Source organism: Bufo bufo, chromosome 6, assembly GCF_905171765.1.
Source record: "Bufo bufo chromosome 6, aBufBuf1.1, whole genome shotgun sequence".
Taxonomy (NCBI): Eukaryota; Metazoa; Chordata; class Amphibia; order Anura; family Bufonidae; genus Bufo; species Bufo bufo.
In genome coordinates, this window is record NC_053394.1 from 297209989 (window position 1) to 297282077 (window position 72089).

The 72089-nt window shown below is 43.2% G+C and overlaps 4 protein-coding genes across 4 annotated transcripts; all 4 read left to right on the forward strand.

The window, feature by feature from the left end:
• Nucleotides 1–7528: 7528 nt before the first annotated feature.
• On the forward strand, nucleotides 7529–10766 carry LOC121005679 (protein kinase C theta type-like). Its single transcript, XM_040438455.1, has 9 exons — nucleotides 7529–7925; nucleotides 8686–8786; nucleotides 8951–9118; nucleotides 9210–9301; nucleotides 9459–9521; nucleotides 9659–9788; nucleotides 9946–10101; nucleotides 10496–10624; nucleotides 10725–10766. Exons 1-9 carry the CDS (start codon nucleotides 7529–7531, stop codon nucleotides 10764–10766), a joined length of 1278 nt encoding a protein of 425 aa, XP_040294389.1.
• Nucleotides 10767–14875: 4109 nt separating this feature from the next.
• Nucleotides 14876–18119, forward strand: LOC121005680 (protein kinase C theta type-like). The gene is made up of 9 exons (XM_040438456.1): nucleotides 14876–15272; nucleotides 16048–16148; nucleotides 16305–16472; nucleotides 16564–16655; nucleotides 16813–16875; nucleotides 17013–17142; nucleotides 17300–17455; nucleotides 17849–17977; nucleotides 18078–18119. Exons 1-9 carry the CDS (start codon nucleotides 14876–14878, stop codon nucleotides 18117–18119), a joined length of 1278 nt encoding a protein of 425 aa, XP_040294390.1.
• Nucleotides 18120–24579: 6460 nt separating this feature from the next.
• LOC121005681 (protein kinase C theta type-like) lies at nucleotides 24580–27826 on the forward strand. Its single transcript, XM_040438457.1, has 9 exons — nucleotides 24580–24976; nucleotides 25737–25837; nucleotides 26011–26148; nucleotides 26270–26361; nucleotides 26519–26581; nucleotides 26719–26848; nucleotides 27006–27161; nucleotides 27556–27684; nucleotides 27785–27826. Exons 1-9 carry the CDS (start codon nucleotides 24580–24582, stop codon nucleotides 27824–27826), a joined length of 1248 nt encoding a protein of 415 aa, XP_040294391.1.
• A 4432-nt stretch (nucleotides 27827–32258) lies between these two features.
• LOC121005682 (protein kinase C theta type-like) lies at nucleotides 32259–35491 on the forward strand. The gene is made up of 9 exons (XM_040438458.1): nucleotides 32259–32655; nucleotides 33431–33531; nucleotides 33676–33843; nucleotides 33935–34026; nucleotides 34184–34246; nucleotides 34384–34513; nucleotides 34671–34826; nucleotides 35221–35349; nucleotides 35450–35491. Exons 1-9 carry the CDS (start codon nucleotides 32259–32261, stop codon nucleotides 35489–35491), a joined length of 1278 nt encoding a protein of 425 aa, XP_040294392.1.
• The last annotated feature ends 36598 nt before the right edge of the window (nucleotides 35492–72089 follow it).

A 72089-nucleotide genomic window follows, 5' to 3' on the forward strand; every position in this document is an offset into this window, starting at 1 on the left:
GTCCCCTTTGCTCAGGGGGTATGGACTATTTAGCTGACTAGAGGGTGACACTTTGAGCCTAGAATATGGATCCTTTTCACAATATTCTAATTTCAAGTTGCATTACTGAAATAAATGAACTTTTGCATCATATTCTAATTTTTCGAGTTTCACCTGTATATCATGAACGGGGCAAAGGGAACAGATCCAAGCGTCATGAAAAAAGTGGGAAACATTCGCTCTGGTTGGCAAAGATGTCATCATCCTTTTGGGCTTAGTTTGATCTTAGCTATAGGGCCCTCTGTTTTCTATGTGTGACACTGCCTACAGTATAGGCACATAAGCGTGTGCCCTCTGTGTTTAGGGATGCGGTAGTGTTAACCAGCACATAGGGAGGCACCATTTTAAATTGCTGAGAGAAAATTATACATGCTTTGACAGCCCAGTACAATGCCAGAATAATGCAGTTATTCTAGGTATAGAAAAAGGAATCCCCTACAATGAATGTGCTATAAACAAGAGGCCGATGGCCAAGGTGTGTTCCAAGAGTGAAAAGCCAACTCACAGAGTTAATGATTTAACAGCTTTTCCAATAAAACCATTAATGTGAGTGACGGGTATGCACAGATCTATGCAGGTGTGCACACATACCAGGGGTAATTGACACTTCCTTTCAGTGATCTTGTAGAACAAATGACACATTTATTGTGGAAAGGACTTATTAACTAGCACACAGGGCCACTGTGCACTTTTTCTTCTGTGGAGGACTTATAATGTGTAACGTATATGTTCAGATGGGTTCACTTATATAAAAGGAGACCTTGCAGAAAATTGAATTGGACAAGAAAATCTCACTTTTCCTCCCAACATTGTAACTCAGATGAGAATCTCCGAGTCTCAATAGACAATAGATCTACTTTCCAATGCCAAAAGACAGCTTCAAGGGTATTCTGGTTGTTCCAAGTTGTTTCATTGAATAGGAAAAGTGCTGCTTTCTCTTCAAACGGCTGATTGGTGGGGGCGCCCCAGCCCCTGTCCATCTGATATTAATGACTAGAGATGAGCGAACCTGCCTTTTGGCAGGTTCGAGTTCAGGTTCGGGGTTTAAGTGAATTACATAATGGATTCCATTCTCACAGAATCCATAACGTAATTCAAAGCTGGCATGCCGCATAATACAAGTGTATGGCGAGCCCCGAGGGTTCTGTTCTGCTGGCCATACACTTGTATTATGACGGCCATGTAGTGTATATTTTTTAGTTGTACTATCTCAGTTAACATATAAGGTCTTTAGCTAACGTTATGGTTTTCTTCTATATGCAAAGGACAGAATATCTTCAGAATATTGCACACTTGATCATTGTGAGGGTCTCATAGGTCAGGCCTCTGAAGTGAAGTGGCTGTAGTACTCTGTGAAACATTATGGCTTCTTCTCAACTTTTTGCTGCAGTGTGGCATGCCCGTGCTAGCACTGCCCAGATGGGGAGACCATCCGCCCAGGTAAATTACGATGGGGAGACCATTTTTAATTCCTGTTTTGATGTGCAGAGAGGATAAACCTTTTTATAGACCTCCACAGACAGTAGCAGTAACCTGATCCCTCAGTGAAGCTGATAATCTGTTTCTCAGCCTCTTTGCCATAGGAAGGAGGAGGAGCCTAATCACTGGAGAAGAGGCTGTTTGTCTTTAAAGGTGTTGAAGCTGTACATACCCCCATTTTCACCCAGGCAGCCGCGCCCCCCCCCCCCCCCACCCAATAGGGGATGCTCTTCTTTGCCCTGCTCTGAATCGCGCAGGGCAAAGGCTTTTTATGGAGATCTGGTGACATACTAGGCTCTTCATAGAGTAAGCTAGGCAGAGGCTTCTGCCCAGCAGTGAGCTCGGTGAAGTCACCGGCACTGATGGGTGGGCTTTAGCGCTGCCCTAGCCTGTAAAACAGCTAGGGCACTGCTAAAGCCCGCCCGTCAGTGATGTTGACGTCACCGGCAACACTGCTAGGTGTAAGCCTCCACCTAGCAGTGTGAAAATATCAACAAACAAGCCCTTGCCTTGCATGATATGCTCCGATGCTCATACCAGGGTGGCCGGAAGGGTGAAAATGGGGATATGTCCGGGTTCAGCTCTGAACCTGGACAACCCCTTTAACAAAGTATATTACAATGTATTTTTTCTATTATGTAGTGGCAGACTCCATGTAAGCTATAAGCTATTTAACAGGTAATAAGGAATCTTATGACTAAAGGAACCTTGATGGAGGGAGTGATGCTTACCTGATTTGTTGCTGTGTCTGCTATGCTAGGAGGGGCTGTGGAGAATTGCTTGTGACCGCAGGCTATTACACTGTAACAAATCACCACTTGACATCGGAACAGTTTTTCTTTTGTATGTCTGACATAGCATACAGTGTTTGAAGAGTGTATAAAAAGATTAAGATGTCTGGAGCAAAATCCATTCTATGTGCTAATCCATGACACAGGGGCCACTTCAAGTTTGCTTAAAAGACTTCAAAACCTCATTCACAGTGTTTATTTTGGGTCACGCTACCTAGAGATAGGGACTGTGTTCTTAAAGGGGAACTAAAAATACGATGAACTACTTTACTATTACTTTACTATCAAAAACCTTCATTATACCGCCACAGCTTGGATTATCCCTGATTAATACAGCAGTTAGTGCTCCGGAGCAGAACATCCTACTGCAACTCAGCAACTGTAGGCAGACATTTTAGTTGCACAAGTGTATAAAACCAGCTCCTAACCACGTTCTTTTGTTTCTCTCCCATCTGCTGTTTCCTTGTCTACCAGTGTTATATACTGTATGTTGTATAGTCCCCAGTCACTACCATTCTGTGCATCCTTGAATTACTGCACAGAGGTAAGACTTTCCTACAGAGAGGGAGAAAAGCCCACATGACAGCCAACATGATGCCATGCCATCAAGCAAAAGGGCGCCAAGCGGAAATTCCAGGGCTCTCTACAGATATATGGTCCGGAGCCTTGTTTGTTCTGTTACCTCTCTCTGTCTTTTCTACAAGTAGAAGACTATGGGAAGATAGCTGATAGTTCATCAGTTTGTTTTTAATGCTGCAGTTTTGTCATGGTAGTTGGGAGGTTCTGATAGCAACCGGAGACTTATAATGCTCAGCTGTATATCCAAATGGACAGAGAAGTGAGACAGAAAACAACTAAAGTAATACAGTGTGATAAGACAGCTTGTTGGCTAGCAAACTAGACAACCCCTTTACTTTCTTTAAGCCTTATCGGTTAAAATTGATAAACCAAGAGGTTCCTTTAGCGCTGTCTGCCATCATCAACCCAGTAGTGGATATTCCGATGCCCCCAGAGTATCCACAGATATATTCCTCCAAAATGCCTGCCATAGAGATGCGCGCAGCTCAATCTCGTTCAAGTGAATGGAGTTAAGCTGCGATACCAAGCAGTTGGCTAAGTGTTTACTAAATTGTTGAAATTATAGGAGACATCTTTTTAGCTTTGCTACGACATTAATTAACTCTGAATTTATTTCCTATTGTTTCTATAACGCCAACATGTTCTTCAGCGCCGTACAAAGTGAACTGAAGAATCCAGAGTAAACCCACGCAAACGCTTTATGTCACCACATTATCAAATATATGTCAGTATACAAATAGAGGATTTCCTGCTCTATAATAATTGAACCCCTTTTTTTTTGCATTTTGATGATTTAGCATATCAAGAAAAGGAGGTATTTCCCACTATTATGTCAAGGTGACTGCCCGGGCATTATCATTGTACCCACCTGTGATACAGATCTACGCTCCCTTTACGCCTGCTGGCATCAGAATGAACTACAATCTCCTTTCAGTGTTGCAATCAAACCCGATTGATTGGGAATCAGTATAGAGACAGCCCAGAACATGACAAAGGTAAGCCTTAACTGGGAGCAAAACATACCAGCATGTAAAAACCTGTCGGGCATTTTTAAGTAAAAATGATTATTGTTTGATACACTTCCTATCAATGTGTACATTTGTGGCATGATGGCGTCAATACCATATGGAACATGCTCATGAGCTGAGCCTGCCCCTTATGTTGCAAGTGCCTTCTGTATAATACAGCTGACACCCTCCACACTGACCTGAAAGAGAATAAGCCATGGTCAATAGCTACTGTAGCATCCGAGCCATTTAGTCAGGGGGCGATCCGACACCCGGCACCAACATGATCAGCTGTTTTGAGTTGCCACAGCGGGCCAGACAGTGTATGGATGGGAGCAGAAGGCTCTATATACTGTGTAGTTTACTGAAGCTCAGTTCCCATTCACTACACTGTGTACGAAGCTGTCTATCTACAGATCCGTGCAATGTACAGTCTGAAACAGCTGATTGTGGGGGAGCAAAGTGTCAGCAGATCTGAACCTGTGTACTGGCTCGCATGTTGCATGTGCATTTCTCAGCTGAACGTATCGTTGTTGGCCCCTGTATGTTCATATATACCCACATTGCTGAGAAAAATGAAGTTTTCATATAAGCAAATGAGCCTCAAGGAACAGCGGGGGTGTTGCCGTTACACCTAGAGCCCTGCTCTCTCTGCAACTGTCGCACCCTCTAGACTTTGATTGACAGGGCCAGGCAGGTGTGAGAACGTTTACATTGCCTAGCCCAAGTGCGGTGGGTGCAGCAGTTGCAGAGAGAGCAGAGCCTCTTGGTTTAGTGGCATTGGCAACGCCCCCATTGCTCCTAGATCAGGGATGGGCAAACTCGGCCCTCCAGCTGTTTTAAAGCTAAAAATCCCATCCTTCCCAGTCTGCTTACAGCTATCAGCCTACAGCAGGGCATGATGGGATTTGTAGCTTTAAAACAACTGGAGGGCCGAGTTTGCCCATCCCTGTCCTAGAGGCTCATTTGCATATATGAAAACTTCATTTATCTCAGCAATGTGGGTATATATGAACATGGCACCGACACAGATGCCTTTAGATGCCAAGAGCAACAGGTCAGTCAGTCTCATAGGTACAGACCTACTGACAGATGCCCTTTAAGCAATAAATCATCAGTGGCCTCCAATATACAGTTCCCTCAGCTGTTACAAAATATCACTTATATCAGTGATGGGGAAGCTTTTAGAGACCGAGTGCCCAAACTGCAAAACCAAAACCCACGTATTTATTGCCAAGAGCCAACATGACAATTTAACCTGAATACCAATATAGTACTTTATCTTTATCATTTAGCTATAATATCCGGCCTACATTCAGTGCGCTGCCTGTGCCGTTCATAGTGCGCCCTGCGCTGATGAATGTCAGGAAAAATCTAAGGCATATTGTTACACCATATACTTTTTTTCCAGGGCGCGAGTGCCCACAGAGAGGACGCCGAGTGCCGCCTCGGGCACCTGTGCCATAGGTTTTCCAGCACTGATTTATATGGATAAATCCATCAATAAAGCAGCAGAATATTTTATCCCTCATCCAGAAATTACATCACATGGCGTGTTACTCATCCAAACAGCAGTTATTGTATAACCTAATACATATTGTTCAGGGAAAAGAGCTTGCCTACATTAACTAGATGGTTGCATCCCAGATTACAGGTTTCATGTTTTTACAATTATCTTTATGGGATGGAACATAATCCATATGCATCCACGGGTAGAGATAACCAACACAAAGCCTGACATAAAAGTTTTTTGCTATATGTTCGATATATTGTAATAAAAATTACATGTAGCAATGTCACATCCAGCCCAGCAATAATAAACCACATTAGAGTACATTTCACACCGTGAAAGAAACACCCATTAAAAATGGATAAACTACGTTTTTTATGGCCATTTTGCATCAGTGTGTGCATCAGTATTCTGGCCATTTATCTGTTTTTAATTGCCGATTTGCATTACATTTTAAAAGCCATTAAAAATTTCATAGGCTTTTTTTTTAATACCAACCCCAGTGCGCTCAGTATATATAATGCTCACCGACAGTGCCTCTCAGTATAGATATTGCCTCGAAATATATATGATGCCCCCCATAATTTCCATAAATAGATAATAGTTTTCTGTGTCCATCAGTATAGATAATGCTCCCAATAATGCCTCCCAGTATACACAGTGCCCTCCATAGTAGATCCTCCAGAATAGATAATGGGTCATTTTGAGGTGAATATAAAAGGCCTATTTTTTTTTTTTTTTTCATGATGTACCCATTTTAGACAGCCATTAAACGGCTGTACTCCAATCCAAACGAATGTTAAAAACAGTCTCAATGATTTCATTGTCGTCCATCTGGCTGTGAGATCAGCCAAAAATAAGACATGTCCTCTCTGAAAGCTGCGATTCACTGGCTTTTGAAAAAAAGAGCCATATGAGTAGCCCAATAGAGGTGCATCTAAAGCGTTTATTAAAATTTAAATAATGCACATGTATGGCATCTCATATATTTGTGTGAATTTCTATTTTAAAACTAAGTGAATGCAGGAACTGGGCAAAAATGAATGGCAGTGACACAGGGTCAAATCTGTACAATAACTCCATGACCAATAACCCTGGCACTTTTTCTTGACTGAAAGTGCACTCTTAGGCTACTTTCACACTTGCGGCAGAGTGATCCGGCAAGCAGTTCCGTCGCTGGAACTGCCTGCCGGATCCGTCAAACCGTATGCCAACTGATGGCATTTGTAAGACTGATCAGGATCATGATCCATCTTACAAATGCATTGAAATGCCGGATCCGTCTTTCCGGTGTCATCCGGAAAAAACGGATCCGGCATTTATTTTTTTCACATTTTTTTCGGTCTGCGTATGCACAAACCGGAAGGACAGATCCGGCATTCCGGTATTTTGAATGCCGGATCCGGAACGAATACATTCCTATGGGAAAAAAAATGCCGGATCCGCCATTCAGGCAAGTGTTCAGTTTTTTGGGCCGGAGATTAAACCGTAGCATGCTGCGGTTATATCTCTGTCCTGATCAGTGAAAAAGATTGAATTGATGACATCCTGATGTATCCTGAATGGATTGCTCTCCATTCAGAATGCATGGGGATAAAACTGATCAGTTCTTTTCCAGTATAGAGCCCCTAGGATGGAACTCTATGCCGGAAAAGAAAAAAGCTAATGTGAAAGTACCCTTAAATGCACTCTTAAAAATGGTCTCATTGATTTCAATGTGAAAACAGCCAAAAATAGAACATGTCCTAATTTTTGTTTCCCGCTGTTCGGTAGTCTTTAAAAAAAACAGCCATATGAGTAGCCCAATAGACTTTAATTGGTACCAAAAAACGGCTGTGTGACGCCCGTTTTGCACTTTTGGGTGAATGAGGCCTAACTCTAACTTCATTTAACTTAATGGAATTCAAAAGGTAAATTCAACCTAATTGTTATTTGTGCAAACTATACACGCTTACATTTTAAAAACCCTAGTGGGCAGAAAGGTTATGATGGCACCCATCAGAGAGTGGTGACATCACAATGTTCTTTTATGACATCATATGGTTCTAGAATGCTGTCCAGGCAAAATTACCGTTCACTGTTCAACTAGCAACTTCTGTGAACTGATTACAAATATTGCTAATATGGGGTCTTCAAAAAAAATTCAAGAAGACCCTAAATCAAATGGAAAGAGGAAGAGAAGTAGAGATGGGTCAAAGTCATCAGGACCCAAAAATAAAAGACCATGTCCTAAAGAGGAACATGGCGAGAGAAAAAAGAGTAATGGAGATGGGTCTAAGTCATCAAGGCCCAAAAACAAAAGACCATGTCCCAAAGAGGAACATGGAGACAGAAAGAGAAGTGAAGATGGGTCAAAACCATCAGGGCCCAAAAAGAAAAGACCATGTCCCGAGGAGATACATGGCAAAAATGCAAAGAAAGAATCTAAAAAAAGGAAGAGGGAAGATAGCTCATGTGGCTCCTTGAAAAGACCTAAAACTGGCGGATCAAAGGCCAAGGAGGAAGAGGAGCCAAGGCCAGGTAGAGAGAGGGAAAGGGATTTCTTAAAATGGCTTGTTGTATATGACAAATACATTTACAATCCAGTTGTAATTAGAGTTGATGGGAGAACCAATAGACAACAGAATTTTAAAGATTTGCTCATCGCTATGAATTTCTTTTAACCCCCTTAAAGGGATTGTCTCACTTCAGCAAATGGCTTTTATCCTATAGACAAAGTTAATACATGGCACTTACTAATTTATTGTGATTGTCCATATTGCCTGCTTTGCTGTCGGAATATGCGGGGTGCATCAGGGTGTCCAGGGATAGGTTCAAGGGCGGAGTACATCCACCATCAGGGTTTATTTAAACCAAATTATTTTGTGCCCTATCTGGAATTACAAAAATGTCATTTTATCTGATAATTATTAAAGTTATGTTTTATCTGCGCTTTCAGTCATAGAAGTATTCTTTGGTTTCTAATTATATTAAAGATTTCACTGATTTGCTTAAGTCACTACTGTCAGTTAAGTAATAGTACGTCATTGAGTGGGAAGGGAATAATCTTATAGCATCCGTCCTGAAAACCAGGCGTGATTTTTTAATTTGGAGAAGCTTGGAATTGTTGATGACTAGCAGCCAGATATTAATATAAGACCCTTTAAAGCAAACATTTACAGGGTTTTTTCAAAACTCCTTTGAAATCGGTGCCTCTTTTCATCAATTGTGCCCTCTTATTATAATGTAACAGGGATAATACTGCCTAATAAGTAAATAATATCTTATTGTATTCCATCAGGACCGAGCAATGTCCCTCAAAGCTGCCCTACAGAAGAAAACCGAATTTCCATCAATAGGTTTACATTTGGGCGAATGATTGGCCAAGGAGCCTATGGAAAAGTAAGTGACAACATAAAAAATAAAAAAAAATATATATATATATATATATATATATTAAAAAATATATATATATATATAGTATAATATAATATAGTACACACATGTATATTGCTATATTCTCTGATCTTGACACCCATCACCCTTATGTCTTCTGTCCTACATAGGTCTTTCTAGCATCAGACAACATCACCAAGAAGATGCTAGCAATAAAAATTGTGACCAAAGGACTTTCAGCTAAAGCAGAAAAACAGCTCCAGCTGGAAAAAAAAATCCTTCAGCTGACATCTGAAAGTCCTTTCTTGGTGAACAGCTGTATGACTTTCCAAACCAAGGTAGAGCCATGAATGATGTGATTCATTGTATGTTATCTGAAATATAGGTAGAATGAATATCAATGTCTCTTCTATCTTCAATTTATCATAGAAGCACTGGTGTTTTGCTATGGAGTATGCTTCTGGAGGAGATCTAAGAAGCCACCTCAGAAAAAAAGAACGTCTCCCAATCACCAGTGCCAAGTAAGTTCAATGGTTTTATGGTTAACGTTCTTAATTGATTTTAGTTCCCAATAACTTTACTATAAACCCCCATCCGTAACAAGTCTGTACATAATATCCAATCATATAATCTGAAAGATCTAAGAACTAACATCTTCTCTTATATCCTCTCCAACAGATTCTATGCAGCTGAGATAACATCAGGCCTCCAGTTCCTGCACACAATGGGTTTCATCCATCGGTATATCAATTTCTTTACTTTAATAGCCATTTTCTGCTTGATTTGTAATATTGTCACATCACTGTGCTCCTTCGGTCTCACAAGGACACTGGGTACAGAAGAATAGTTGAGAACAATCTTAACTTTTTATTTTACAGAGATATAAAACCATCAAACATTTTGATTGACGCCTCAGGTCATCTTAAAATAGCTGACTTTGGATTGGCCATCAATAATATGGATGGATTAAACAAAAATGCAGGAACACCGGGCTACATGGCTCCAGAGGTTAGTGTATAGAGAGTGAAGCAATAAACTATAGTGAGACTGATAGATATATAGACTCCATACATAGGGAATACTAGGTGCTGCCTCATGTATCAAAACAGACAAACTGCCCTAGTTGTCCATAACATGTAATAAAGTCTTCGCTTCTTCTTGACAGATCATTGCAGGGAAGAAGTACAATGCAGCTGTTGACTGGTACTCCTTTGGCATTGTCCTTTACCAGCTGACAACAGGAGAAAAAACCTGCAACTGCAAAGTGTCAGAATTACCTGAACATAATCTTGACACTGAGACGGAGAACATCATTGAGGAGGTGAGGAAGAGGAGATGCTTACTTCTGAGGACAGGGATGTTATACACAATGACCGTGTCGTTTTCAGTAAGAGAGGGCATTATACATTTAAGTCTTCATGTTGATGCCCCATAACAGTGGTAGCCAAAGGAGATCATGATCTCCTCAATGTGAAACTTGAAAGCAGACACCATTAAATCTCAAGAAGAGAGAAGCAGCACTGTCATGTATGAATTAGACCTGAAAGGCTGCTGTCTCTACTATGGGGACATAGTTCTTTAAAACTTAATATGGAACTGATACAAGACTAGGGAGGGAATTACAGTGAGCTACCACTGTCAAAGTGGGCATCACCTATGGCCCCTCCATTATATTTTATATCCAGACAATAATCATGGACTGTTTTGATTTACAGCTACTGTGCGAAGACCCAAGCAGACGACTGGGCATAAATGGCTGCATAAGGCAACATCCCTTCTTCCAGCAAATAGATTGGGGGGATCTGGAAGATCTTAAAATGCCACCACCATTCATACCAGGCAACGTAAGTGCATAGAAGTTTGTAACCAGAAATTATTTACAAGATGTACAATTACTAACTTGGAACAGTATTGTATCTCATATACGATATTATCTATCTGCAGCCATCAGAGAAAAACCCTGGACTCCAGGCCCCTCAGGAGTAACTATGCTGGCAGCCAGTAGAAGTCCAAGTTCCAGCCAACAGGAACTCCATTTATGACGTCAGTACTCTCAAAAGTAATATGATGTCAACAGCAATTATCCATAAGACTTGTCTGCTACAAACCCATACAGCACAGCTCCTTACATCAGTGATATACTCCCTGCAACTATTCTTCTGGAGTCTAAAGTGACCTTCAAAAGTGTCCCTATCTCGCTACTTTATAAAGAACTCCTTCACAGGACTCGTGCAGCCTGTTATGCGAGATTTAGTGGACCTATACCGGATTTGACTTCAAGCCTTTGAGAACCCATGATAGTTCCTGAGCTGTTAAGTTCTCCTGCTGAGGAAGGCAAGGAAAGTGTGGAGATGATGTAAGAAAAATCTCCTATCGACATCCGTTTACACCTTGCTAGTTCAATTTACAACAAATGGAGAATGCTCAAACCCCTAGTGGATGTTCTCATGGCTAAACTCGGATGTGACTTATCTCAATGGGTTAATAACTTTCTGGAACAAAAATTGACTTTGAACATCAGACAGTCTTCAGGTTCTTTTATGGACAGAAAAGTGGCACACATTTAAGACCGGACATAGGTAATTGATCCAGGGATTTATTCCGATTGCCATATTTGGAGTCAGGAAGGAATTTTTTTTCCCCCCAAAATGAGGACAATTGGCACTTACCTCATAGGGGTTTTGTTTCGCCTTCCTCTGGATCACAAAAGGCTTGAATAAAAAAAAAACTATATTCAGCCACGTTACTTGTGTACCTAAGTGTGCCAATGAGCTATGAACCGAAGACAAAAGACGGAAAGTTAACCCGATGACTACTACTCACCGGATTATGACAATTTACCTGGACTGACCTTCACCGGATTTGACCTCACCATACCGATTGTGACTCTTCATCATGCTGCTCATGACCATCTTGCCGTCTCCTGCTGTCAACACCAATACCATCATATGCTCCCCCCCATATAACATCTAAAAGTGACCATAATAAATAATTTACCATCAAACTGTTCTCTTGAGAATTTCTGCCAAAATTTGAAATAAAGAAAAATCCAAGACTGCAGGAGATGCCCTCTCCTAAATCAGTGTTAGGAAAATTATTCTTGCCAGCAGACTATCTATAAGTATTCTAATTCTTTGTCAGGGAATTTAGCTGATATAATCCTGATTGAGAATTTTATTTTCATACAATCTAAAGCTGCCGGACATTCACCAGTCAATGGCAGCTCACCCCAGTCTATTGGTCTGAATTAACTACACATTGTATTGGGTTAAAAAGACCAGTGATGATACGACTAAAAGATGCTGCATATTCTATTAATTACATTTTATATAATAAAAATATTGCAGTCTGCGTCACTCAGCGTTGGTACTGGATGTTCGTCAAAATCATAAAGAATTTAGTGTGTAATATGGTTTTAGGGTTGTATATTCCATTTAGGGAAAATAATAATGGTTTTGCAAAGAAAAATATTCTGATACCATATAGTGTTTGGAAGGTTAGCTATTATATGTTAAAGGATGTAATAGGGTTGGTGGTATGGTGTGGGTACTATAGATTGTGAAGTCAGGGTTAAACTGAAGGGTACGCTTGGGTAGCGGTGATAAAAACTATAGCATAATGATTCATATAGCACAAATTTGAGCAGGACCTTTTACTGTTAAAGGACCTGCGGTCATCTGTGAGGTTCCCAAGGCAAGTGAAATGGCCGCTTTGTGAAGTGATGGCCATGACAGCAAGTGTGGTGGAAAGGGGGTCTCCATGCAAAATAAGTGAGCATTAATAGAGGCCACAGACTAGGCCAGAGGTCTACAGAGCATGTATTGTAGGAGAGTCTCCCTCCTTATACAGTGGGCGTGGGACCAGAGACGAGTTGGCAGCAGAAAACTGCAGCAGCCATGATAAGCAACAACTAACTAGTTGATGTAAAGTGTTGGAAGACCAGGAATTTCCTTCCACGCCAAAATATCAGGTGTAGATGAACCAATGCCCTGACATTTGCATCATTCCCTGGGAACACTGGAGGAGCAGCAGGATATATACCCTAACTGTGACGGGCTTCAAGAACACAGGATACTTTGAGCTAAGGCACTTGATGCTAAGAGGCCTGAACACCCCCACTAGATCAAGGATGTCCCCTTGGAGCTATCAACAGTCTGTATATTTACAATAAGTACTGTGCACCCGAATGAAAACCGATATGTCTACTTTGCCTTTAAGAGACTGCATAGTATGTTGTCATATTGAGCGAGAAAACCATAAAAAAAATGTGTACCTGCTAATGTGATGACAATCGGTGGAGAGATCAACATGTAAATATTGTACAGTAAAGTTTTCTTTACTACAAAAATATACACTCCTCTGTCTGCATTTTTTGCGCCTTTCAAAAAACCTGCCTAGTGGATAAGCAAGGGCCTTCACACTCCTTTGTGTGTCAATATGTAGCTGTTTGATATTAGTCCCGCGGTTCCCAGTCCTAAGTCCTAGACTTTTGCTAGTTTGCACATTGCTTTTTGGAGCATGGAATTATTTTTTGGCACCACAACAAAAAATTACTGGATGAGTCTTTACATATTATCACTCCACACTTCTAATGTTGCATCAACATATTTACAATCAATTATTGCCACCTAACCGTTTGTTACCGGTAACTGCTCATGGTTAAACAGAGGGCATGCAGCAATCATCCCCTCTGTATGGTGAAAAGAGATCTGCCAGCCAAACATGCTCATTCATTGGATAATCTGTGGTAGGTTTATACAGTACAATTATTTGGTATTAGTTTTCTTACGAATGCTGGTACCCCATATTTGCCATGATTGTCGGCCCGTGGCTTTATGTAACTGTACCTTGGCCTGTGAGAAGGAATTGTGAATATGACATGAGGCTTGACCTGCACCCTATTTATCGAGCTTTAGAGGTGCATCTGAAGCTTTTATCAACATAATGCACATGTATGGCATCTCATATATTTGTGGGAATTCCTATTTTATAACTAAGTGAATGCAGGAACTGGGCAAAATGAATGGCAGTGACACAGGGTCAAATCTGTACAATAACTCCATGACCAATAACCCTGGCACTTTTTCTTGACTGAAAGTGCACTCTTAGGCTACTTTCACACTTGCGGCAGAGTGATCCGGCAAGCAGTTCCGTCGCTGGAACTGCCTGCCGGATCCGTCAAACCGTATGCCAACTGATGGCATTTGTAAGACTGATCAGGATCATGATCCGTCTTACAAATGCATTGAAATGCCGGATCCGTCTTTCCGGTGTCATCCGGAAAAAACGGATCCGGCATTTATTTTTTTCTAATTTTTTTCGGACTGCGTATGCACAAACCGGAAGGACAGATCCGGCATTCCGGTATTTTGAATGCCGGATCCGGAACGAATACATTCCTATGGGGAAAAAAATGCCGGATCCGCCATTCAGGCAAGTGTTCAGTTTTTTGGGCCGGAGATTAAACCGTGCATGCTGCGGTTATATCTCTGTCCTGATCAGTCAAAAAGACTGAATTGATGACATCCTGATGTATCCTGAATGGATTGCTCTCCATTCAGAATGCATGGGGATAAAACTGATCAGTTCTTTTCCAGTATAGAGCCCCTAGGATGGAACTCTATGCCGGAAAAGAAAAAAGCTAGTGTGAAAGTACCCTTAAATGCACTCTTAAAAATGGTCTCATTGATTTCAATGTGAAAACAGCCAAAAATAGAACATGTCCTAATTTTTGTTTCCCGCTGTTCGCTAGTCTTTAAAAAAACAGCCATATGAGTAGCCCAATAGACTTTAATTGGTACCAAAAAACGGCTGTGTGACGCCCGTTTTGCACTTTTGGGTGAATGAGGCCTAGCTCTAACTTCATTTAACTTAATGGAATTCAAAAGGTAAATTCAACCTAATTGTTATTTGTGCAAACTGCTTACATTTTAAAAACCCTAGTGGGCAGAAAGGTTATGATGGCACCCATCAGAGAGTGGTGACATCACAATGTTCTTTTATGACATCATATGGTTCTAGAATGCTGTCCAGGCAAAATTACAGTTCACTGTTCAACTAGCAACTTCTGTGAACTGATTACAAATATTGCTAATATGGGGTCTTCAAAAAAAATTCAAGAAGACCCTAAATCAAATGGAAAGAGGAAGAGAAGTAGAGATGGGTCAAAGTCATCAGGACCCAAAAATAAAAGACCATGTCCTAAAGAGGAACATGGCGAGAGAAAAAAGAGTAATGGAGATGGGTCTAAGTCATCAAGGCCCAAAAACAAAAGACCATGTCCCAAAGAGGAACATGGAGACAGAAAGAGAAGTGAAGATGGGTCAAAACCATCAGGGCCCAAAAAGAAAAGACCATGTCCCGAGGAGATACATGGCAAAAATGCAAAGAAAGAATCTAAAAAAAGGAAGAGGGAAGATAGCTCATGTGGCTCCTTGAAAAGACCTAAAACTGGCGGATCAAAGGCCAAGGAGGAAGAGGAGCCAAGGCCAGGTAGAGAGAGGGAAAGGGATTTCTTAAAATGGCTTGTTGTATATGACAAATACATTTACAATCCAGTTGTAATTAGAGTTGATGGGAGAACCAATAGACAACAGAATTTTAAAGATTTGCTCATCGCTATGAATTTCTTTTAACCCCCTTAAAGGGATTGTCTCACTTCAGCAAATGGCTTTTATCCTATAGACAAAGTTAATACATGGCACTTACTAATTTATTGTGATTGTCCATATTGCCTGCTTTGCTGTCGGAATATGCGGGGTGCATCAGGGTGTCCAGGGATAGGTTCAAGGGCGGAGTACATCCACCATCAGGGTTTATTTAAACCAAATTATTTTGTGCCCGATCTGGAATTACAAAAAAGTCATTTTATCTGATAATTATTAAAGTTATGTTTTATCTGCGCTTTCAGTCATAGAAGTATTCTTTGGTAGCGTCAATATGACTATCTAATTATATTAAAGATTTCACTGATTTGCTTAAGTCACTACTGTCAGTTAAGTAATAGTACATCATTGAGTGGGAAGGGAATAATCTTATAGCATCCGTCCTGAAAACCAGGCGTGATTTTTTAATTTGGAGAAGCTTGGAATTGTTGATGACTAGCAGCCAGATATTAATATAAGACCCTTTAAAGCAAACATTTACAGGGTCTTTTTAAAACTCCTTTGAAATCGGTGCCTCTTTTCATCAATTGTGCCCTCTTATTATAATGTAACAGGGATAATACTGCCTAATAAGTAAATAATATCTTATTGTATTCCATCAGGACCAAGCAATGTCCCTCAAAGCTGCCCTACAGAAGAAAACCGAATTTCCATCAATAGGTTTACATTTGGGCGAATGATTGGCCAAGGAGCCTATGGAAAAGTAAGTGACAACATAAAAAAAATATATATATATATAAAAAAATAATATATATATATATATATATATATATATATAGTATAATATAGTACACACATGTATATTGCTATATTCTCTGATCTTGACACCCATCACCCTTATGTCTTCTGTCCTACATAGGTCTTTCTAGTATCAGACAACATCACCAAGAAGATGCTAGCAATAAAAATTGTGACCAAAGGACTTTCAGCTAAAGCAGAAAAACAGCTCCAGCTGGAAAAAAAAATCCTTCAGCTGACATCTGAAAGTCCTTTCTTGGTGAACAGCTGCATGACTTTCCAAACCAAGGTAGAGCCATGAATGATGTGATTCATTGTATGTTATCTGAAATATAGGTAGAATGAATATCAATGTCTCTTCTATCTTCAATTTATCATAGAAGCACTGGTGTTTTGCTATGGAGTATGCTTCTGGAGGAGATCTAAGAAGCCACCTCAGAAAAAAAGAACGTCTCCCAATCCCCAGTGCCAAGTAAGTTCAATGGTTTTATGGTTAACGTTCTTAATTGATTTTAGTTCCCAATAACTTTACTATAAACCCCCATCCGTAACAAGTCTGTACATAATATCCAATCATATAATCTGAAAGATCTAAGAACTAACATCTTCTCTTATATTCTCTCCAACAGATTCTATGCAGCTGAGATAACATCAGGCCTCCAGTTCCTGCACACAATGGGTTTCATCCATCGGTATATCAATTTCTTTACTTTAATAGCCATTTTCTGCTTGATTTGTAATATTGTCGCATCACTGTGCTCCTTCTGTCTCACAAGGACACTGGGTACAGAAGAAAAGTTGAGAACAATCTTAACTTTTTATTTTACAGAGATATAAAACCATCAAACATTTTGATTGACGCCTCAGGTCATCTTAAAATAGCTGACTTTGGATTGGCCATCAATAATATGGATGGATTAAACAAAAATGCAGGAACACCGGGCTACATGGCTCCAGAGGTTAGTGTATAGAGAGTGAAGCAATAAATTATAGTGAGACTGATAGATATATAGACTCCATACATAGGGAATACTAGGTGCTGCCTCATGTATCAAAACAGACAAACTGCCCTAGTTGTCCATAACATGTAATGAAGTCTTCGCTTCTTCTTGACAGATCATTGCAGGGAAGAAGTACAATGCAGCTGTTGACTGGTACTCCTTTGGCATTGTCCTTTACCAGCTGACAACAGGAGAAAAAACCTGCAACTGCAAAGTGTCAGAATTACCTGAACATAATCTTGACACTGAGACGGAGAACATCATTGAGGAGGTGAGGAAGAGGAGATGCTTACTTCTGAGGACAGGGATGTTATACACAATGACCGTGTCGTTTTCAGTAAGAGAGGGCATTATACATTTAAGTCTTCATGTTGATGCCCCATAACAGTGGTAGCCAAAGGAGATCATGATCTCCTCAATGTGAAACTTGAAAGCAGACACCATTAAATCTCAAGAAGAGAGAAGCAGCACTGTCATGTATGAATTAGACCTAAAAGGCTGCTGTCTCTACTATGGGACATAGTTCTTTAAAACTTAATATGGAACTGATACAAGACTAGGGAGGGAATTACAGTGAGCTACCACTGTCAAAGTGGGCATCACCTATGGCCCCTCCATTATATTTTATATCCAGACAATAATCATGGACTGTTTTGATTTACAGCTACTGTGCGAAGACCCAAGCAGACGACTGGGCATAAATGGCTGCATAAGGCAACATCCCTTCTTCCAGCAAATAGATTGGGGGGATCTGGAAGATCTTAAAATGCCACCACCATTCATACCAGGCAACGTAAGTGCATAGAAGTTTGTAACCAGAAATTATTTACAAGATGTACAATTACTAACTTGGAACAGTATTGTATCTCATATACGATATTATCTATCTGCAGCCATCAGAGAAAAACCCTGGACTCCAGGCCCCTCAGGAGTAACTATGCTGGCAGCCAGTAGAAGTCCAAGTTCCAGCCAACAGGAACTCCATTTATGACGTCAGTACTCTCAAAAGTAATATGATGTCAACAGCAATTATCCATAAGACTTGTCTGCTACAAACCCATACAGCACAGCTCCTAACATCAGTGATATACTCCCTGCAACTATTCTTCTGGAGTCTAAAGTGACCTTCAAAAGTGTCCCTATCTCGCTACTTTATAAAGAACTCCTTCACAGGACTCGTGCAGCCTGTTATGCGAGATTTAGTGGACCTATACCGGATTTGACTTCAAGCCTTTGAGAACCCATGATAGTCCCTGAGCTGTTAAGTTCTCCTGCTGAGGAAGGCAAGGAAAGTGTGGAGATGATGTAAGAAAAATCTCCTATCGACATCCGTTTACACCTTGCTAGTTCAATTTACAACAAATGGAGAATGCTCAAACCCCTAATGGATGTTCTCATGGCTAAACTCGGATGTGACTTATCTCAATGGGTTAATAACTTTCTGGAACAAAAATTGACTTTGAACATCAGACAGTCTTCAGGTTCTTTTATGGACAGAAAAGTGGCACACATTTAAGACCGGACATAGGTAATTGATCCAGGGATTTATTCCGATTGCCATATTTGGAGTCAGGAAGGAATTTTTTTTCCCCCCAAAATGAGGACAATTGGCACTTACCTCATAGGGGTTTTGTTTCGCCTTCCTCTGGATCACAAAAGGCTTGAATAAAAAAAAAACTATATTCAGCCACGTTACTTGTGTACCTAAGTGTGCCAATGAGCTATGAACCGAAGACAAAAGACGGAAAGTTAACCCGATGACTACTACTCACCGGATTATGACAATTTACCTGGACTGACCTTCACCGGATTTGACCTCACCATACCGATTGTGACTCTTCATCATGCTGCTCATGACCATCTTGCCGTCTCCTGCTGTCAACACCAATACCATCATATGCTCCCCCCCATATAACATCTAAAAGTGACCATAATAAATAATTTACCATCAAACTGTTCTCTTGAGAATTTCTGCCAAAATTTGAAATAAAGAAAAATCCAAGACTGCAGGAGATGCCCTCTCCTAAATCAGTGTTAGGAAAATTATTCTTGCCAGCAGACTATCTATAAGTATTCTAATTCTTTGTCAGGGAATTTAGCTGATATAATCCTGATTGAGAATTTTATTTTCATACAATCTAAAGCTGCCGGACATTCACCAGTCAATGGCAGCTCACCCCAGTCTATTGGTCTGAATTAACTACACATTGTATTGGGTTAAAAAGACCAGTGATGATACGACTAAAAGATGCTGCATATTCTATTAATTACATTTTATATAATAAAAATATTGCAGTCTGCGTCACTCAGCGTTGGTACTGGATGTTCGTCAAAATCATAAAGAATTTAGTGTGTAATATGGTTTTAGGGTTGTATATTCCATTTAGGGAAAATAATAATGGTTTTGCAAAGAAAAATATTCTGATACCATATAGTGTTTGGAAGGTTAGCTATTATATGTTAAAGGATGTAATAGGGTTGGTGGTATGGTGTGGGTACTATAGATTGTGAAGTCAGGGTTAAACTGAAGGGTACGCTTGGGTAGCGGTGATAAAAACTATAGCATAATGATTCATATACAGTAGGTGTTTGTGAGATTGTGCTTTCAGCACGACAGCGTCGCGCTGATACTCGGCGACGTGGTGCCGAGATCTCGCACTCACTGGGATAGCGACAGCACATCCCAGCAAGCGCGTCATAGAAGAGGCGGGAGATCCGACTTGGATTCCCGCCAATTCTACACGTGTGCGGCGTTTGTTATGAATCCTGAGGGGGAAGTCCCCGCCGGATTTTAAATAAAAATCCGGCCTGGGTCCCGCCCTCAGGAGCATACCGGGCCCTTAGGTCTGTTATGGGTTGTAAGGAGAGCCCCCCCTACGCCGAAAAAAACGGCGTAGGGGGTCCCCCTACAATCCATACCAGACCCGTATCCAAAGCACGCTACCCGGCCAGCCAGGAAGGGAGTGGGGACGAGCGAGCGCCCCCCCCCCCTCCTGAGCCGTACCAGGCTGCATGCCCTCAACATGGGGGGTTGGGTGCTCTGGGGCAGGGGGCGCACTGCGGCCCCCCCACCTCAGAGCACCCTGTCCCCATGTTGATGAGGACAGGGCCCCTTCCCGACAACCCTGGCCGTTGGTTGTCGGGGTATGCGGGCGGGAGGCTTAACGGAATCTGGGAGCCCCCTTTAATAAGGGGGGCCCCCAGATACCGGCCCCCCACCCTAAGTGAATGAGTATGGGGTACATCGTACCCCTACCCATTCACCTGCAAGAAAAGTGGTAAAAACACAAATAAACCACACAGTGTATTAAAATATTTTATTTTTCTGCTCCGGAGGCCGCCCCCTGTCTTCTTTATTAGCTCTTTTACCAGGGGGGGCTCTTCTTCTTCCGATATCCCGACGGGTCTTCTCCGCTATCCGGGGGGGTCTTCTCAACTCTCCGGGGTTCTCCTTCTGTCTTCTCCTTCTGTCTTGTTGTCTCCTTCTGTCTTCTGTCTCCGGGGGGGGCTCTTCTTCTTCCGATATCCCGACGGGTCTTCTCCGCTATCCGGGGGGGTCTTCTCAACTCTTCGGGGTTCTCCTTCTGTCTTCTCCTTCTGTTCTTCTTCTGTCTTCTCCTTCCTTCTTGTTGTCTCGGCGCACCCCGATTCTTCTCTCTGTTGTTGACTCGGCGCACCCCGGTTCTTCATCTCGCGAGACGAAGAATCGGGGTGCGCCGAGTCTCGCGAGACGAAGAACCGGGGTGCGCCGAGTCAACAACAGAGAGAAGAATCGGGGTGCGCCGAGTCTCGCGAGACGAAGAACCGGGGTGCGCCGAGACAACAAGAAGGAAGGAGAAGACAGAAGAAGAACAGAAGGAGAAGACAGAAGGAGAACCCCGAAGAGTTGAGAAGACCCCCCCGGATAGCGGAGAAGACCCGTCGGGATATCGGAAGAAGAAGAGCCCCCCCCGGAGACAGAAGACAGAAGGAGACAACAAGACAGAAGGAGAAGACAGAAGGAGAACCCCGGAGAGTTGAGAAGACCCCCCCGGATAGCGGAGAAGACCCGTCGGGATATCGGAAGAAGAAGAGCCCCCCCTGGTAAAAGAGCTAATAAAGAAGACAGGGGGCGGCCTCCGGAGCAGAAAAATAAAATATTTTAATACACTGTGTGGTTTATTTGTGTTTTTACCACTTTTCTTGCAGGTGAATGGGTAGGGGTACGATGTACCCCATACTCATTCACTTAGGGTGGGGGGCCGGTATCTGGGGGCCCCCCTTATTAAAGGGGGCTCCCAGATTCCGTTAAGCCTCCCGCCCGCATACCCCGACAACCAACGGCCAGGGTTGTCGGGAAGGGGCCCTGTCCTCATCAACATGGGGACAGGGTGCTCTGAGGTGGGGGGGCCGCAGTGCGCCCCCTGCCCCAGAGCACCCAACCCCCCATGTTGGGGGCATGCAGCCTGGTACGGCTCAGGAGGGGGGGGGGGGCGCTCGCTCGTCCCCACTCCCTTCCTGGCTGGCCGGGTAGCGTGCTTTGGATACGGGTCTGGTATGGATTGTAGGGGGACCCCCTACGCCGTTTTTTTCGGCGTAGGGGGGGCTCTCCTTACAACCCATAACAGACCTAAGGGCCCGGTATGCTCCTGAGGGCGGGACCCAGGCCGGATTTTTATTTAAAATCCGGCGGGGACTTCCCCCTCAGGATTCATAACAAACGCCGCACACGTGTAGAATTGGCGGGAATCCAAGTCGGATCTCCCGCCTCTTCTATGACGCGCTTGCTCTCCATCGCGGCAAGCCAGCTCGGCGCTGGCTCCCGCGATGGGGCTCGTATGTGCTCAATCTCGCCGAGAAATACGGCGAGATTGACACAAAATCGGGTTCACCTACTGTAGCACAAATTTGAGCAGGACCTTTTACTGTTAAAGGACCTGCGGTCATCTGTGAGGTTCCCAAGGCAAGTGAAATGGCCGCTTTGTGAAGTGATGGCCATGACAGCAAGTGTGGTGGAAAGGGGGTCTCCATGCAAAATAAGTGAGCATTAATAGAGGCCACAGACTAGGCCAGAGGTCTACAGAGCATGTGTTGTAGGAGAGTCTCCCTCCTTATACAGTGGGCGTGGGACCAGAGACGAGTTGGCAGCAGAAAACTGCAGCAGCCATGATAAGCAACAACTAACTAGTTGATGTAAAGTGTTGGAAGACCAGGAATTTCCTTCCACGCCAAAATATCAGGTGAGATAGCAGTGTTGGAAAGGTAGAAGTAGTAGGATTAATTCCACTGGGCCTGTAGATGAACCAATGCCCTGACATTTGCATCATTCCCTGGGAACACTGGAGGAGCAGCAGGATATATACCCTAACTGTGACGGGCTTCAAGAACACAGGATACTTTGAGCTAAGGCACTTGATGCTAAGAGGCCTGAACACCACCACTAGATCAAGGATGTCCCCTTGGAGCTATCAACAGTCTGTATATTTACAATAAGTACTGTGCACCCGAATGAAAACCGATATGTCTACTTTGCCTTTAAGAGACTGCATAGTATGTTGTCATATTGAGCGAGAAAACCATAAAAAGATGTGTACCTGCTAATGTGATGACAATCGGTGGAGAGATCACCATGTAAATATTGTACAGTAAAGTTTTCTTTACTACAAAAATATACACGCCTCTGTCTGCATTTTTTGCGCCTTTCAAAAAACCTGCCTAGTGGATAAGCAAGGGCCTTCACACTCCTTTGTGTGTCAATATGTAGCTGTTTGATATTAGTCCCGCGGTTCCCAGTCCTAAGTCCTAGACTTTTGCTAGTTTGCACATTGCTTTTTGGAGCATGGAATTATTTTTTGGCACCACAACAAAAAATTACTGGATGAGTCTTTACATATAATCACTCCACACTTCTAATGTTGCATCAACATATTTACAATCAATTATTGCCACCTAACCGTTTGTTACCGGTAACTGCTCATGGTTAAACAGAGGGCATGCAGCAATCATCCCCTCTGTATGGTGAAAAGAGATCTGCCAGCCAAACATGCTCATTCATTGGATAATCTGTGGTAGGTTTATACAGTACAATTATTTGGTATTAGTTTTCTTACGAATGCTGGTACCCCATATTTGCCATGATTGTCGGCCCGTGGCTTTATGTAACTGTACCTTGGCCTGTGAGAAGGAATTGTGAATATGACATGAGGCTTGTCCTGCACCCTATTTATCGAGCTTTAGAGGTGCATCTGAAGCTTTTATCAACATAATGCACATGTATGGCATCTCATATATTTGTGGGAATTCCTATTTTATAACTAAGTGAATGCAGGAACCGGGCAAAATGAATGGCAGTGACACAGGGTCAAATCTGTAAAATAACTCCATGACCAATAACCCTGGCACTTTTTCTTGACTGAAAGTGCACTCTTAGGCTACTTTCACACTTGCGGCAGAGTGATCCGGCAAGCAGTTCCGTCGCTGGAACTGCCTGCCGAATCCGTCAAATCGTATGCCAACTGATGGCATTTGTAAGACTGATCAGGATCATGATCCGTCTTACAAATGCATTGAAATGCCGGATCCGTCTTTCCGGTGTCATCCGGAAAAAACGGATCCGGCATTTATTTTTTTCAAATTTTTTTCGGTCTGCGTATGCACAAACCGGAAGGACAGATCCGGCATTCCGGTATTTTGAATGCCGGATCCGGAACAAATACATTCCTATGGGAAAAAAAAGGCCGGATCCGCCATTCAGGCAAGTGTTCAGTTTTTTGGGCCGGAGATTAAACCGTGCATGCTGCGGTTATATCTCTGTCCTGATCAGTCAAAAAGACTGAATTGATGACATCCTGATGTATCCTGAATGGATTGCTCTCCATTCAGAATGCATGGGGATAAAACCGATCAGTTCTTTTCCAGTATAGAGCCCCTAGGATGGAACTCTATGCCGGAAAAGAAAAAAGCTAGTGTGAAAGTACCCTTAAATGCACTCTTAAAAATGGTCTCATTGATTTCAATGTGAAAACAGCCAAAAATAGAACATGTCCTAATTTTTGTTTCCCGCTGTTCGTTAGTCTTTAAAAAAACAGCCATATGAGTAGCCCAATAGACTTTAATTGGTACCAAAAAACGGCTGTGTGACGCCCGTTTTGCACTTTTGGGTGAATGAGGCCTAGCTCTAACTTCATTTAACTTAATGGAATTCAAAAGGTAAATTCAACCTAATTGTTATTTGTGCAAACTGCTTACATTTTAAAAACCCTAGTGGGCAGAAAGGTTATGATGGCACCCATCAGAGAGTGGTGACATCACAATGTTCTTTTATGACATCATATGGTTCTAGAATGCTGTCCAGGCAAAATTACCGTTCACTGTTCAACTAGCAACTTCTGTGAACTGATTACAAATATTGCTAATATGGGGTCTTCAAAAAAAATTCAAGAAGACCCTAAATCAAATGGAAAGAGGAAGAGAAGTAGAGATGGGTCAAAGTCATCAGGACCCAAAAATAAAAGACCATGTCCTAAAGAGGAACATGGCGAGAGAAAAAAGAGTAATGGAGATGGGTCTAAGTCATCAAGGCCCAAAAACAAAAGACCATGTCCCAAAGAGGAACATGGAGACAGAAAGAGAAGTGAAGATGGGTCAAAACCATCAGGGCCCAAAAAGAAAAGACCATGTCCCGAGGAGATACATGGCAAAAATGCAAAGAAAGAATCTAAAAAAAGGAAGAGGGAAGATAGCTCATGTGGCTCCTTGAAAAGACCTAAAACTGGCGGATCAAAGGCCAAGGAGGAAGAGGAGCCAAGGCCAGGTAGAGAGAGGGAAAGGGATTTCTTAAAATGGCTTGTTGTATATGACAAATACATTTACAATCCAGTTGTAATTAGAGTTGATGGGAGAACCAATAGACAACAGAATTTTAAAGATTTGCTCATCGCTATGAATTTCTTTTAACCCCCTTAAAGGGATTGTCTCACTTCAGCAAATGGCTTTTATCCTATAGACAAAGTTAATACATGGCACTTACTAATTTATTGTGATTGTCCATATTGCCTGCTTTGCTGTCGGAATATGCGGGGTGCATCAGGGTGTCCAGGGATAGGTTCAAGGGCGGAGTACATCCACCATCAGGGTTTATTTAAACCAAATTATTTTGTGCCCTATCTGGAATTACAAAAATGTCATTTTATCTGATAATTATTAAAGTTATGTTTTATCTGCGCTTTCAGTCATAGAAGTATTCTTTGGTTTCTAATTATATTAAAGATTTCACTGATTTGCTTAAGTCACTACTGTCAGTTAAGTAATAGTACGTCATTGAGTGGGAAGGGAATAATCTTATAGCATCCGTCCTGAAAACCAGGCGTGATTTTTTAATTTGGATAAGCTTGGAATTGTTGATGACTAGCAGCCAGATATTAATATAAGACCCTTTAAAGCAAACATTTACAGGGTTTTTTCAAAACTCCTTTGAAATCGGTGCCTCTTTTCATCAATTGTGCCCTCTTATTATAATGTAACAGGGATAATACTGCCTAATAAGTAAATAATATCTTATTGTATTCCATCAGGACCGAGCAATGTCCCTCAAAGCTGCCCTACAGAAGAAAACCGAATTTCCATCAATAGGTTTACATTTGGGCGAATGATTGGCCAAGGAGCCTATGGAAAAGTAAGTGACAACATAAAAAAATATATATATATATATATATATATTAAAAAAAATTATATATATATATATATATATATATATATATATATATAGTATAATATAGTACACACATGTATATTGCTATATTCTCTGATCTTGACACCCATCACCCTTATGTCTTCTGTCCTACATAGGTCTTTCTAGCATCAGACAACATCACCAAGAAGATGCTAGCAATAAAAATTGTGACCAAAGGACTTTCAGCTAAAGCAGAAAAACAGCTCCAGCTGGAAAAAAAAATCCTTCAGCTGACATCTGAAAGTCCTTTCTTGGTGAACAGCTGCATGACTTTCCAAACCAAGGAAGAGCCATGAATGATGTGATTCATTGTATGTTATATGAAATATAGGTAGAATGAATATCAATGTCTCTTCTATCTTCAATTTATCATAGAAGCACTGGTGTTTTGCTATGGAGTATGCTTCTGGAGGAGATCTAAGAAGCCACCTCAGAAAAAAAGAACGTCTCCCAATCACCAGTGCCAAGTAAGTTCAATGGTTTTATGGTTAACGTTCTTAATTGATTTTAGTTCCCAATAACTTTACTATAAACCCCCATCCGTAACAAGTCTGTACATAATATCCAATCATATAATCTGAAAGATCTAAGAACTAACATCTTCTCTTATATCCTCTCCAACAGATTCTATGCAGCTGAGATAACATCAGGCCTCCAGTTCCTGCACACAATGGGTTTCATCCATCGGTATATCAATTTCTTTACTTTAATAGCCATTTTCTGCTTGATTTGTAATATTGTCACATCACTGTGCTCCTTCGGTCTCACAAGGACACTGGGTACAGAAGAATAGTTGAGAACAATCTTAACTTTTTATTTTACAGAGATATAAAACCATCAAACATTTTGATTGACGCCTCAGGTCATCTTAAAATAGCTGACTTTGGATTGGCCATCAATAATATGGATGGATTAAACAAAAATGCAGGAACACCGGGCTACATGGCTCCAGAGGTTAGTGTATAGAGAGTGAAGCAATAAACTATAGTGAGACTGATAGATATATAGACTCCATACATAGGGAATACTAGGTGCTGCCTCATGTATCAAAACAGACAAACTGCCCTAGTTGTCCATAACATGTAATGAAGTCTTCGCTTCTTCTTGACAGATCATTGCAGGGAAGAAGTACAATGCAGCTGTTGACTGGTACTCCTTTGGCATTGTCCTTTACCAGCTGACAACAGGAGAAAAAACCTGCAACTGCAAAGTGTCAGAATTACCTGAACATAATCTTGACACTGAGACGGAGAACATCATTGAGGAGGTGAGGAAGAGGAGATGCTTACTTCTGAGGACAGGGATGTTATACACAATGACCGTGTCGTTTTCAGTAAGAGAGGGCATTATACATTTAAGTCTTCATGTTGATGCCCCATAACAGTGGTAGCCAAAGGAGATCATGATCTCATCAATGTGAAACTTGAAAGCAGACACCATTAAATCTCAAGAAGAGAGAAGCAGCATTGTCATGTATGAATTAGACCTAAAAGGCTGCTGTCTCTACTATGGGGACATAGTTCTTTAAAACTTAATATGGAACTGATACAAGACTAGGGAGGGAATTACAGTGAGCTACCACTGTCAAAGTGGGCATCACCTATGGCCCCTCCATTATATTTTATATCCAGACAATAATCATGGACTGTTTTGATTTACAGCTACTGTGCGAAGACCCAAGCAGACGACTGGGCATAAATGGCTGCATAAGGCAACATCCCTTCTTCCAGCAAATAGATTGGGGGGATCTGGAAGATCTTAAAATGCCACCACCATTCATACCAGGCAACGTAAGTGCATAGAAGTTTGTAACCAGAAATTATTTACAAGATGTACAATTACTAACTTGGAACAGTATTGTATCTCATATACGATATTATCTATCTGCAGCCATCAGAGAAAAACCCTGGACTCCAGGCCCCTCAGGAGTAACTATGCTGGCAGCCAGTAGAAGTCCAAGTTCCAGCCAACAGGAACTCCATTTATGACGTCAGTACTCTCAAAAGTAATATGATGTCAACAGCAATTATCCATAAGACTTGTCTGCTACAAACCCATACAGCACAGCTCCTTACATCAGTGATATACTCCCTGCAACTATTCTTCTGGAGTCTAAAGTGACCTTCAAAAGTGTCCCTATCTCGCTACTTTATAAAGAACTCCTTCACAGGACTCGTGCAGCCTGTTATGCGAGATTTAGTGGACCTATACCGGATTTGACTTCAAGCCTTTGAGAACCCATGATAGTCCCTGAGCTGTTAAGTTCTCCTGCTGAGGAAGGCAAGGAAAGTGTGGAGATGATGTAAGAAAAATCTCCTATCGACATCCGTTTACACCTTGCTAGTTCAATTTACAACAAATGGAGAATGCTCAAACCCCTAATGGATGTTCTCATGGCTAAACTCGGATGTGACTTATCTCAATGGGTTAATAACTTTCTGGAACAAAAATGGACTTTGAACATCAGACAGTCTTCAGGTTCTTTTATGGACAGAAAAGTGGCACACATTTAAGACCGGACATAGGTAATTGATCCAGGGATTTATTCCGATTGCCATATTTGGAGTCAGGAAGGAATTTTTTTTCCCCCAAAATGAGGACAATTGGCACTTACCTCATAGGGGTTTTGTTTCGCCTTCCTCTGGATCACAAAAGGTTTGAATAAAAAAAAAACTATATTCAGCCACGTTACTTGTGTACCTAAGTGTGCCAAAGAGCTATGAACCGAAGACAAAAGACAGAAAGTTAACCCGATGACTACTACTCACTGGATTATGACAATTTACCTGGACTGACCTTCACCGGATTTGACCTCACCATACCGATTGTGACTCTTCATCATGCTGCTCATGACCATCTTGCCGTCTCCTGCTGTCAACACCAATACCATCATATGCTCCCCCCCCATATAACATCTAAAAGTGACCATAATAAATAATTTACCATCAAACTGTTCTCTTGAGAATTTCTGCCAAAATTTGAAATAAAGAAAAATCCAAGACTGCAGGAGATGCCCTCTCCTAAATCAGTGTTAGGAAAATTATTCTTGCCAGCAGACTATCTATAAGTATTCTAATTCTTTGTCAGGGAATTTAGCTGATTTAATCCTGATTGAGAATTTTATTTTCATACAACTAAAGCTGCCGGACATTCACCAGTCAATGGCAGCTCACCCCAGTCTATTGGTCTGAATTAACTACACGTTGTATTGGGTTAAAAAGACCAGTGATGATACGACTAAAAGATGCTGCATATTCTATTAATTACATTTTATATAATAAAAATATTGCAGTCTGCGTCACTCAGCGTTGGTACTGGATGTTCGTCAAAATCATAAAGAATTTAGTGTGTAATATGGTTTTAGGGTTGTATATTCCATTTAGGGAAAATAATAATGGTTTTGCAAAGAAAAATATTCTGATACCATATAGTGTTTGGAAGGTTAGCTATTATATGTTAAAGGATGTAATAGGGTTGGTGGTATGGTGTGGGTACTATAGATTGTGAAGTCAGGGTTAAACTGAAGGGTACGCTTGGGTAGCGGTGATAAAAACTATAGCATAATGATTCATATAGCACAAATTTGAGCAGGACCTTTTACTGTTAAAGGACCTGCGGTCATCTGTGAGGTTCCCAAGGCAAGTGAAATGGCCGCTTTGTGAAGTGATGGCCATGACAGCAAGTGTGGTGGAAAGGGGGTCTCCATGCAAAATAAGTGAGCATTAATAGAGGCCACAGACTAGGCCAGAGGTCTACAGAGCATGTATTGTAGGAGAGTCTCCCTCCTTATACAGTGGGCGTGGGACCAGAGACGAGTTGGCAGCAGAAAACTGCAGCAGCCATGATAAGCAACAACTAACTAGTTGATGTAAAGTGTTGGAAGACCAGGAATTTCCTTCCACGCCAAAATATCAGGTGAGATAGCAGTGCTGGAAAGGTAGAAGTAGTAGGATTAATTCCACTGGGCCTGTAGATGAACCAATGCCCTGAACTTTGCATCATTCCCTGGGAACACTGGAGGAGCAGCAGGATATATACCCTAACTGTGACGGGCTTCAAGAACACAGGATACTTTGAGCTAAGGCACTTGATGCTAAGAGGCCTGAACACCCCCACTAGATCAAGGATGTCCCCTTGGAGCTATCAACAGTCTGTATATTTACAATAAGTACTGTGCACCCGAATGAAAACCGATATGTCTACTTTGCCTTTAAGAGACTGCATAGTATGTTGTCATATTGAGCGAGAAAACCGTAAAAAGATGTGTACCTGCTAATGTGATGACAATCGGAGAGATCAACATGTAAATATTGTACAGTAAAGTTTTCTTTACTACAAAAATATACATGCCTCTGTCTGCATTTTTTGCGCCTTTCAAAAAACCTGCCTAGTGGATAAGCAAGGGCCTTCACACTCCTTTGTGTGTCAATATGTAGCTGTTTAATATTAGTCCTGCGGTTCCCAGTCCTAAGTCCTAGACTTTTGCTAGTTTGCACATTGCTTTTTGGTGTGCTGGGAGTTGTGGTCTACAAATGCACAAATAGCATATAGCTGGTTTTGGAAATGGAATTTTTCTTTATTGGTGTCGGCATGTCACCGCAATCAATTTGCAGGCGCTGATGTTTCTCCACCAGAGAGGTAATAAAGCCGATGTTCAGTGTACTTATTTCAAAAAAGTAATGTAAAGAGCATATAATGAGTGTGCCTGAATGGTGGATGGGGGAAGGTCAACCTTATGGTTTATTTTGATGGCATGGAAATAAGGTAGGTGGAAGAGCATGGAATTATTTTTTGGCACCACAACAAAAAATTACTGGATGAGTCTTTACATATAATCACTCCACACTGCTAATGTTGCATCAACATATTTACAATCAATTATTGCCACCTAACCGTTTGTTACCGGTAACTGCTCATGGTTAAACAGAGGGCATGCAGCAATCATCCCCTCTGTATGGTGATAAGAGATCTGCCAGCCAAACATGCTCATTCATTGGATAATCTGTGGCAGGTTTATACAGTACAATTATTTGGTATTAGTTTTCTTACGAATGCTGGTACCCCATATTTGCCATGATTGTCGGCCCGTGGCTTTATGTAACTGTACCTTGGCCTGTGAGAAGGAATTGTGAATATGACATGAGGCTTGACCTGCACCCTATTTATCGAGCTTTAGAGGTGCATCTGAAGCTTTTATCAACAATAATGCACATGTATGGCATCTCATATATTTGTGGGAATTTCTATTTTATAACTAAGTGAATGCAGGAACTGGGCAAAATTAATGGCAGTGACACAGGGTCAAATCTGTACAATAACTCCATGACCAATAACCCTGGCACTTTTTCTTGACTGAAAGTGCACTCTTAGGCTACTTTCACACTTGCGGCAGAGTGATCCGGCAAGCAGTTCCGTCGCTGGAACTGCCTGCCGGATCCGTCAAACCGTATGCCAACTGATGGCATTTGTAAGACTGATCAGGATCATGATCCGTCTTACAAATGCATTGAAATGCCGGATTCGTCTTTCCGGTGTCATCCGGAAAAAACGGATCCGGCATTTATTTTTTTCACATTTTTTTCGGTCTGCGTATGCACAAACCGGAAGGACAGATCCGGCATTCCGGTATTTTGAATGCCGGATCCGGAACGAATACATTCTTATGGGAAAAAAAATGCCGGATCCGCCATTCAGGCAAGTGTTCCGTTTTTTTGGCCGGAGATTAAACCGTAGCATGCTGCGGTTATATCTCTGTCCTGATCATTCAAAAAGACTGAACTGAAGACATCCTGATGCATCCTGAATGGATTTCTCTCCATTCAGAATGCATGGGGATAAAACTGATCAGTTCTTTTCCAGTATAGAGCCCCTAGGATGGAACTCTATGCCGGAAAAGAAAAAAGCTAGTGTGAAAAAATCCCTTAAATGCACTCTTAAAAATGGTCTCATTGATTTCAATGTGAAAACAGCCAAAAATAGAACATGTCCTAATTTTTGTTTCCCGCTGTTCGCTAGTCTTTAAAAAAACAGCCATATGAGTAGCCCAATAGACTTTAATTGGTACCAAAAAACGGCTGTGTGACGCCCGTTTTGCACTTTTGGGTGAATGAGGCCTAACTCTAACTTCATTTAACTTAATGGAATTCAAAAGGTAAATTCAACCTAATTGTTATTTGTGCAAACTATACACGCTTACATTTTAAAAACCCTAGTGGGCAGAAAGGTTATGATGGCACCCATCAGAGAGTGGTGACATCACAATGTTCTTTTATGACATCATATGGTTCTAGAATGCTGTCCAGGCAAAATTACCGTTCACTGTTCAACTAGCAACTTCTGTGAACGGATTACAAATATTGCTAATATGGGGTCTTCAAAAAAAATTCAAGAAGACCCTAAATCAAATGGAAAGAGGAAGAGAAGTAGAGATGGGTCAAAGTCATCAGGACCCAAAAATAAAAGACCATGTCCTAAAGAGGAACATGGCGAGAGAAAAAAGAGTAATGGAGATGGGTCTAAGTCATCAAGGCCCAAAAACAAAAGACCATGTCCCAAAGAGGAACATGGAGACAGAAAGAGAAGTGAAGATGGGTCAAAACCATCAGGGCCCAAAAAGAAAAGACCATGTCCCGAGGAGATACAAGGCAAAAATGCAAAGAAAGAATCAAAAAAAAGGAAGAGGGAAGATAGCTCATGTGGGTCCTTGAAAAGACCTAAAACTGGCGGATCAAAGGCCAAGGAGGAAGAGGAGCCAAGGCCAGGTAGAGAAAGGGAAAGGGATTTCTTAAAATGGCTTGTTGTATATGACAAATACATTTACAATCCAGTTGTAATTAGAGTTGATGGGAGAACCAATAGACAACAGAATTTTAAAGATTTGCTCATCGCTATGAATTTCTTTTAACCCCCTTAAAGGGATTGTCTCACTTCAGCAAATGGCTTTTATCCTATAGACAAAGTTAATACATGGCACTTACTAATTTATTGTGATTGTCCATATTGCCTGCTTTGCTGTTGGAATATGCGGGGTGCATCAGGGTGTCCAGGGATAGCTTCAAGGGCGGAGTACATCCACCATCAGGGTTTATTTAAACCAAATTATTTTGTGCCCAATCTGGAATTACAAAAATGTCATTTTATCTGATAATTATTAAAGTTATGTTTTATCTGCGCTTTCAGTCATAGAAGTATTCTTTGGTAGCGTCAATATGACTATCTAATTATATTAAAGATTTCACTGATTTGCTTAAGTCACTACTGTCAGTTAAGTAATAGTACGTCATTGAGTGGGAAGGGAATAATCTTATAGCATCCGTCCTGAAAACCAGGCGTGATTTTTTAATTTGGAGAAGCTTGGAATTGTTGATGACTAGCAGCCAGATATTAATATAAGACCCTTTAAAGCAAACATTTACAGGGTCTTTTCAATACTCCTTTGAAATCGGTGCCTCTTTTCATCAATTGTGCCCTCTTATTATAATGTAACAGGGATAATACTGCCTAATAAGTAAATAATATCTTATTGTATTCCATCAGGACCGAGCAATGTCCCTCAAAGCTGCCCTACAGAAGAAAACCGAATTTCCATCAATAGGTTTACATTTGGGCGAATGATTGGCCAAGGAGCCTATGGAAAAGTAAGTGACAACATTAAAAAAAAATATATATATAAAAAAATAATATATATATATATATATATAGTATAATATAGTACACACATGTATATTGCTATATTCTCTGATCTTGACACCCATCACCCTTATGTCTTCTGTCCTACATAGGTCTTTCTAGCATCAGACAACATCACCAAGAAGATGCTAGCAATAAAAATTGTGACCAAAGGACTTTCAGCTAAAGCAGAAAAACAGCTCCAGCTGGAAAAAAAAATCCTTCAGCTGACATCTGAAAGTCCTTTCTTGGTGAACAGCTGCATGACTTTCCAAACCAAGGTAGAGCCATGACTGATGTGATTCATTGTATGTTATCTGAAATATAGGTAGAATGAATATCAATGTCTCTTCTATCTTCAATTTATCATAGAAGCACTGGTGTTTTGCTATGGAGTATGCTTCTGGAGGAGATCTAAGAAGCCACCTCAGAAAAAAAGAACGTCTCCCAATCACCAGTGCCAAGTAAGTTCAATGGTTTTATGGTTAACGTTCTTAATTGATTTTAGTTCCCAATAACTTTACTATAAACCCCCATCCGTAACAAGTCTGTACATAATATCCAATCATATAATCTGAAAGATCTAAGAACTAACATCTTCTCTTATATCCTCTCCAACAGATTCTATGCAGCTGAGATAACATCAGGCCTCCAGTTCCTGCACACAATGGGTTTCATCCATCGGTATATCAATTTCTTTACTTTAATAGCCATTTTCTGCTTGATTTGTAACATTGTCACATCACTGTGCTCCTTCTGTCTCACAAGGACACTGGGTACAGAAGAATAGTTGAGAACAATCTTAACTTTTTATTTTACAGAGATATAAAACCATCAAACATTTTGATTGACGCCTCAGGTCATCTTAAAATAGCTGACTTTGGATTGGCCATCAATAATATGGATGGATTAAACAAAAATGCAGGAACACCGGGCTACATGGCTCCAGAGGTTAGTGTATAGAGAGTGAAGCAATAAACTATAGTGAGACTGATAGATATATATACTCCATACATAGGGAATACTAGGTGCTGCCTCATGTATCAAAACAGACAAACTGCCCTAGTTGTCCATAACATGTAATGAAGTCTTTGCTTCTTCTTGACAGATCATTGCAGGGAAGAAGTACAATGCAGCTGTTGACTGGTACTCCTTTGGCATTGTCCTTTACCAGCTGACAACAGGAGAAAAAACTTGCAACTGCAAAGTGTCAGAATTACCTGAACATAATCTTGACACTGAGACGGAAAACATCATTGAGGAGGTGAGGAAGAGGAGATGCTTACTTCTGAGGACAGGGATGTTATACACAATGACCGTGTCGTTTTCAGTAAGAGAGGGCATTATACATTTAAGTCTTCATGTTGATGCCCCATAACAGTGGTAGCCAAAGGAGATCATGATCTCCTCAATGTGAAACTTGAAAGCAGACACCATTAAATCTCAAGAAGAGAGAAGCAGCACTGTCATGTATGAATTAGACCTAAAAGGCTGCTGTCTCTACTATGGGGACATAGTTCTTTAAAACTTAATATGGAACTGATACAAGACTAGGGAGGGAATTACAGTGAGCTACCACTGTCAAAGTGGGCATCACCTATGGCCCCTCCATTATATTTTATATCCAGACAATAATCATGGACTGTTTTGATTTACAGCTACTGTGCGAAGACCCAAGCAGACGACTGGGCATAAATGGCTGCATAAGGCAACATCCCTTCTTCCAGCAAATAGATTGGGGGGATCTGGAAGATCTTAAAATGCCACCACCATTCATACCAGGCAACGTAAGTGCATAGAAGTTTGTAACCAGAAATTATTTACAAGATGTACAATTACTAACTTGGAACAGTATTGTATCTCATATACGATATTATCTATCTGCAGCCATCAGAGAAAAACCCTGGACTCCAGGCCCCTCAGGAGTAACTATGCTGGCAGCCAGTAGAAGTCCAAGTTCCAGCCAACAGGAACTCCATTTATGACGTCAGTACTCTCAAAAGTAATATGATGTCAACAGCAATTATCCATAAGACTTGTCTGCTACAAACCCATACAGCACAGCTCCTTACATCAGTGATATACTCCCTGCAACTATTCTTCTGGAGTCTAAAGTGACCTTCAAAAGTGTCCCTATCTCGCTACTTTATAAAGAACTCCTTCACAGGACTCGTGCAGCCTGTTATGCGAGATTTAGTGGACCTATACCGGATTTGACTTCAAGCCTTTGAGAACCCATGATAGTCCCTGAGCTGTTAAGTTCTCCTGCTGAGGAAGGCAAGGAAAGTGTGGAGATGATGTAAGAAAAATCTCCTATCGACATCCGTTTACACCTTGCTAGTTCAATTTACAACAAATGGAGAATGCTCAAACCCCTAATGGATGTTCTCATGGCTAAACTCGGATGTGACTTATCTCAATGGGTTAATAACTTTTTGGTACAAAAATTGACTTTGAACATCAGACAGTCTTCAGGTTCTTTTATGGACAGAAAAGTGGCACACATTTAAGACCGGACATAGGTAATTGATCCAGGGATTTATTCCGATTGCCATATTTGGAGTCAGGAAGGAATTTTTTTTCCCCCAAAATGAGGACAATTGGCACTTACCTCATAGGGGTTTTGTTTCGCCTTCCTCTGGATCACAAAAGGTTTGAATAAAAAAAAACTATATTCAGCCACGTTACTTGTGTACCTAATTGTGCCAAAGAGCTATGAACCGAAGACAAAAGACAGAAAGTTAACCCGATGACTACTACTCACCGGATTATGACAATTTACCTGGACTGACCTTCACCGGATTTGACCTCACCATACCGATTGTGACTCTTCATCATGCTGCTCATGACCATCTTGCCGTCTCCTGCTGTCAACACCAATACCATCATATGCTGCCCCCCATATAACATCTAAAAGTGACCATAATAAATAATTTACCATCAAACTGTTCTCTTGAGAATTTTTGCCAAAATTTGAAATAAAGAAAAATCCAAGACTGCAGGAGATGCCCTCTCCTAAATCAGTGTTAGGAAAATTATTCTTGCCAGCAGACTATCTATAAGTATTCTAATTCTTTGTCAGGGAATTTAGCTGATTTAATCCTGATTGAGAATTTTATTTTCATACAATCTAAAGCTGCCGGACATTCACCAGTCAATGGCAGCTCACCCCAGTCTATTGGTCTGAATTAACTACACATTGTATTGGGTTAAAAAGACCAGTGATGATACGACTAAAAGATGCTGCATATTCTATTAATTACATTTTATATAATAAAAATATTGCAGTCTGCGTCACTCAGCGTTGGTACTGGATGTTCGTCAAAATCATAAAGAATTTAGTGTGTAATATGGTTTTAGGGTTGTATATTCCATTTAGGGAAAATAATAATGGTTTTGCAAAGAAAAATATTCTGATACCATATAGTGTTTGGAAGGTTAGCTATTATATGTTAAAGGATGTAATAGGGTTGGTGGTATGGTGTGGGTACTATAGATTGTGAAGTCAGGGTTAAACTGAAGGGTACGCTTGGGTAGCGGTGATAAAAACTATAGCATAATGATTCATATAGCACAAATTTGAGCAGGACCTTTCACTGTTAAAGGACCTGCGGTCATCTGTGAGGTTCCCAAGGCAAGTGAAATGGCCGCTTTGTGAAGTGATGGCCATGACAGCAAGTGTGGTGGAAAGGGGGTCTCCATGCAAAATAAGTGAGCATTAATAGAGGCCACAGACTAGGCCAGAGGTCTACAGAGCATGTATTGTAGGAGAGTCTCCCTCCTTATACAGTGGGCGTTGGACCAGAGACGAGTTGGCAGCAGAAAACTGCAGCAGCCATGATAAGCAACAACTAACTAGTTGATGTAAAGTGTTGGAAGACCAGGAATTTCCTTCCACGCCAAAATATCAGGTGAGATAGCAGTGCTGGAAAGGTAGAAGTAGTAGGATTAATTCCACTGGGCCTGTAGATGAACCAATGCCCTGACCTTTGCATCATTCCCTGGGAACACTGGAGGAGCAGCAGGATATATACCCTAACTGTGACGGGCTTCAAGAACACAGGATACTTTGAGCTAAGGCACTTGATGGTAAGAGGCCTGAACACCCCCACTAGATCAAGGATGTCCCCTTGGAGCTATCAACAGTCTGTATATTTACAATAAGTACTGTGCACCCGAATGAAAACCGATATGTCTACTTTGCCTTTAAGAGACTGCATAGTATGTTGTCATATTGAGCGAGAAAACCATAAAAAGATGTGTACCGACTTCCGGTTCCGGCGCTGGTATGTGAGGACGCGGCAACTGCGGCTCCTCATCGTTAGTCACAACAGACCCGCTCCATCGGCCTCCCCGACCAACCGAGGCATAGAACTGTTACCTGTAGGCATTGTCGAGCGCATGGAGAGATACCTGCTCCGGAGCGGGCACAAACCAACTCCCTCCAGCTACGATACTCCCGAGGAAGACGGGGAGCTTCACAAGATGGCGCCGTCTCCCTCTCCCGCCCTGCAGAGCGGAGATCAGAAGGTGGTGAGTGAGGAGACAGAAAGCACTCAGCTGGACATGTTTGAAATGGCAGGATGAGCTGTGGACATAAAACAATTAGCCATAGAGGTTGCCAAACATCTTGCCCCAGACCTAATAGCCTCTCTTTCCACCACCATACAGTCAGCACTAAATAAGCTACAAGAAGAGGTGGCACTACATGACCATAGATTTCAGGAGCTAGAGCAAAGGGTGGCGTGCGTGGAGGAGGACGCAGCGGAAGCAGCAATGCAGCACAAGGAACTTGCACAGTTAACAGCTAAGCTGCACGAGAAGGTGGAGGACCTTGAAAATAGGTCTCGACGGAGCAACCTAAGGCTAGTAGGGATCCCAGAATCCACACAGCCACAAGATCTGCGTCGCCTATTTGAGGTGGATCTACCCCAAGCGCTAGGCCTTCACGGGAGGCGAAAAGTAGAAAGGGCGCATCGTGTAGGACCCCTGAGAGAACCACCCTTCTCGCCATCCGAAAAACAAAGTCCACGCCAAGTCATATGCAAATACCTGGATTATTCCGATAAAGAGGACATATTGAAGGCTTATAGGCTGAAAAGAGAACCTTTAACCATCCGTGGTTACAGAGCACTGTTGTTCGCTGACTACTCGGCTGAAACAACAAAAAAACGCAGAGCTTTTAGTTCCATTTGTTCTGGACTTTACAGGAAGGGAATCAAATTCCAACTAATGTACCCAGCTGTGCTCAAGATTAAAAGAGGAGACGGCACAATTTGTCAATTCACTGAACCGAAAGAAGCAGAAAACTTCCTTCATCGCACTGACGGAGAAGAGATATCTGTCAGACGACAGCGGCAGGGAACCCCAAATGCTAGCAACAGCTGGACTTGTGTGCCTTCTTCTTCTAACTCCGCCATCCCAGTGCTCCAGACAAAAAAAAATGACCAGGAGCCATTGGCTCCTAAACTAAAAAATTTAGGAGCCAAATTACATTTTTTAGTCGCCAAATTTAAAATGCATATAATAAAAAAAAAAAAAAGGACTTTGAGAAGATGAGACGCAGGTGACAGTAGTGAGCCAGCACTACATATAGGAAAAAACAGCACCACATGCCTCTCACATCCAGGGACATTTTCTGGGGAACAAGGTGACTAAAAATGGCGAATTGCGTGGTTTAGAGTTTTTTTTTCTGTTACTGCCTTCACCGAGCGGAAATATTTTTTTATATTTTAATAGCTCACACTTTTTGGGACGTGGCGATATGTAATATGTTCTTTATTGTTTGTAAATTTTATATGTAAAACTGGGAAGGGGGCCATTTAAACTTTTAGTATTTTGGTGTTTTTTTTTTACTTTTTATTTAATAACCATTTCTTCCCTTAGGGGCTAGAACCCTTGTGCTATTCACCCTGATAGATCTCTATCAGGGTGAATAGGATCTCACATCTCCCTGTGCTCTGTGCACACAGCAGCAGGGAGCTGAACATGGCAGCCAGGGCTTTAATAGTGTCCTGGCTGCCATGGTAAGGATCTGAGCCCCAGCAGTGTAATCTGCCACTGCCACCAATGAAGGGGATGGGGACCCTGTGGCCACCATATAACAATGGGGGGGAGACGGGGACGACTTGTGGCCAGTGATAATGGGGGGGGGGGAGGAGAGGCTTTGGGAGAGCGCACTGCACCACCAATGAATGTTTAAAGAGGACCTTTCGTGGGTCCAAAGAATGAACTTGGTAGCAGGCTGCATAGAGCGGCGCCCAGGGATCTAAGTGCTCCTCCCCTCCTATATCCCCATTGGTGGTAGTGGCGGCCGCGTCACAGTGGAGAGGGCGGGACTCCTTCCTTCTCCACTGTGCGGTGTGCTAGTGAAGAGAACTTAGGCTGCGCGGGATCGCAGCGGTACAGTCGCAAATGGCGACAAGACTAAAAAGTCTTGTCGCATACTATTTTGTTGCGTATACCAGAAAAAAAAGAAAGTCCATTTTTACTGGAGTGGTGACCCAGAATTAATGTTTCTGTTGATGTTATTAGGTTATGTTATGCTTTTTCATGTAACGATGTTTTTTCAGATTCAAGGGATGTCTATCACATGTATCTTGGTACTACGTATAGAGATCATACTAATACGGAGGGATTGCTCTGCTGGGAGGCGGTCTCTCTATGGGAGGTGGGCGCAGTCCTTCTCCCTTTACAATGTCCAAAACGCTAGCAGACATAGAGCTGTATGTAGAGGGGTCACATGAGAATTATATCATGGAATGTAAAGGGATTAAGGTCTCCTAATAAACGCATGAAAATTCTCTGACAACTTAAACGGCTGAAAGCCGATATAGCGTTACTGCAAGAGACCCACCTCTCTGGAGATGATTTTGCCCGAATGGAGAAGTTGTGGGTGGGCACGGTTTACGGGTCAGAGGCAATGGGACGGAAGGGCGGAGTATTAACTCTGATCGGACGTCATATACCACACATACTTTATGTAAATGACTCAGACTCTGAGGGAAGGCTATTGCATACACATATTTCAGGCCCATTTGGTAACTACAGCATATACAATGTGTACGTACCTAATCAGAATCAAAAAAGCTTTCTAGAAACGGTGGGCAGTAAAATTGTGAGCGACCCTCACCCCTGCAAGATAGTGGGAGGGGACTTCAATTTAGTGATGCACACTCTTGAAGATAGGAGAAACTGCGCTAGTACAAAGCAAGTGCGGACACTGCACGATTTTGCAGACTTCACAGGTTTAAAGGATAGTTGGAGGCTCCGACACCCACAGGGCAGGGAGTATACACACTACTCACATGCTCACGATAGCTGGTCGAGGATAGACTATATGTTTCTATCCCCAAATGCACTGGGAAAAGTATCAAAAATAACTATTGGTGATCTAATAATATCGGATCATGCTCCGCTTCTCCTAGACTTAGCGGCTCTTTTCCCTAGAGGGCAGGACTATATATGGAGATTCCCAAGTTTTCTCCTACCGGATGACAACTTCCAACAGTTACTGCAGGGCTGGTGGATGGAGTATTTTGGGGATAACCAGGAACATGTTCATACGCCTGCCTTGTTCTGGGAAGCTCGAAAGGCTGTACTAATAGGGCGATTGATAGCCTACGTATCCTCACTCAAATAATTAGCAAGAACCCGCTATCAAGCTGCTAGTGAGAAACTTAGATGTGCATATAGAATGTATATAACGGACAAACCCCCAAATCATAAAGAGCAATGGATTTCAGCCCAAAGGGAGTTCGATGAATGGGCAGAGAAAAACGGAACAATAAAAAAAAAAAAAAATTTGATATAGAATTACACAAATTTGGGCACAAATCGGCACAAAACTTCTTGCATCCCTTGCGAAAGGGAGGAGACGGCTTACGCATATCCACAGCATTCGAACACGGGAGGGTTATAGGGTTCACAACCCCCAGCATATAACTAATGTTATAGGAGATTATTTTGCCGAGTTTTATGAAAATAGGGGAGGGGATGAAGAGCGGGGACGACGGTTTTTAGAGGCCCTCTCTTTGCCAAAAATTTCGGAGGAACAGCTTTCCATGCTGAACGCCCCAATAACAGCGGCGGAAATACAATCTACCATAAAATCGTTCCCCACAGGAAAAGCTCCAGGCCCAGGCGGATATACGTCTGATTTCTATAAAGCATTGAATCAGCAAATAACACCAACACTTACTACTTTGTTTTCATCTATCATGGCAGGGAAGGACATGCCAGATCAAATGAACATGGCGTTAATATCCCTTATACACAAAAAAGGTAAAGACCCTGAAGATCCCGCGGCATATAGGCCTATTTCCCTTATCAATCAGGACATGAAATTACTCTCTAAAATCTTGGCCAATAGGTTGGCGGAGATTCTCCCCTCCCTAGTGTCACCGCTGCAGGTGGGATTTGTCAAGGGAAGGTCTGCAGTAGCAAATATAGGGAAAGTATTGCTGGCTGTCTCAGTGGCGAAGGCTCCTAGATACAAAGACCTGACCCCAGCTGTGATCACGCTTGATACCGAAAAAGCTTTTGACAGCATTAGCTGGTACTGGATTGATCAGGTGCTGGACACACTGGGATTTAGGGGCAATTTTCGCACCATTCTAGCGGCAATTTATTCCAACCCCACTGCCAGGATATCTTTAGTAGGGTTCATGTCCCCAAAGTTCACACTACGACGTGGAACGCAGCAGGGGTGCCCCCTTTCCCTCCTCCTGTTCGATTTAGCCATTGAACCACTAGCCAGACGCCTTAATTCCCCTGAACTATTTAAAGGATTAAAGGTAGGCTCCCATAGTATGAACGTGGCCCTATTCGCAGACGACATAGTGTTATTTATGGAAAACCCGGCCATGCATCTCCCCAGGGTGCTTCAAACGTTATCAAGCTTCGGGTCATTCTCGGGACTGCAAGTCAATAATGCTAAAAGCGAAAACCTCCTCTTAAATAGCAGATCCAATGGGAATCTGGGAGAGGACATAGAGGGAATACCAATAGCAAAATCCTTTATCACATACTTAGGTATCAAAATAGGAAGGAGCATGGAATCCATTTATAGACTAAATTATACCCCCTTAATAGAAAAGATTCTCAAGGGGCTACAACAATGGCACAACCTTCCCCTGTCATTGATGGGCCGGAATCACCTGTTGAAAATTATGTCAATGTCAAAACTATTGTACCCTTTACAGACCATTCCAATACTATTAAAACATGCAGATGTTAATAAGATTCGCTCAGCTTTCATCAGATTTTTATGGCACGGCAAACGTCCCAGGATAAATCTACAGAAACTTATAGCCCCCAAGGAATTAGGAGGTATTGCATTTCCAGATGTTAGGCGATATAATATAGCCTGCATGGCCAGGCACATAGCGGACTGGATCAATGGCACTAGCCATTACTCTGCTTTGCCGCTAGAGAGTGCATACTGCGCTCCTTGGTCAGTAAGTGCCTTACTTCATGCTAGACTACCTTGCATCCCAGCCCATATCAAGTCTTCTATCCTGTTTAAAGACACCATAGCAACCTGGCGCATATTGCGAAAGACATATTGGCTGCCTTTTCGGATCTCCAAACATCTCCCGTTATGGGGGAACCCAGAGTTTCCATTAGGACGCACTAACAGTCTATTTAGAAAATGGTGGGATAAAAGGATCGAGTTGCTTAAACATATACTACATGCCTCTGAACCCCGTTGGTTAACCAGAGAAGATCTAGTAGAGAAATATTCCTTGAACAGGTTTCAAACGATCCAGTTTGCACAAGTTAAAACGGCCATACACTTCAATTTGGTGATGGTGCACAAAGAGGTGGGACGGAATGTTGTAGATAAATTATTAGGACTGGGAGGGGGGAAAACATCAGTCTCTCTTCTCTACTATGGTCTGAAACTGGAAGACTCGCGGTACAATAAAATGGGTGACTTTAGCCAGTGGAGCGAAAATCGTGGAATAGAAAATATCTCTCAGAGCCTATTGAAAGGTTGGTTACAAGTACGAAAACATATTATTAATGAGGTATGGAGGGACACCCATTTACGAATCATGCATAAAGCGATTTATGGTTTCAACATCCCCCCCCACCCGCTTAAACCTGACCGCAAAACACATTGCCCCAAATGTGGACTGGGTCATACGGATCTCTTTCACGGGTTATGGTCCTGTACACAATGTAATCAGCTCTGGTCCGCAGTGAGTGATATGGCATTCGAGATATGGGGACGGAGATTCGCGTTAAATCCCTTATTGTTTCTATTTCACTATGAGGAGGACGTAGATAGTGGTCGAAATCCCCCCCAGCTGTTCCACTCAATTTGTATTATTACCAAACGGTGGCTACAACCGGAGTTACCGACAATTGCGGACATACATCAGAAATTAAAAGCTCTGCTTTATATGGAAAGATCAGCGACTTTCCAGACAAAAGAAAAACACACACAGAAGCTATTTCGGAAGTGGAGGTGCTACCTGGTTAAGTACATGTCCACCGCTGAATTACAATCCATTATACAGCCATTTACACTAACAGAGTGGTACTTAATGGAGCAGCTGCGGGGGAGTCTAGGGAGATTGCAGGCCACAGCGGCCTAAGGAGAGTCATCTTACCTCAGACCTACTCTGCTCTAAATTTCAACTTTTGACCATTATGATCTCTATTATATACACCTGTAGTATTTATACTATTGTATGTACTGCAATAATGATTGATTGCTACGGATTACTTGTGATAGGATCCCAGTGTTTAGAATGTTATAGCTCAGCATTGAAATTTCTGCAATACTATGTTATTTGACTCCAGGGTCTGCGTACCCTGTTTACTAAACAAGGCACAAGAATATTTGTCACTAAAGGGGCACATCGCCCAAATGTTTGTTATTCTTTATATTAAGAAAATTGAATAAAAAGATTTAAAAAAAAACATAAAAAGATGTGTACCTGCTAATGTGATGACAATCGGTGGAGAGATCAACATGTAAATATTGTACAGTAAAGTTTTCTTTACTACAAAAATATACATGCCTCTGTCTGCATTTTTTGCGCCTTTCAAAAAACCTGCCTAGTGGATAAGCAAGGGCCTTCACACTCCTTTGTGTGTCAATATGTAGCTGTTTAATATTAGTCCTGCGGTTCCCAGTCCTAAGTCCTAGACTTTTGCTAGTTTGCACATTGCTTTTTGGTGTGCTGGGAGTTGTGGTCTACAAATGCACAAATAGCATATAGCTGGTTTTGGAAATGGAATTTTTCTTTATTGGTGTCGGCATGTCACCGCAATCAATTTGCAGGCGCTGATGTTTCTCCACCAGAGAGGTAATAAAGCCGATGTTCAGTGTACTTATTTCAAAAAAGTCATGTAAAGAGCATATAATGAGTGTGCCTGAATGGTGGATGGGGGAAGGTCAACCTTATGGTTTATTTTGATGGCATGGAAATAAGGTAGGTGGAAGAGCATGGAATTATTTTTTGGCACCACAACAAAAAATTACTGGATGAGTCTTTACATATAATCACTCCACACTGCTAATGTTGCATCAACATATTTACAATCAATTATTGCCACCTAACCGTTTGTTACCGGTAACTGCTCATGGTTAAACAGAGGGCATGCAGCAATCATCCCCTCTGTATGGTGATAAGAGATCTGCCAGCCAAACATGCTCATTCATTGGATAATCTGTGGCAGGTTTATACAGTACAATTATTTGGTATTAGTTTTCTTACGAATGCTGGTACCCCATATTTGCCATGATTGTCGGCCCGTGGCTTTATGTAACTGTACCTTGGCCTGTGAGAAGGAATTGTGAATATGACATGAGGCTTGACCTGCACCCTATTTATCGAGCTTTAGAGGTGCATCTGAAGCTTTTATCAACATAATGCACAGGGCCCAACTTAAGGGTAGGCTTGGGTAGGGGTGATAAAAACTATGGCACAATGATCCCTACAGCACAAATGTGAGCAGGACCTTTTACTTCTGAAGGACCTGCGGTCAGATGACAATCTATGAAAGTCTCTGCTTCATTGTACTCACTAGAGCTCTTCAGTGATCTCCTCATAGTGCTATGTGTTGGCCAACATTGTCTCTCCTTTATCTTCTTATTAGGCCTCATGCACACGACCGTTGTGTGCATCCGTGGCCGTTGTGCCGTTTTCAGTTTTTTTTTCGCGGACCCGTTAAAAAATCGGAAAATGCACCGTTTTGCAGCCGCATCCGTGATCCGTGTTTCCTGTCCGTCAAAAAAATAAGACCTGTCCTATTTTTTTGACGGACAACGGTTCACGGACCCATTCAAGTCAATGGGTCCGTAAAAGAACACGGATGCACACAAGATTGGCATCCGCGTCCGTGATCCGTGGCCGTAGGTTACTTTCATACAGACGGATCCGAAGATCCGTCTGCATAAAAGCTTTTTCAGAGCTGAGTTTTTATTTCGTGAAAACTCAGAACCGACAGTATATTCTAACACAGAGGCGTTCCCATAGTGATGGGGAGGCTTCTAGTTAGAATATACTACGAACTGTGTACATGACTGCCCCCTGCTGCCTGGCAGCACCCGATCTCTTACAGGGGGCTGTGATCCGCACAATTAACCCCTCAGGTGCTGCACCTAAGGGGTTAATTGTGCATATAATAGCCCCCTATAAGAGATAAGGGGCTGCCAGGCAGCAGGGGGCAGACCCCCCTCCCTCCCCAGTTTTAATTTCATTGGTGGCCAGTGCGGCCCCAACCCGGCCCCCCCTCCCTGCCTCTATTGTATTATCATTGGTGGCCAGTGTGCGGCCTCCCCTGGCCCCCTCCCTCTATTGTATTATCATTGGTGGCCAGTGTGAGGCCTCCCCCGGCCCCCCCTCCCTCCCTCTATTGTATTATCATTGGTGGCCAGTGTGCGCCCCCCCCGGCTTCCCCTCTATTGTATTAATATCATTGGTGGCCAGTGTGCGGCCTCCCCTCTCCCCCCCCGATCATTGGTGGCAGCGGAGATTCCGATCGGAGTCCCAGTTTAATCGCTCTGGGGCTCCGATCGGTAACCATGCAACCAGGACGCTTCTGCAGGCCTGGTTGCCATGGTTACTTAGCAATATTACAATATTAGAAGCATCATACTTACCTGTGAGCTGCGCTGTCTGTGACCGGCCGGGAGCTCCTCCTACTGGTAAGTGACAGATCATTAAGCAATGCGCCGCACAGACCTGTCGCTTACCAGTAGGAGGAGCTCCCGGCCGGTCACAGACAGCGCAGCAGGTAAGTATGATGCTTCTAATATGTAATATTGCTAAGTAACCATGGCAACCAGGCCTGCAGTAGCTTACTGGTTGTCATGGTTACCGATCGGAGCCCCAGAGCGATTAAACTGGGACTCCGATCGGAATCTCTGCTGCCACCAATGATCGGGGGGGGGGGGGGAGGGGAGGCCGCACACTGACCACCAATGATATTAATACAATAGAGGGGGGGCCGGGGTGGGGCGCACACTGGCCACCAATGATAATACAATAGAGGGGGGGGAGGGGGGGCCGCACACTGGCCACCAATGATATTACAATAGAGGGAGGGGGGGCCAGGGGGGGGCCGCACTGGCCACCAATGAAATTAAAACTGGGGAGGGAGGGGGGTCTGCCCCCTGCTGCCTGGCAGCCCCTGATCTCTTATAGGGGGCTATGATATGCACAATTAACGCCTCAGGTGCAGCACCTGAGGGGTTAATTGTGCTGATCACAGCCCCCTGTAAGAGATCGGGTGCTGCCAGGCAGCAGGGGGCAGTCATGTACACAGTTCGTAGTATATTCTAACTAGAAGCGTCCCCATCACTATGGGAACTCCTCTGCGTTAGAATATACTGTCGGATATGAGTTTCACGATCTAACTCATATCCGACAGTATATTCTAACATCATGGTGATGGGGACGCTTCAAGTTAAAATATACCATCGGATTGGAGAAAACTCCGATCCGATGGTATAATAGGGACTCCTGACTTTACATTGAAAGTTAATGGGGGACGGATCCGTTTGAAATTGCACCATATTGTGTCAATGTCAAACGGATCCGTCCCCATTGACTTGCATTGTAATTCAGGACGGATCCGTTTGGCTCTGCACGGCCAGGCGGACACCAAAACGACTTTTTTCTCATGTCCGTGGATCCTCCAAAAATCAAGGAAGACCCACGGACGAAAAAACGGTCACGAACCAACGGAACCCCGTTTTGCGGACCGTGAAAAAATACGGTCGTGTGTATGAGGCCTTATACATGGGGTCAGCACTCTTATTGGAGTGGGAATAGCTCTTTAGGGATTTTGGTCGAGTAGTGGTGATGCACTAGACATGTTTTCTGGAAGATTGGAATTGCACTTTTTTTGTCAGTGAAGTGCTCGAGCTCTCATATCTTTGGTGAAGTTTCACGTTTTACCTGCCTATGGTGGGTGCTGCTCCCCCACGTTCCCAACAGTTGGTCAGGTGCATATTTGCATTAGTAGGTGCAGTAACTGAAAGCGACTACTGCAATAGGTTAAGTAAAGTAAAAAGAGTTGATGCAATGTTATTAAGCTAAATATTGTGATGTACTGTACCTTATGTTCTTTATAGCAATGCATAGGCACACAAACTATATATAAATTGGCAGACTGACTAGGTTGCCAGTGTGATGGACTTGTACTGCCCCCTGTTTAGTATAGTCTATTTTGAGTAGACGTGTAAGTAAAAGCTCCTGCCATTAAGTCCCAGGCTCAGAGAAACTTTGTTCTGGGAGTGTAGCTGTTAAAAAGCAACCTCTTTACCCATCTGAGAAAAGGGGATAAGAAGATCTAGAACCTAACTGGCCATGCACGCTTCAGACAACAAAGTATTTGCTAATACCACACTTTGAGATGGACTAGACACCCGTATTTAAAATCTGAACCATCAGCCCACGAATTGCAGAAGGAGTTAATTAGTACCTAACTGCATGCCTGTAGTTTTGTTGAGAGACTGCGGAGTGTCCTTAGAAATAGAGACTGGGAGTACAACCACTACCCTCATTGCTGCTGTCTAGACCCTGCTTTTAGGAGACGCCTACATTGTGATACACTTTGGAACTGTGCCTTTTACTATCGTGTGTACTACTACTCCCATCTTCAAGTCAGTAAAGAAAGAATGTTTTACCGCATCCTGGTTATTAACTCCATCATATAGTAGTTGGCCCTCTGCCTCCTGCCTTGCACCCTGCCAAACTGTTCACCATCAAGGGCACCACAACCACCGCCAGGCAGGATCCCAATACTAGGGTGTGCCCCAAGGGGAGATAGAGTGCCCTAGAGTGCCACCATAAAGTGTGAGTACTACTACCACCCTCAGAGCCACAACTAGCACTCCAGGCAGGACTGATGCCGCCTCTGTATTTGTGGGACCAAGCTCTTCACTCATCACTTTTTTTTACAGTAAATAATATTTGCTATCTCACAGGTGACATCTGCGTGTAAATAGCAAAATTCTGTATCTAAAGAAAATGTGATAAACAACTCCATTATAAAAATGAACAAAATGGGTATTGTACCTGCACAACCTCAAAGGGCCTGTCTGATCATAAAAGAAAGAAAATACTTTCATACAAGAGAGGGCTCCTGGTCCACAACCCTTATCTATTAGGTGGAGTGGTGAGCAGCTATCAAATTATATCTCGCTGAGGAAAACCGTGCTCTTCAGTTTGTGCAAAGAGGAACGCTGTGAAAATATGCAAAATACTCCTTTCTCTTATCACACTGTAGTTTATTGTAGATTTTCTGAACCACCCATGACTTTTGGAGGAGGACCTTAAAGGAGTTGTCTCACTTCACCAAATGGCATTTATGCAAGTATGGCCACCGCTGTTGAATTGCAGGGTGGTCGTAACCATGGAAACAAGCAGTGTATAATGTGATGGAAAAATGAATCAAGCCAGCAAAGGAAGCCATATGGACAATCACAATACATTAGTAAGGGCTGCAACCATAATAGAAAATGCCTATTCTTTCTGTTATACCTTATGTCTGTGGAGGCTCCACTCCTGGTTTTGGCTCACAATCACTGATGAATGAGGCTTTAGGGCTCATGCACATGACCGTGCCGTTTTTTGCGGTCCGCAAATTGAGGACCCGCAAAAAACGGATGCCGCCCATGTGCTTTCCGCAATTTGTGGAACGGAACAGGAGGCCCATTGTAGAAATGCCTATTCTTGTCCGCAAAACGGACATGAATAGGACATGCCTCATAATATTTGCGGGGCCACGTAACGGAGCGACGGATGCGGACAGGACACAGAGTGCTGTCCGCATCTTTTGCGGACCCATTCAAATGAATGGTACCGAATACGGACCGTATACGGAATCAAACCCAGTATACGGAACGCAAAACACGTTTGTGTACATGAGCCCTTAGACTCACTCTGCGCTGTAGTCCAGCACTTGTGCTGAGATCATGCTGGCATACATCTAGGATTATCACCCTGCCGGTATTTTGTTCTGGAGGCCGTGCCGGTATGTTTTGTAACGTCCCCTGTCTCCCACAGTACATGCGCTGCACACACAGGACACTACTGAACGCCTGTCATATATAACATCAATCACTACCTCAGCGGCTGCAGTCTGACTCTGTATACAAGTCCCACACCAGCAGCATCTTCAGAGTTGAAGGACCTATGATGACGTCACCGTCATGTGACCCGTTCAGGGGGCGGAGCTAAGCAGTGCAGAACAGTCCTGCTGAAGACCTGTGATGGCAGCATGTGAGAGGGTACATGGATTCAATGTAAGAGCCAGGGAAATGCCGGAAATTGTAGTTGTCTCCTCTTATGGCTGCTCCCTGTAATGTCATCTGATACTACATAGTCCCATCCTCCTGTAATGTTCTCTATTACATAATAATGGCCTAGACATGATGGGAGTTATAGTCCTCTTATACCTCTTCCTGTAACATGCTCTGATATTAAATAATAATTGCCTAGACATGTCGGGAGTTGTAGTCCAATCCTGTTATATCTCCTGTAATGTGCTCTGATATTATATAATAAAGGCCTAGACATGCTGGTAGTAGGGCTGCCACCCGGCCGGTATCCCACCGGCCAAGCCGGTAATTTAGCGCCCCTGCCGGTGCTGGCATTTTCCTATAAGGACTGTTACTATTGAGTAGAGATGAGTGAATTTTTTTAAAAAAAATTCGATTCGCCGTTTCGCCAAATTTTTGGTGAAAAATTTGGTTTGATCCGAATATTTTTGCAGCGAATTACGGTACGTTCAAAAACGGCTATTTCCTGGCTGCTAAGAGCCTTTATAGTGGTGTAGAACACTGTGCTTTGTAGTAACACACATAGGGAGTCTGCTTTGTTAGTGAAATAATACTGTGAGTCCGTATGACATACAGATGACAGGGCCACTTCACTTATTTGGGCAGTCACAGGGCCACAACTAACCAAATAACTCAAGTGTGAAATCAGCCTTAGGGCTCATTCAGACGGCCGTATGCTGTCCGCAAAAATACTGAATGCTATCCGTTTTTTTGCGGATCCGCAAAAAAAATGAAACATGTCCTATACTTGTCCGTGAAAATCAGGACATGGCCCCATTGAAGTCTATGGGTCCGCAAAAATACTGAATGCTATCCGTTTTTTTGCGTATCCGCAAAAAAACGGATAGCATTCAGTATTTTTGCGGACAGCATACGGCCGTCTGAATGAGCCCTTACAGGTCGATGTTACCGCCAAGAAGAAGCGCACTCCTTTTACACCGTCGCCAGCTGATTCCACAAAGATGTCTACAGAACCTGTTCTATTAAACGCTTATACAAGTAGACACCCCCCCTCCCTACAAATCTCATCACTGATTATTTTGCACTTCCTCTGATCCGTCAGAACAATAGCCCACAAAAAACGGATCCTGTCTGTGGAGCATTGGCCTTTACTCGGTCAGCATTTGGTCAGTAATCCATCAGTATTGGTAAAGCCCAAAAAAACAGGAGTGGATCCAAAACAGAGATGACACGTGAACGGAATATTTGCATGTCTTTTGTGTTTTGTACCCACTCCTGCTTTTGGCTACCAAATCATAAGCCAAGTCTGATGGGACCATACAGGCCTTACAGCTGCTACACAGAGATGATCTGTTGTGTGTTTCATTTTTCTTTCCTTCTGACAGATCAGAAGAAGGGTCAAATAAATGATGATGTCAGCCAGGCCAAAAGACAAAATAGTGGCCCAGTAATGAAGTGGGGAGGGTGGGAACATCATGAAAAATCCACAGAGTGGCCCTGTGACATAGTGGTGAGGTGGAAGCAGCATCAGGAGACCACAGAGTGGCACAATGACAGTGTGGAGGTGGCGGTGGTATAGTAAGGACCAGCACTCGCTTAAGTTATAATTTCAAATGGATTTAATGGTCACATACAAATGATAAGTGACGCGTTTCGGCTACTGTGAGCCTTTGTCAAACATAGTGTATACAAGTTACAAACAATTTAAATAGCCCGCGATAGAGCCGGAAATGACATCAGGTTACCATGGCAACATTGTAAACAAAGGACACAACAATGCGGAGAAGGTGATAGAACAAGTGGATGAGCAGATAACACTAATTGCTTGATAGGGCACCATGCTCAGCAGTGCTGCATGCTGTTAATCATATAATTCTAAAGATGTAATATAACATGCTGGATGCTAGTTACTATAACAGGCTAATTCAGAAGAAAAAAGAGGAAAAAAGAACTTAATAAATTAACAGTTCACAATGCTTTACACTGCCACGTTTTGCTAAACCTTGTATTATGATGCAAAATACTGAATGCAGCGGTGCTGCTATTACGCGTGGTAAACTTACGCCCTGATAAAGCACTAAATGATATAATACTAAAGATATAATATAACATGCTGGATGCTGGTTACTATAACAAAGCCCTGTGGAGGTGGCAGCATCAGGATGCCACAGGGCTGCACAATGACAGAGTGTGGAGCTGGCGGCAGCATCAGGAGGCTACAGAGTGGCAAGGTGACATAGTGTGGAGGTGGCAGCAGCATGAGGTGACCACAGAGTGGCCCTATGACATAGTGGTGAGGTGGAAGCAGCACGAGGAGACCACAGAGTGGCCAATGACAGAGTATGGAGATGGCGGCAGCATCAGGAGGAGGCCACAGAGTGGTACAATAACAGTGTGGAGGTGGCGGCAGCATCAGTAGGCCACAGAGTGGCAAGGTGACATAGTGTGGAGGTGGCAGCAACATGAGGAGACCACAGAGTGGCCCTGTGACATAGTGGTGAGGTGGAAGCAGCATGAGGAGACCACAGAGTGGCCCAATGACACAGTCTGGAGATGGCGGCAGCATCATGAGGAGGCCACAGAGTGGCACAATGACAGAGTGTGGAGGTGGCGGCAGTGTCAAGAGACCACAGAGTGGCCCTGTGACATAGTGGTGAGGTGGAAGCAGCATGAGGAGACCACAGAGTGGCCCAATGACACAGTCTGGAGATGGCGGCAGCATCATGAGGAGGCCACAGAGTGGCACAATGACAGAGTGTGGAGGTGGCGGCAGCATCAGGAGGCCACAGAGTGGCAAGGTGACATAGTGTGGAGGTGGGTGGCAATACCAGTAGCAGCTGAAGATGGTGGGTGAAAGAAGGAGCACTTGGCATCAGATGTGTGGCATCAGGCAGGTGGCAGCATCAGAATAGTAGTCTCTTTTGTCAAAGTGTTGGTGTGGCACCATGAATGATCTAGTCTGATGCATCAGGAATTGGTGGGTGGAAATCCTGGCTGATCCACGCCTGATTCATCCTGACAAAGGTCAGTCTCTCCACATTTCTGGTGGACAGGTGAGTTCATCTTGGGGTAACTATGACCCCTGCCGCACTAAACACCCGCTCTGATGCCACACTACTGGCCAGGCAGAACAGCTTTTCCAGGGCAAACTCTGCCAGTTGCGGCCACAAATTCTGTTTGGCTGCTCAGTATTCCAGCGGACCTTTAATGACGGCTGGCAGGGTGCATTCCAAGTATGCCAACACCTTCTGGTTCAGGTTCTGCTCAAGGTCTAGATGCTGCTGCTGGTGAGTAGTTTCTTCACTAAGCGTGTGAAGAAAGCTGCTCATCAGTGACTCTAGACTCAGGCTGTTGCTGATGGAGGTGGTACTGCTCCTGCCACCCCACCCCTCCCCAACAGCCATGGCAGTGGATCGTGAGCGCAGAGGGCCCCCCGGTCCGACCTGCGAGAGGATGATGGTGCAGATAGGCAGCGGCCAACTGACTACATAGGATGTCTCTATAGTAGTTCAGTTTGTCCTCTCTCTCTCAGCGGGTGTAAGAAAGGCTCCCATTTTAGACTGGTAGCGAGGGTCCAACAAGGTGGAGAGCCAGAAGTCATCCCTCTGCCGAATGGTGACAATTCGGCTGTCACTACCCAAGCAAGTGAGCATGCAGCGGGCCATTTGTGCAAGTGACTCGGAGGGACTCCCTGCCTCCATCTCCACTGTCACGGTGTGTCTGGGTCCTTTGCGTCATCGCCCTGTAGCTCCTCTGGCTGGTCCTGCTCCTCCTCTCCTGTCACCTGTGTAGAAAAACCACCCATTTCGCTACAAATTGCTTGTGCTCCTATGTCCTCCTCCTCCAGTTCAGCCCCACATGGCTAATGTGGCCGTGAGATCTAGGCGCCAAGTCTCCAGACCCCTGACCAGCCATATTTACCAACATCTGTTCCAGGACATGAAGCAGTGGAATGACATCGTCCTTCCCGTAGTCCTGGCGACTGACAAATAACGTGGCCTCCTCAAACAGCAGGTGTCATGCATGAGCTGCCACTGGCTGACATCGAAGTTACACAGGGGAGTACTCCTATCCACTTAGATCATCAGGAAATCGTTTATGGCCTTTCTCTGTTCATATAATCGGTTCAACATATGGAGGGTGGAATTCCAACGGGTGGAAACGTTGCATATCAGCCTATGCCGTTCTGCCGCTGCAGCTCAAGGAGAGTGTGCTTTGCGTTGTACAAGTGGCTGAAGTGCATGCAAAATTTCCTGGCCATTTTTAGGATGTCTTGCAGATGGGTGGAAGACTTCAGGAACCGCTTCACAACCAGATTGAACACGTGTGCCATGCAGGGCACATGGCTCAGCCTTCCTGCAGGCAAACGAGGTGCAGAACAGCGTGACACCGCCGTGCCCTGCACATGTGGTATGTTGCAGGGGCACTGTGAATTGTACCTTCAGTGGAGGCTGAGGACATGGTGGAGGATGAGAAGGCAGAAATGGACATTGTTGCAGGACCAATGGCGCGGCAACGTGGAGGCGGAAGTGGCGTCACCTGGCCAAGTTGTTGGTGTGGCTGTGCAGGAACCACATTCACCCAGTGGGCCTTAAAGGACGTATATTGTCCCTAACCGTAGTTATAGCTCCACACGTCGGCGCTGCCGTGCACTTTGGCAGACACCGACATGCTCAAGGACTGGCCCACGTTCTGTTCTACATGTGTGTGCAGGGCTGGTACTGCCTTTTTGGCAAAGAAATGACAGCTTGGGACTCTCCACGTCGGCTCGGCACAAGCCATCAGTTCTCTGAAAGGTGCAGAGTCCACTACTTGGAAAGGGAGGGACTGCAGCACCAGCAACTTGGACAAGAGCACGTTCAGCTTCCGCGCCGTTGGATGAGTTGACACACACTGTTGTCTCTTGACAATCGATTCGGTGATCGATTGTTGACAGAATGAGTGACGAGGAGGAGCAGGAGCATCAGGACAAGCAGATAATGGGAAGGACAGACAGCTCCCTTCGGCTGAGGTGGTGGAGCCTTTACTGCCTGAAACCGCATGTCAGTAGTGCCAACATGGCATCCTGGCCACTGTTCACCCTCTGCCCACAGATTCTACATATGGCCACGTTCACCTCTTCCAGCGGCTTAACAAAAAACTGCCAAACCGCCGAGTAGGTGATTTTACCCACAACACTACGCACTAACTGGCTGCTACCGCCGCTGACTCCTTAAACCCCTGCACCGCTACTTCCCGGGCAGGTATGCTCCCGCAAAGTGGGTGGTCTACCCCGGGCACATTTGGCGCCTGGCTTCCCACTGCTGCCACCCTGCTGATTCCCGCCCACGCTAGCGACTTGCTGGCTCCACCGCTGGCTCACAGGCAAGCTGCCACCCTCTTCTCCCGATGATGATGTAGCCCCTTCGTCACCCGGCTCCCAAGTGCGATCAGCTACATCATCATCATCGAGTAGTGTCTGCGTGTCAGTGATGTCCTCCTCAACCGTCTCTGGGTCAGGAGCCTGACCGCTCACAATGCCAGCTCCCACACCACTCTCCTCATCACTACTTGCCCGCCTAGCGGAGGAAGCGGTTGATGTCTCCTCCAGATCTTGGCTGGGCAGTAGCTGCTGACTCTCCTCTAGTAGCTCTTCCTCGCTTAAAAGTGCAGCCAAGTCTACGGCATATAATACTTCTCGCAGTGAGGGAACTGAAAATGACAGAGGAAGGTTTAGGACCGGTTGGGGCACAGGGCCTGCTCCCGGGCCATGCCAACTAAGTGTCACATCAGAGGAACCCACCGACTCTTGGATGGGGGTGTCTGATGTCACTTGGGACAAAGTGGATGACCGAGTAAACCACCGCTCGGTTACTGGTCAAGACACGACAGCTAGATGACACCAGGAGCTCCGGCCTCTTGCTGCGACCCCTGCTGCCACGCCCCTTTACTCTGCTGCGACCTCTGCCTGCGCCAGAAACATTTAGGCCTCTGCCACTCCCCTGTGCAGGGCCTGCACTTCTCTGTCTGACATACTGTTAGATCAAATAAATAAATGCTAACAGGTCTTTAGAGTATAACACCGCTGAACGGCAATTAGGCCCTAATTATTTTCAACTTTTAGGCCTCTTTCATACGAGCGTGGCGGATTGGCTCCGGATACGTTCAGGGTGCGTTCAGTGAAACTCGCGCAATTTTGCTTGCGAGTGCTGTCTGTTTTGTATGTGATTGCGTTGCGTTATTTCCGCACGGGTGACATGCGATTGAATACAGTTTTAATGTGCGTGAAAAAAACCTGAATCATTCTATGTGTATAAAATAGGTATGTGAAATATGTAGAATGAGTGTGTGCAGGTACATCCCCCCAACTTTTTTACACCCCTCTGTACCCTTATTGAAGTCTAATAGCAATTCAATCATAACTTCTAGCAGGAATAATAAAGAAACGCCACTACATAACAGTCATAAGAATAGATGCTCCTGAATTGTTATTACATGGGGAATGCATTAAGCTATTTAAAAAGCCATGTCAGGAGTGGTGACAGGTCATGTTTAACCACCTCCGGACCGCCTAACGCAGGATCGCGTTCCGGAGGTGGCAGCCCTGCGCAGAGTCACGCATATATGCGTCATCTCGCGATGGCCGAGATTTCCTGTGAACGCGCGCACACAGGCGCGCGCGCTCACAGGAACGGAAGGTAAGAGAGTTGATCTCCAGCCTGCCAGCGGCGATCGTTCGCTGGCAGGCTGGAGATGTGTTTTTTTTAACCCCTAACAGGTATATTAGACGCTGTTTTGATAACAGCGTCTAATATACCTGCTACCTGCTCCTCTGGTGGTCCCCTTTGTTTGGATCGACCACCAGAGGACACAGGTAGCTCAGTAAAGTACCACCAAGCACCACTACACTACACTACACCCCCCCCCGTCACTTATTAACCCCTTATTAGCCCCTGATCACCCCTGATCACCCCATATAGACTCCCTGATCACCCCCCTGTCATTGATTACCCCCCTGTCATTGATCACCCCCCTGTAAAGCTCCATTCAGATGTCCGCATGATTTTTACGGATGCACTGATAGATGGATCCGATCCGCAAAACGCATCCGGACGTCTGAATGAAGCCTTACAGGGGCATGATCAATGACTGTGGTGATCACCCCATATAGACTCCCTGATCACCCCCCTGTAAAGCTCCATTCAGATGTCCGCATGATTTTTACGGATGCACTGATAGATGGATCGGATCCGCAAAACGCATCCGGACGTCTGAATGAAGCCTTACAGGGGCGTGATCAATGACTGTGGTGATCAACCCATATAGACTCCCTGATCACCCCCCTGTCATTGATTACCCCCCTGTCATTGATTACCCCCCTGTAAAGCTCCATTCAGATGTCCGCATGATTTGTACGGATGCACTGATAGATGGATCCGATCCGCAAAACGCATCCGGACGTCTGAATGAAGCCTTACAGGGGCATGATCAATGACTGTGGTGATCACCCCATATAGACTCCCTGATCACCCCCCTGTAAAGCTCCATTCAGATGTCCGCATGATTTTTACGGATGCACTGATAGATGGATCGGATCCGCAAAACGCATCCGGACGTCTGAATGAAGCCTTACAGGGGCGTGATCAATGACTGTGGTGATCAACCCATATAGACTCCCTGATCACCCCCCTGTCATTGATTACCCCCCTGTCATTGATTACCCCCCTGTAAAGCTCCATTCAGATGTCCGCATGATTTGTACGGATGCACTGATAGATGGATCCGATCCGCAAAACGCATCCGGACGTCTGAATGAAGCCTTACAGGGGCATGATCAATGACTGTGGTGATCACCCCATATAGACTCCCTGATCACCCCCCTGTAAAGCTCCATTCAGATGTCCGCATGATTTTTACGGATGCACTGATAGATGGATCGGATCCGCAAAACGCATCCGGACGTCTGAATGAAGCCTTACAGGGGCGTGATCAATGACTGTGGTGATCAACCCATATAGACTCCCTGATCACCCCCCTGTCATTGATTACCCCCCTGTAAAGCTCCATTCAGATGTCCGCATGATTTTTACGGATGCACTGATAGATGGATCGGATCCGCAAAACGCATACGGACGTCTGAATGAAGCCTTACAGGGGCATGATCAATGACTGTGGTGATCACCGCATGTAGACTCCCTGATCACCCCCCTGTCATTGATTACCCCCCTGTCATTGATTACCCCCCTGTAAAGCTCCATTCAGACGTCCGCATGATTTTTACGGATCCACTGATAGATGGATCGGATCCGCAAAACGCATACGGACGTCTGAATGAAGCCTTACACGGGCGTGATCAATGACTGTGGTTATCACCCCATATAGACTCCCTGATCACCCCCCTGTCATTGATCACACCCCTGTCATTGATCACACCCCTGTCATTGATCACACCCCTGTCATTGATCACACCCCTGTCATTGATCACCCCCCCTGTCATTGATCACCCCTCTGTAAGGCTCCATTCAGACATTTTTTTGGCCCAAGTTAGCGGAATTTTTTTATTTTTTTCTTACAAAGTCTCATATTCCACTAACTTGTGTCAAAAAATAAAATCTTACATGAACTCGCCATACCCCTCACGGAAACCAAATGCGTAAAATTTTTTAGACATTTATATTCCAGACTTCTTCTCACGCTTTAGGGCCCCTAGAATGCCAGGGCAGTATAAATACCCCACATGTGACCCCATTTCGGAAAGAAGACACCCCCAGGTATTCCGTGAGGGGCATATTGAGTCCATGAAAGATTGAAATTTTTGTCCCAAGTTAGCGGAACGGGAGACTTTGTGAGAAAAAAATTAAAAATATCAATTTCCGCTAACTTGTGCCAAAAAAAAAAAATTTCTATGAACTCGCCATGCCCCTCATTGAATACCTTGGGGTGTCTTCTTTCCAAAATGGGGTCACATGTGGGGTATTTATACTGCCCTGGCATTCTAGGGGCCCCAAAGCGTGAGAAGAAGTCTGGTATCCAAATGTCTAAAAATGCCCTCCTAAAAGGAATTTGGGCACCTTTGCGCATCTAGGCTGCAAAAAAGTGTCACACATCTGGTATCGCCGTACTCAGGAGAAGGTGGGGAATGTGTTTTGGGGTGTCATTTTACATATACCCATGCTGGGTGAGAGAAATATCTTGGCAAAAGACAACTTTTCCCATTTTTTTATACAAAGTTGGCATTTGACCAAGATATTTATCTCACCCAGCATGGGTATATGTAAAAAGACACCCCAAAACACATTCCTCAACTTCTCCTGAGTACGGGGATACCAGATGTGTGACACTTTTTTGCAGCCTAGGTGGGCAAAGGGGCACATATTCCAAAGAGTACCTTTAGGATTTCACAGGTCATTTACCTACTTACCACACATTAGGGCCCCTGGAAAATGCCAGGGCAGTATAACTACCCCACAAGTGACCCCATTTTGGAAAGAAGACACCCCAAGGTATTCCGTGAGGGGCATGGCAAGTTCCTAGAATTTTTTATTTTTTGTCACAAGTTAGTGGAAAATGATGATTTTTTTTTTTTTTTTTTTTTTTCATACAAAGTCTCATATTCCACTAACTTGTGACAAAAAATAAAAATTTTCATGAACTCACTATGCCCATCAGCGAATACCTTGGGGTCTCTTCTTTCCAAAATGGGGTCACTTGTGGGGTAGTTATACTGCCCTGGCATTCTAGGGGCCCAAATGTGTGGTAAGGAGTTTGAAATCAAATTCTGTAAAAAATGACGAGTGAAATCCGAAAGGTGCTCTTTGGAATATGGGCCCCTTTGCCCACCTAGGCTGCAAAAAAGTGTCACACATCTGGTATCTCCGTAATCGGGAGAAGTTGGGGAATGTGTTTTGGGGTGTCATTTTACATATACCCATGCTGGGTGAGAGAAATATCTTGGCAAAAGACAACTTTTCCCATTTTTTTATACAAAGTTGGCATTTGACCAAGATATTTATCTCACCCAGCATGGGTATATGTAAAATGACACCCCAAAACACATTCCTCAACTTCTCCTGAGTACGGGGATACCAGATGTGTGACACTTTTTTGCAGCCTAGGTGGGCAAAGGGGCCCACATTCCAAAGAGCACCTTTCGGATTTCACTCGTCATTTTTTACAGAATTTGATTTCAAACTCCTTACCACACATTTGGGCCCCTAGAATGCCAGGGCAGTATAACTACCCCACAAGTGACCCCATTTTGGAAAGAAGAGACCCCAAGGTATTCGCTGATGGGCATAGTGAGTTCATGGAAGTTTTTATTTTTTGTCACAAGTTAGTGGAATATGAGACTTTGTATGAAAAAAAAAAAAAAAAAAAAATCATCATTTTCCACTAACTTGTGACAAAAAATAAAAAATTCTAGGAACTCGCCATGCCCCTCACGGAATACCTTTGGGTCTCTTCTTTCCAAAATGGGGTCACTTGTGGGGTAGTTATACTGCCCTGGCATTCTAGGGGCCCAAATGTGTGGTAAGGAGTTTGAAATCAAATTCTGAAAAAAATGACCTGTCAAATCCGAAAGGTGCTCTTTGGAATATGGGCCCCTTTGCCCACCTAGGCTGCAAAAAAGTGTCACACATCTGGTATCTCCGTACTCAGGAGAAGGTGGGGAATGTGTTTTGGGGTGTCATTTTTTATATACCCATGCTGGGTGAGATAAATATCTTGGTCAAATGCCAACTTTGTATAAAAAAATGGGAAAAGTTGTCTTTTGCCAAGATATTTCTCTCACCCAGCAAGGGTATATGTAAAATGACACCCCAAAACACATTCCCCACCTTCTCCTGAGTACGGAGATACCAGATGTGTGACACTTTTTTGCAGCCTAGGTGGGCAAAGGGGCCCATATTCCAAAGAGCACCTTTCGGATTTGACAGGTCATTTTTTTCAGAATTTGATTTCAAACTCCTTACCACACATTTGGGCCCCTAGAATGCCAGGGCAGTATAACTACCCCACAAGTGACCCCATTTTGGAAAGAAGAGACCCAAAGGTATTTCGTGATGGGCATAGTGAGTTCATAGAAGTTTTTATTTTTTGTCACAAGTTAGTGGAATATGAGACTTTGTAAGAAAAAAAAAAAAAAAAAAAAAATCATCATTTTCCGCTAACTTGTGACAAAAAATAAAAAGTTCTATGAACTCACTATGCCCATCAGCGAATACCTTAGGGTGTGTACTTTCCGAAATGGGGTCATTTGTGGGGTGTTTGTACTGTCTGGCCATTGTAGAACCTCAGGAAACATGACAGGTGCTCAGAAAGTCAGAGCTGCTTCAAAAAGCGGAAATTCACATTTTTGTACCATAGTTTGTAAACGCTATAACTTTTACCCAAACCATTTTTTTTTTACCCAAACATTTTTTTTTATCAAAGACATGTAGAACTATAAATTTAGAGCAAAATTTCTATATGGATCTCGTTTTTTTTGCAAAATTTTACAACTGAAAGTGAAAAATGTCATTTTTTTGCAAAAAAATCGTTAAATTTCGATTAATAACAAAAAAAGTAAAAATGTCAGCAGCAATGAAATACCACCAAATGAAAGCTCTATTAGTGAGAAGAAAAGGAGGTAAAATTCATTTGGGTGGTAAGTTGCATGACCGAGCAATAAACGGTGAAAGTAGTGTAGGTCAGAAGTGTAAAAAGTGGCCTGGTCTTTCAGGGTGTTTAAGCACTGGGGGCTGAGGTGGTTAACTAACCAACATATTACATATGTCGTCATGTAGCTACATTATGGAAATGAGCAAAAATGAAATCCTATTCCACTTGTAATGTTTTCACCTACTTATGCAAATACAAGGAGGAATCGGATTGGTTGCTATCGTCAACTATGACATTTCCAATTTACACATTGGTACAAATCACATTACCCACATAATGAACATACAGTGTGTATTGATAAACCTGTAGTGGTCATTGTTTATAATGTACTTACGGACACAGCTCTATTAATGGGTGCAGGAACATCAGTTGTTTCTTGAACAGGTAGGGCCTTTTTCTGGATGTCCTGGACCCACTGCAGCCTTGCTGCCGGATTTCCTTCCGGAACTGGTCCCGGCAGCTCCTCCAGCGATTATTTACTTCATCGACTTGTAACAAAAATACAACAAAACGTTTACCAAACAATACAATCTTACAGAGGATAACGTATGCCATGTGCTATGCTAGGGAGGACAGTGTTTGACATGTGCTATGCTAGGGAGGACAGCGTTTGAAATGTGCTATGCTAGGGAGGACAGCGTTTGACATGTGCTATGCTAGGGAGGACAGCGTTTGACATGTGCTATGCTAGGGAGGACAGCGTTTGACATGTGCTATGCTAGGGAGGACAGCGTTTGACATGTGCTATGCTAGGGAGGACAGAGTTTGACATGTACTATGCTAGGGAGGACAGAGTTTGACATGTGCATTGCTAGGGAGGACAGAGTTTGACATGTGCATTGCTAGGGAGGACAGCGTTTGACATGTGCTATGCTAGGGAGGACAGCTAGGATCAAACATGTATAGATTGTACACTTTACTTACCCAACCTCTGCCGACTTTGACCTTGACTATTCTCCCATACTGTAGAAAACAATTCCTTGGATATTTCTTGCCATGTGTCGTCCTTCTTGTACCGGTCGTGGTACTCCCCCGACCTGCTGTCCCAAAGACACGGCCCTTCCTGCACCTATCATCTTCTCTACATCAATGGCTTTGCGGGCCTTTCTCATTCTGAAAATCGCTCCGCAAGGGCAAGACAACCTACTAAGCTCCTTTCCCATGCAGTGCTGCAGCCAGGCGCAGAGAGCTGAACTTTCTGTCTTAAATCCCTTCACTGTTGCTAAGTTACTTGCGTTTACAACGCAAAGCAGTACATCCGGATGCAATGCGTTTCTCATGTGTTGCGTGAAAAACTGAGAATATAGAACATGCTGCGATTTTCACGCAACGCAGAAGTGATGCGTGAAAAACAACGCTCATGTGCACAGACCCATTGAAATGAATGGGTCAGGATTCAGTGCGGTTGCAATGCGTTCACGTCACGCATTGCACCTGTGTGGAAAACTTGCTCATGAAAGGGGCCTTACACAACACAACAGCGGGGGTTATATATGTTCTGGAGTGTCCCTGTGGCTTATATTATGTGGGGAGGACCCTGCGTAAATTAAAAATTAGGATTGGTGAACACATTAGAAATATTAAAAAAAGGTTTAGAAACCCATAGTGTTTCTGCACATTTTAAAAATGTTCACCAAAAGAATCCGACAGGTCTAAAATTTTTAGGGGTGGAAAAAGTGACAAGATTCTGGAGAGGAGGGGACCCAGTCAAACAGATTAATAAAAAAGAGGCGCAATGGATTTTTGACATTGATTGTCTCCAGCCCAAAGGGATTAATATAGAGTGGGATATTAGGGCAGCGATGTAGCCTTTTTTGGTCTCTATGAGAATATTTCAGGGATTTTTTTGTGGCTCTTTTTCAATTTATGCGATTTTTTTATATAATAGATATCCTGTTTTTTTTCTTGTGCTTGTGATTTTTCTATGTTTGTGATTACCATGAGAATGTCTTTTTTGCAGGATTATTATACTCTTTTTATCCTGGATATGGAATTTTATATCTTAATGGTTTTTTATAGAAGTGATGTATTATTATGAATGTATTTATGAACTTTTATATAGATGTTTTTTTATGTGGATTTTAGATATGTATGTACCTTCATTGTTATGTGGGATACGTTGAAATAATATGGGATCACTGCCGATGTTAATGACCTGATAAGGTGGTTTGCCGGACATGATAGGGTTAATTCCGGACACGGAAGCACTTGCTTGGATGCATAAATAGACACCGGCACTTACCTATGTAGTTTCCCTGACGAAGCCTTTGGGCGAAACCCGGGTCGGGCAGCGATATTTCAGATGATTTTATACGCTGATTTTTAGCGGTGCTGTTGTGAGTATAATAAAACCTTTATTCTTTGACATATTCACGGGTACTGCACTATGTTGCTGATCTTTTGAAGGTTTACCGCTGTCCTGTGAAGTGTCGGTCGGCAGTGTGGCGTGTGCCTGTGGGGAAGTTTCAGCGTGGGATACGATTTAAACTGCGCTTTCCTTAAACAAGGCTTTTCCAAACTATATCTCCTTTGAAGCACGGACCTGGACTCTGGTTTTATTGATTGCATGTGATAAGGAGGTTGGATCGACTCCTATTCCCAGAACTGCTGCTTAGTTTGCGACTTTGACACATAGAACTATTTATTTTTCCTTGTTACACAACACAACAGGCTTTTTAACAGATAAGTACCATGCTGAACGGCGAATATATTTTTATTTTGCCACTAATACACGGCTTTCAGGGATTTCGAATATATCACTGCACCGCTGAGCGGCAATTAGGCCCTAATTTTTTTCTACTTGTACACAACACAAAAGTTTTTTCAACAGATAAGTGCAACTCTGGACGGCGAATATATTTTTATTTCGCCACTAAAACATGGCAAACAGGGCTTTAGAATATATCACTGCACCGCACAAGGGCAATTAAGCCCTAATTTTTTTCTACTTGTACACAACACAAAAGGCTTTTCAACAGATAAGTGCAACGATGAACGGCGAATATATTTTTATTTCGCCACTAATACACGGCAAACTGGGCTGTATAATATATCACTGCACCGCTGAACGGCAATTAGGCCCTAATTTTTTTCTACTTGTACACAACACAAAAGGCTTTTTAACAGATAAGTGCAACGCCGAACGGCAAATATATTTTTATTTTACCACTAATACATGGCAAACAGGGCTTTAGAATATATCACTACACCGCACAAGGGCAATTATGATGAACAGCGAATATATTTTTATGCGTGACGTGAATGCATAGCACCCGCACTGAATCCTGACCCATTCATTTCAATTGGTCTGTGTAGTCAAGCGTTTTTTTTTCACGCATCAGTTCAGTGTTGCGTGAAAAATGCAGCATGTTCTTTATTCTGCATTTTTCAAGCAGCCCTGGCCCCATAGAAGTGAATGGGGCTTCAGTGAAAAACGCATTGCATCCGCAAGTAGGTGCGGCTGCAATGCGTTTTTCACTGGTGGTTGCTAGGAGATGTTGTTTGTAGACCTTCTGTTTTTTATCACGCGCGTGAAAAATGCATAACTGAATAACTGAACGCAACTGACAAAACTGACTGAAATTGCATGCAAAATGGTGCGAGTTTCACTAAACGCACCCGGTCCAAATCCGTATCATTCGTGTGAAAGAGGCCTTACACTCTTTAAAAGTTCCCCCCTGGGAACTTGAACATGCAATCATTAGATTGCTTCTCTCATATTTCACTATCTCGCATTTCACTATGTTCCTATGGAGCCCTGCCACACCAAGGTCTCCATAGTAATATAACTGTGGCAGCCTCGGATCCTTCAGGGGGAATGAGGCTGCCACAGGGAATGAACGGCTCCCACGATCTTCACTAAGTGGAGCCGTTCCCGCCCCGAAAGCTCTGCGCTTCCAGGTTTTTGACTCTCACATCTGACCACAGCATCTAAAGGGTTGAATGTCTGTGACCGGCATTTTTGCTAGGTGCAGACACTAGCCTCAGGTGTCTTCTATTTAAAACAGAGGGCATCTGGTGGCCATGGCGCTTGCAAGCAAGTACCATTTTAAAATACCCAAGTTCTGCTGTAAATTTACGGTGGGTGGTCAGGATGGGGTTGTATATAGTGTGACACAGTAAAGGGAATTGTATGTGGAGGCAGGTATTTTCCTCCCAGTGTGTGCTGCTGGACTAATTAGCAGTCAGGTAAGGTCAAACACCGGACTGGATCGCAAGTGCCGGTCCAGACTTTTGTTAACACCTAGCTGCCTTTAAAAGACAGCTGGGTTCATGCAGAGGGGATCTCTGTATTGGGATCTGAGGTTTGTGTCTGGATGCATGCCTGCGACCTGTCTGGGAGGACAAGGGAATGACATCCAGGACTGGACTCTTTAAGAGGTACCCGAAGCATGGTGTGAAGTGAACACCAGGACTTGACCTTCTTAGGCTACTTTCACACTAGCGTTCGGAGCGGATCCGTCTGATGTTTCATCAGACGGATCCGCTCCGATAATGCAGACGTTTGCATCTGTTCAGAACGGATCCGTCTGCATTAAAACTTAGAAAATTTTCTAAGTCTGAAAGTAGCCTGAGCGGATCCGTTAAGACTTTACATTGAAAGTCAATGGGGAACGGATCCGCTTGAAGATTGAGCCATATGGTGTCATCTTCAAGCGGATCCGTCCCCATTGACTTCCATTATAAGTCTGGACGGATCCGCTCGCCTCCGCACGGCCAGGCGGACACCCGAACGCTGCAAGCAGCGTTCAGGTGTCCGTTCACTGAGCGGAGGCTGAACGCTAGCAGGCGGATGTATTCTCAGTGGATCCGCCTCCACTGAGAATGCATTGGGGCCGGACGGCTGCGTTCAGGACCGCTCGTGAGCCCCTTCAAACGGAGCTCACGAGCGGACACCTGAACGCAGGTGTGAAAGTAGCCTTATGCGGTACCTGCAGCAAGGTGTGAATGGAACACCAGGATTTTAACTAAGGTGACTTTGTTTATATTTTGTTAACCTGCCAAGTGTGAATAAACACTGAACTGTTTAAGTTAAAGATTTTGTTGTTGCCTCTATACTGTGTCCGCTAATCTGCCTACCAGAGCGAATCCCCACAATAGATATTGACGTGAAAAATTAAAAATAACATCACCAAAAATTCTTTAACAATATGTTTTACATAAAAATGTGAATTAAACAATAGGTCATCTTCTGATGACACATTCCCACACTTTGCAGTGGTCCTTCTGGGGTAATGCACATATAGTGGGTACTTCATGGATCTATACTACAGGCATGTACATGAAGCCTAAATAAGAGGGCTGTTCCAATCCACTGCTGCACCACTTCCCATTAGTTATGCACACATTGCATCACTGCTTCCTGTAATTTTGGTGATTAGGATTTAGATCTGTTCATTATCATTTATTTGTAACCAAAAAAGTAAAGAAAAAGTTTACTTTTGGAGATTTTATTTTTAAGTACATCAATAATCTGACTGAGCCAAAATGTGTATTGTAACGGCATACAAGGCAATGCTCCAAACTCCGAAAGGAACCTCACGAATAGCTGCTAGCAGACGAATAGGAAACGCACCCAAGCGGCTTACACTCCTAGCAATCAGTCTCTAACAGCATACAGTGAATCCCCCCAAGAACGAGACGAGGCTCCGTGTTGAGGGTCAAGCAGTGGTCACCCAGAGCTGTGTGTTTATTGTTCTTATATAACATTGTTACACATTAGTACAATAAACACGTACAATACAGTAAAACACTCCCACACAAAATCCTCCCCTCTGCCTGTGATACAATTACCTTACACAATGGGTTGATGTAATTATCACAGGCAGGAGAATACACAATGTCTTCTGTCCTGGAGACAACCGAGGAGTAATTCAATTATTTCTCAGGACAAAAGGAAATCGCCAATACACACGTGGGGACAATAGGACAGACATCACTATTTAAATATACAATGTCCCAACCATTACAGTAACATAGACATTTAACATATCCCCAGATGGCTTGGATCTGAGCACTCAAAATATCCAAACAGCGCTCAGATGCCACAAACAGTCAAATCGCCATGGGGTTTTAGTTTAGCATGGGCTGATGAGAGGGACCATAATCCTGGGGCAAGAGGCTGGCAACCAGGCCCCTCCAAAACCCAGTGGCGAGGTTAGTTTTGCCACATGTATACTATAAAATCAATACGTGAATAAAACAAAATGTAAATAGTAATGCATATTTACCAACATTTGAGTTGGTAAAATCTGGGCACATAAGCCCGACCTCAAGGAATGCCCCAGGCCCGTCCAGAAACACCCATTTGTGGGATTGAGTTTCTGTTAGTTCCGTCTATTTTTTTTCTGCCCGGGACAGCATGAATTTACTGGGACTGTCTCTGAAAATCAGGAACAGTCACGGCAAATTTGGGACAGTTGGCAGCTATGATAATGGCGCTCCCTAATAGCAACCTCATAGCAACTGTAAAATAGAAAATGAAAACTGTATTCTGATTGGTTGATATGGGCTAACAGCATTCTCTTGTCTTAAAGTGAAACTCCAGACTATATTTTACAGAATACATATAAAATAATGTGGATTTTCCAGTGATGATCCCTCACCTGCTTATGGAGGTGTTGGGGCAGTGGTGCCCTGTACTTAATAATATAGTCGAATGCCTTGATGAAACGCGCAAAGTTATAGAAATAGTTTCATGGCACCAAGGCTGGGTTCATATCATATTTTATTCTTCCGTTTGATGGATATGTTACAAAAAAAAGGATGCAAAAACGTAGCACACCACGTTCTCCTATTCTGAAGAGTCTGGTAAAGTATACTTTTTTTTTATTTTTTTACAATAGAACTCTATGGTGACCTGATCCCACTGTATCCCAGTGTGGGGTATCCGTTTACGTTTTTTTGGATACATAAAATGGATGGAAAAAACGTGATGTGAACCTAGCCTTACTGACATTTTTCAAGTTGTTCTCTGAGCGGTTAAAATGATATAACTTTATTACATAGATCATTTGAATATATATATATATACACTCACCTAAAGAATTATTAGGAACACCTGTTCTATTTCTCATTAATGCAATTATCTAGTCAACCAATCACATGGCAGTTGCTTCAATGCATTTAGGGGGGTGGTCCTGGTCAAGACAATCTCCTGAACTCCAAACTGAATGTCAGAATGGGAAAGAAAGGTGATTTAAGCAATTTTGACCGTGGCATGGTTGTTGGTGCCAGATGGGCCGGTCTGAGTATTTCACAATCTGCTCAGTTACTGGGATTTTCCCGCACAACCATTTCTAGGGTTTACAAAGAATGGTGTGAAAAGGGAAAAACATCCAGTATGCGGCAGTCCTGTGGGCGAAAATGCCTTGTGGATGCTAGAGGTCAGAGGAGAATGGGCCGACTGATTCAAGCTGATAGAAGAGCAACGTTGACTGAAATAACCACTCGTTACAACCGAGGTATGCAGCAAAGCATTTGTGAAGCCACAACACGCACAACCTTGAGGCGGATGGGCTACAACAGCAGAAGACCCCACCGGGTACCACTCATCTCCACACAAATAGGAAAAAGAGGCTACAATTTGCACGAGCTCACCAAAATTGGACTGTTGATGACTGGAAAAATGTTGCCTGGTCTGATGAGTCTTGATTTCTGTTGAGACATTCAAATGGAAGAGTCCGAATTTGGCGTAAACAGAATGAGAACATGTATCCATCCTCTGATGGCTACTTCCAGCAGGATAATGCACCATGTCACAAAGCTCGAATAATTTCAAATTGGTTTCTTGAACATGACAATGAGTTCACTGTACTAAAATGGCCCCCACAGTCACCAGATCTCAACCCAATAGAGCATCTTTGGGATGTGGTGGAACGGGAGCTTCGTGCCCTGGATGTGCATCCCTCAAATCTCCATCAACTGCAAGATGCTATCCTATCAATATGGGCCAACATTTCTAAAGAATGCTATCAGCACCTTGAATCAATGCCACGTAGAATTAAGGCAGTTCTGAAGGCAAAAGGGGGTCCAACACCGTATTAGTATGGTGTACCTAATAATTCTTTAGGTGAGTGTGCGTGTGTATGTGTGTATATATATATATATATATATATATATATATATATATATATATATATTACGCACACCGCGTGGCCCACAAAAAAGTAGCCTGCCTCCAATATCTCCAAATCAAACTGTCTAATAGTAAATCTGTCTTAGTTGCCCATAGCAACCAATCAGAGCTCAGCTTTCAGGTCCTAGCTATGAAAAAAAATTAAAGCTTAGCACTGATTGGTTGCTATGGACAACTAAGACAGATTTTCTATTAGGTAGTTTGATTAGGAGATATTGCAGGCAGGCTACTTTTTCGTGGGCCACCCTGTGTGTGTGTTTGTGTATAATATATACAGGGAGTGCAGAATTATTAGGCAAGTTGTATTTTTGAGGATTAATTTTATTATTGAACAACAACCATGTTCTCAATGAACCCAAAAAACTCATTAATATCAAAGCTGAATATTTTTGGAAGTAGTTTTTAGTTTGTTTTTAGTTTTAGCTATTTTAGGGGGATATCTGTGTGTGCAGGTGACTATTACTGTGCATAATTATTAGGCAACTTAACAAAAAACAAATATATACCCATTTCAATTATTTATTTTTACCAGTGAAACCAATATAACATCTCAACATTCACAAATATACATTTCTGACATTCAAAAACAAAACAAAAACAAGTCAGTGACCAATATAGCCATCTTTCTTTGCAAGGACACTCAAAAGCCTGCCATCCATGGATTCTGTCAGTGTTTTGATCTGTTCACCATCAACATTGCGTGCAGCAGCAACCACAGCCTCCCAGACACTGTTCAGAGAGGTGTACTGTTTTCCCTCCTTGTAAATCTCACATTTGATGATGGACCACAGGTTCTCAATGGGGTTCAGATCAGGTGAACAAGGAGGCCATGTCATTAGATTTTCTTCTTTTATACCCTTTCTTGCCAGCCACGCTGTGGAGTACTTGGACGCGTGTGATGGAGCATTGTCCTGCATGAAAATCATGTTTTTCTTGAAGGATGCAGACTTCTTCCTGTACCACTGCTTGAAGAAGGTGTCTTCCAGAAACTGGCAGTAGGACTGGGAGTTGAGCTTGACTCCATCCTCAACCCGAAAAGGCCCCACAAGCTCATCTTTGATGATACCAGCCCAAACCAGTACTCCACCTCCACCTTGCTGGCGTCTGAGTCGGACTGGAGCTTTCTGCCCTTTACCAATCCAGCCACGGGCCCATCCATCTGGCCCATCAAGACTCACTCTCATTTCATCAGTCCATAAAACCTTAGAAAAATCAGTCTTGAGATATTTCTTGGCCCAGTCTTGACGTTTCAGCTTGTGTGTCTTGTTCAGTGGTGGTCGTCTTTCAGCCTTTCTGACCTTGGCCATGTCTCTGAGTATTGCACACCTTGTGCTTTTGGGCACTCCAGTGATGTTGCAGCTCTGAAATATGGCCAAACTGGTGGCAAGTGGCATCTTGGCAGCTGCACGCTTGACTTTTCTCAGTTCATGGGCAGTTATTTTGCGCCTTGGTTTTTCTACACGCTTCTTGCAACCCTGTTGACTATTTTGAATGAAACGCTTGATTGTTCGATGATCACGCTTCAGAAGCTTTGCAATTTTAAGAGTGCTGCATCCCTCTGCAAGATATCTCACTATTTTTGACTTTTCTGAGCCTGTCAAGTCCTTCTTTTGACCCATTTTGCCAAAGGAAAGGAAGTTGCCTAATAATTATGCACACCTAATATAGGGTGTTGATGTCATTAGACCACACCCCTTCTCATTACAGAGATGCACATCACCTAATATGCTTAATTGGTAGGAGGCTTTCGAGCCTATACAGCTTGGAGTAAGACAACATGCATAAAGAGGATGATGTGGTCAAAATACTCATTTGCCTAATAATTCTGCACGCAGTGTATACAGTACAGACCAAAAGTTTGGACACACCTTCTCATTCAAAGAGTTTTCTTTATTTTCATGACTATGAAAATTGTATATTCACACTGAAGGCATCAAAACTATGAATTAACACATGTGGAATTATATACATAACAAACAAGT

What these genes read in the sequence shown, in the direction of transcription:
- LOC121005679 (XM_040438455.1), top strand. Translation starts at nt 7,529, where the DNA reads ATGGGGTCTTCAAAAAAAATTCAAGAAGACCCTAAATCAAATGGAAAG. An exon ending in GGAAGAGGAGCCAAGGCCAG is followed by an intron (nt 7,926 to 8,685) that starts GTAGAGAGAGGG and finishes GTATTCCATCAG; the next exon opens with GACCGAGCAATGTCCCTCAA. An exon ending in CGGAGAACATCATTGAGGAG is followed by an intron (nt 10,102 to 10,495) that starts GTGAGGAAGAGG and finishes TTTGATTTACAG; the next exon opens with CTACTGTGCGAAGACCCAAG.
- LOC121005680 (XM_040438456.1), top strand. Translation starts at nt 14,876, where the DNA reads ATGGGGTCTTCAAAAAAAATTCAAGAAGACCCTAAATCAAATGGAAAG. An exon ending in GGAAGAGGAGCCAAGGCCAG is followed by an intron (nt 15,273 to 16,047) that starts GTAGAGAGAGGG and finishes GTATTCCATCAG; the next exon opens with GACCAAGCAATGTCCCTCAA. An exon ending in CGGGCTACATGGCTCCAGAG is followed by an intron (nt 17,143 to 17,299) that starts GTTAGTGTATAG and finishes TCTTCTTGACAG; the next exon opens with ATCATTGCAGGGAAGAAGTA.
- LOC121005681 (XM_040438457.1), top strand. Translation starts at nt 24,580, where the DNA reads ATGGGGTCTTCAAAAAAAATTCAAGAAGACCCTAAATCAAATGGAAAG. An exon ending in GCCAAGGAGCCTATGGAAAA is followed by an intron (nt 25,838 to 26,010) that starts GTAAGTGACAAC and finishes TGTCCTACATAG; the next exon opens with GTCTTTCTAGCATCAGACAA. An exon ending in CGGGCTACATGGCTCCAGAG is followed by an intron (nt 26,849 to 27,005) that starts GTTAGTGTATAG and finishes TCTTCTTGACAG; the next exon opens with ATCATTGCAGGGAAGAAGTA.
- LOC121005682 (XM_040438458.1), top strand. Translation starts at nt 32,259, where the DNA reads ATGGGGTCTTCAAAAAAAATTCAAGAAGACCCTAAATCAAATGGAAAG. An exon ending in CTCCCAATCACCAGTGCCAA is followed by an intron (nt 34,027 to 34,183) that starts GTAAGTTCAATG and finishes CCTCTCCAACAG; the next exon opens with ATTCTATGCAGCTGAGATAA. An exon ending in CACCATTCATACCAGGCAAC is followed by an intron (nt 35,350 to 35,449) that starts GTAAGTGCATAG and finishes ATCTATCTGCAG; the next exon opens with CCATCAGAGAAAAACCCTGG.